The sequence below is a fragment of the Passer domesticus genome, chromosome 11 (assembly GCF_036417665.1).
Source record: "Passer domesticus isolate bPasDom1 chromosome 11, bPasDom1.hap1, whole genome shotgun sequence".
Classification (NCBI taxonomy): domain Eukaryota; kingdom Metazoa; phylum Chordata; class Aves; order Passeriformes; family Passeridae; genus Passer; species Passer domesticus.
Window position 1 is genome coordinate 20566414 of NC_087484.1, and position 67566 is coordinate 20633979.

The window sequence follows — 67566 nt, forward strand, 5'->3', positions numbered from 1 at the left end:
GTGTGGGGCGGTGGGTTCGGGACAGAGGGAGGGACTGGGGGTGATGGGGTAGGGCGGGTGCAGGGCACAGGGCCGGGGGTGATGGCAGGGAGCGGGGCTTTAGGGGCAATGGCGTTCAGTGCGTTCCGGGTCAGAGGGTCGGGGCGCGGTGGGTTCCCGTGCAGAGGGCGGGGGGCACAGGGGCGGCCCCCCAGCCCACCCCGTCCCCGCGGGGCTCCGGCGGCTCCACCTGCCCCCCCGCGGGGCGGCCCCGGGGCCGGGCCGGGCCGGGCTCCGCCCGCCGCTCTCGGAGGCTCCGCCGGGCCGGGGCCGGTGGCGCAGAGCGGGACCCTCCCGAGCCCGCGTCCGTCCCGCTCCCGGCAGGGGAGGAGCCGGGGGGGCTCCCGGGGAGGAGCCCGGGGGGCTCCCGATGAGGCGCCGGAGGATGAACCAGCTGTACATCGGCAACCTCAGCCCCGCCGCCACCGCCCAGGACCTCCGGCAGCTCTTCGGGGAGCGGCAGCTGCCCCTGCCCGGCCAGGTCCTCCTCAAGTCCGGCTACGCCTTCGTGGACTACCCGGACCAAAACTGGGCCATCCGGGCCATCGAGACCCTCTCGGGTGAGCGACCCCCCCCCGCGCCCCCCTCATCCCCCCCGCGACCCCCTCATCACCCCCCCCCCCCCGCCGCCCCCTCCCCGGGCATCTCCCGGTCCCCCCTTCCCTCCCTCCTTTCCCTCCTTCCCTCCCTCCTCCCGCCCCGGCTCTTCCCGACCTCGCCTCTATTTTTCGCTGATTTTTTTCTCCGATTTTATTGGGAGCCCCCGGGGCGCGGCGCCCCCCGCCCCGCCGCCCCGCCGCCCCCCGCGGCCCCCCGGGGACCCGATTACGAGGTGCCCAGCCCCAACTCCCCGGGGGCGCCGAGCGGGGAGCGCCGGGGGGCCGGGGGTCGCGGGGGGCTCGGGGACAGCCCGGGAGGGCCGGGGGGTTGGCATGCGGTGCGGTCCGATGGGGTGGGATGGGGCGGGACGGGATTTGTCGGGGGGGATGCCGCTGTGCCCCATCCCGGGGGGTGATGCTGAGCGCCCCGCTGTCTCCGCAGGGAAAGTGGAGCTGCACGGCAAAGTGATGGAAGTGGATTACTCCGTGCCCAAAAAGCTCAGGTAACCCCGCGCCGTCACCCCTGGAGTGGCCCCGCTGCCCGTGCCCATCCCGGCGGGGCGGGGGGCGCTCCGGGCGCTGGGATGCGGGCACGGGGGGGCGGCGGAGCCCCGTCGGTTTTACTTTCGCTCCGGAGCGCGGCGCGGCGCGGCGGGGGAAGGAGCTGCCGGCCCACGGCCGCGTTCCCACGGGTGGGCACCCCCGCCATGCCCCCTCACCCACCGCTCCCGGGGAAAACAGCCTCTTCTTTAGCAGGAAAACACCAGAAAACCCCTTTCCTCCCACTTTCGGGAGGTTTCCTCCCCACCACGGGAGGTTTTCCCGGCAGCGCAGCCACCCGCACCCTTAAGCTTATTCTTTTTAGTCGGTAATTAATCAATTTTGCCTCTCCAAACACCTCATCCCCCCCCTTTATCCAGCCCAAACCCCCAGACCCGAAGCGTTTTCTGTTTAATGCATCGCGGCGAGCGCGCCCTCTCATTTCCATCAGGTGCCCGAGGCCGGGCGGATGGGCGCCCGCGTTCCGCAGGGAAAACAAACCCCGGGACCGTGTGGCGTAGCCTCATCCCGAGCTTTATTCCCCCCCGTCATGTGTCGGGATAAAAGGGAACAAAACAAAAAAAGAAAAACCCCATCGGCTGCTCCGGGCGGGTAATTCGGCGCGGAGGCTCGGCCTGGGCTGGGAGGTGGGTGCGGATTTGGCCCGGGATTGCTGCTGGGGTATTAATTTGGAAATGACGGGGGGGTTGGAAATGCTGTTGTGTAATTGAGGCTTACGGGGGGGGAATGGCTCGTGCCCGGCATCACGTGTGCCGGAGTGGGATTTCGTCTTCGGCAGGGATCGCACGCTCCCTACCTTCCAAAAAGCCTCCAGACGAGCCCCCCAGAAACGCCCAGGTGTGGCAATTCTGAGCTGAAGCCCTGCAGCAGCCTCAGGTTGGGCTGGCGGTGACTTTGGAAGAGCGATGGAGCCAGAAATTGGGAGTTTGGGGCCGTAGTACGGAGCCAGGGCTCGACCTTTACCATGTAGCCGGGGATGTAAACAAGGAATTCATCTTTAAATTCTCCGTCGGGGCTGGGGTGAGTCTGCTTTTCCTCCCGAGTTTTAAAATTAGAAAAAAAAAAGCCATTTAACCGGCCCAGAAATAAATACTGATTTATTTTACATCGCTCTGTGTTCAGCTGGCTCCAAGTTTTCTATTCCCAAGTTTCTTCCGATTATTGAGATGTAATTTAAGCCGGTGTCTTTTTATGCCCGGCTCAAAAAAGTCTACCCTGCTAATTTATATTAATATCCCCAGTTTGGGGGGCTGTGCCTTGACTCGGTAGATTATAGATTTTATTTTTGTAATGTGACTTTTGGCAGGGGATGGAACCTCACGTGGTCGTGTTTATTCCCCCACTCCCTCTTTAAATTTGTAGAAAATCCAGTTTTTATGGTGGTGGTTGAGTCCCGGAGAGACGCTGGGATTTCAGGGAGTGAAATGGTAAAAATCCCCCCGTTGCTGAAATGAATTCGGGGTTTTTGGCTTGGAGAGCCCGAGCAGGGCTGGCTCTCATCCCTCGGCATTCCTGCGTCACGGGGACGTGAGGAGGTGCCGATGCTTCCCTCCGTGCCCGACTTCACCTGGAATGCTTAATTTATACATTAAAACCTAACACAGAGCTGTGCCATCAATAGATTTGTATACGTGTAAATACATTTGGATAAGGAAGTGGCTGGAAAACCCCTGGGACATCTGGCCCCGGGAAGCAGGGAAGGGAATTCCTCGAGGGGTGGTGCTGGCAGAGGGGTTGTTTCTGTTTCTCCGAAGGCAGGAATTAAATGTGGCAGTGGTGGGAAGGAGGCTGAGTCCTGCCCAGCCCATCGATTCACCTCCCACGGGTTTGGAATCAGCCCTTCTGCTGCCATCCCCATGGTCTGGGCTGTAGGAAGTGTCCAACAGCCTCACAATTTTTGTTTTCCCTCATATATGTTGGATTGTGCCTTGGGGAATTAAAGAAAAAGAAATCACTTTGTATTTTAATCAACACTTTCAATTTTTAAATTCTTAAAAAAATTTATTTCAAACTCAGCAGGAGTAGGGAATACTTTTTGTATTTGCTTGGAGCAATCCCACTCCAAGAGTGTTTTGCTTTTTGGAGCGTGGCTGTGGGGGAAGCAGCAGCATCTTCCTCCTTAAAGATTGGTTGTGTATTCCTAAAATCTTCAAAAATCATGTTAATAGAAAAGAAAGATAGAAAAGAAAGAACATACAAAGTTATGTAAAGAAAGAGCATTTTAGAAAAATAAAAATGTGAAAAATGGGAAGTAAAACTCAGCTAACCCATTGCAGACTTGTATACAAGAATTGTATTAATATGAGGAGTTTAAAAAGTAGCAGAGCTCCAGTTGTTGTCTCCAAACCAGTAAAATTTGGGGGGTTTTGGTTGTGAAGGTGCCTTTTAATTTCTGCTTGGTCTGTGATTGCCAGAAATGAGAAAGGAAAGCATGAGGGAGATGTGAGGAGCGGTGAGGGGAGCCTGGAAATCACTGTAATATTAAATGATTAAATACAAATACCTCATTATGTCTAAAACTCGGGTGGTTTTGTCCCAGATCAAGGTGGCTGCCCGAGTGGCTTTGCTGGGGGTGATTTTATGTCACTTTTTCCTCTTTCAAAAAGAATTACCCTTAAATAATTCTCTTTTGAGCATCAATTCAATTCTCCTTTCTGCGTGGTTTTACTTTATTGGTTTATTTACTTATTTCCCCGTGTTTTTCAACCCAGAAATTTTGGTGATGTTAAATCTTGGGATGAACATCCAGGCCCTTTGTTCTTCCTCTGGACACCCCATCTTTGATTCCCTTATCAATAATTGCTTGTCGTTAGTGAGCTGCTTAATTAGCAGAGAGGAATTCCCGGTGCTTTGGCAGGAAAAGCCCCGGGAGCCTCCCCACGTGTGTCTGGAAATGCTCACAGGGAGCAGAAAATTGAATTTGGGGTGCTAGGAGTGGGGCTGCTCTCAGACCTAGTCCTGTATCCTTACATAGATACATTTAAAAACTTTTAATATGTTACATATTGATACAAATTAATAATGTATGGTGGTGTGTTTAAAGTATTTGGTACCTTTTATGTAGATATAAATAAAAGATATTACATGCATAAAGACACTATATAAAAGGTACTTATATATATATTTTATAAGTATAAAATATACTTTTAATACATATTTTTCTCTGAGATATATGGACTAGATGAGCACTAAAGTTCAAACCCAAACTATTCTGTAATTCTATATTTATGTGTGTGTATATGAAACATTTATATAAAGATATTAAATCACATAAAATACACAAAATATTCCTATGTAGTATATAAAAAAAATTAAGACATATTTATGTACAAAAAGAGAATTTATATATATATATTTATATACAGACATACTTAGGAAGTTGCCAGGGCAATGTTGGTCACATCCAGGATGGGAAACCCCCCTCCTGCTGCCCACTGGATGTGTGCCCAGTTTCCCATAGGTCTGGGATGCTGTTCCCAATGGAGCTGGCCAGGAGAATCCCTTTGGAACTGATCCTTTCCCAGCCTCCAGTGCTGGCTCTGGACAGGGGTGACGCCAGTGCATTTATTTTATTTTATTTTATTTTATTTTATTTTATTTTATATTTTATTTTATTTTATTTTATTTTAATTGGCAGGTGTGGGTGAACTGAAAGTTGGTGGTGTTTGAGTTTTGGTTTTCTTTAGATTCTTTTCCTTGTGGGTCTTTGTTTCCATTAATATTTTATCCCTTCTTTCCCCTGCTTTTTCCTCCATTTCCTTTCCCTGGTTTCTTTTTTCCCCTTCTTTTTCCTCCCATTTTCCCCCATTTTTTTTCCACCTCTTTCTTTCCTCCTTCTTTCCCCCCATTATTTTCTTCCTGTTTCTTCCTCCCCTCTTCTTTTCCCTCCTTTTCTTTCTCCCCTTCTTTTTTCCTTCTTCTCTGCCTTTCTTTTTTCCCCTTCTTCTTTTCCACCTTCTTTTCCCCTTCATTCCCCCACCTTCTTTTCCCCTTTCTTTTTTCCTGTTTTTTCTTCCCCCCTTTACTTTTTCTCTCTTCTTTTCCCCTTTCCTTCTTCCCCCTCTTCTCCCCCTCTTCTTTCTCCTCTCTTCTTTTCCCCTTTAATTCCCCCTTTTTCCCCCCGTTCTTTTCCACTCTTCTTTTCCCCCTCTTTTTCCCTCCCTTCCCCCTTTTCCCCCACCTTCCTTCCCTCCTCCTTTTCCCCTTATCTTTTATCCCCTTTCCTTCTTTCCCCCCTCCTCTGTTCCCTCTTATTTTTTCCTTCATTCCCCCTTTTCCCCCACCTTATTTCCCCCTTTTTCTTTCTTTTTTCCCTTTTTTCTTCCCCCCCTTTCTTTCTCCCTCTTATTTTCCCCTTTATTTTCTCCCCTCTTCTTTCTCCCCTCATCTTTCCCCTTCTCCTTTCCCCCCTCTTCCTTTCCCCTTTCATTTCCCCCTTTTTTGCCCTCGCTCCCTTTCCCTTCTCTCTTTTTCCACTCTTTTCCCTCCTTCTTTTTCCCTCCCTCCCCCCTTTTCCCTCACCTTCCTTTCCTCCTTCTTTTCCCCTTATCTTTATCCCCTTTCCTTCTTTTCCTTCTTATTTTCCCCATCATTCCCTCTTTTCCCCCACCCCCCTTTCTTTCCCCCCTTTCTTTCTCCCTCTTATTTCCCCCTTTCCTTTCCCCCCTCATCTTTCCCCTTCTTCCCCTCTCTCCTTTTCCCCTCTTCTTTTCCCCCTCTTTTTCCCTCCCTTCCCCTTTTCCCCCCATCTTCCTTCCCTCCTTTTCCCCTTATCTTTTATCCCCTTCCCTTCTTTCCCCCCTCCTCTTTTCCCTTTTCTTTTTTCCTTCATTCCCCCTTCCCCCCACGTTCTCTTTCCCTTTTTCTTTCTTTTCCCCCCTTTTTTCTCCCCCCCTTTTTTCTCCCTCTTATTTCCCCCTTTCCTTTCCCCCCTTTTCTCCCCTCTTCTTCTTTCCCCTCTCTCCTTTTCCCCTCTTCTTTTCCCCCCTCTTTTTCCCTCCCTTCCCCCTTTTCCCCCACCTTCCTTTTCTCCTTCTTTCCCCCTTATCTTTTATCCTCTTTCTTTCCCCCTTCTTTCTCCCCCCACCCCTCCCATTTATCTATTTTCCCCTCATTTTTACCCCCTCTCCTTTTTTTCCCCTCCTTTTCATACCTTCTCCTTTCCCCCCTGCTCCTCCCCACCCTCTTTTGTTTTCCCCCTTAATCCTCGGGCTGACAGATGGGCTGTGCTTCCCTGCATCCCATCCCATTGTTGATCCATCCTGGGCCCGGCCCTTTTCCAGCCAGGCATTTTAATTCCTTAAGAGCAAAGCCCCCGGGCCGGGAGGGGAACTGGAGCAGCCACAGCCTCCTGGCAACTGGTGGAAACTGGGACAGCTCTCCAAATGCTCGGGGAGATGCTGCTCCGCAGGATCCGCTGCTGGGTGGGCTTGGGCGACAGCAAAACTCCTCCAGGAGAGCCCCAGTAAAGCCAGAAAATAGATGGAATAACGAGCAGTCACAGATCCAGCAGCCCCTTCCTTCCCTGCCCGCTCAGGGGGCTGTGGCTGGCTCAGGCTCCGAGCTGCTGGGGCTGGGAAATTCAGCTGGGACACAGTTTGGTCCCTGCCTGGTGATGGGAGTAATTTTTTTGGAGATGTTTTCTTGCCTGGGACAAACATCTCATAAAGCAGGCAGAGCCCCCACTGGGTTTTCAGCGTGTTTTCCCTTTGCTTTTTTTTCCCCCCAGTTCTCTTGAAAATTGATTTTTATGGAAAACAGGAGGTGGCAGAGCGTGTTTTCTCTGCCCTCAGCACTGATCCAAGGTGGAAGGTGATGAAATCCCTTTAAGCTTTATTATAGTAAGATATTACAGAGCATGAGTAGGAAAAAAATCTGTGTTTTTTATGGCAGAGAGTGCTGAAACCACCCCCCATATTCCACTGTATTAATTATATACCATTATATATTATTTTTCTATATTATTGTATGATATTACTATATAGCATTATATCACAGTATTATTTTATTATTGGATTGTTTTGTTGAGGTTTTATTATTATAGTATAGAGCTTATATTGAAGCCAGCTTGTTTCTAGTTCCCAAATTCTTGTGGGAGACAAAACCCCTCTGGAGCTTCACCTTGACTGAGGGGTGGCTGGGTGATCCATGAGGCCAAAAGGGAAAATCCAGGAAGGGCTCGTGGATGTTGGGCAGGGAGTTGGTGGCTCATCTCATTTCACAGCTTCCTGACATTTTTATGCTTGTCCTTCTGTGTCCCTGGATTTTGAGGGGGTTGTTACCCACTATTTCCCTGGAATCCATGCTGGAAAAGCAGGGGATTGTGCCAAAACCCCATGAATCCTCCTGATTTTGGGGAATAAACCCCCGGTTTTAAGGCTTTCCATTTTACTGGATGGTTTCAGCAAGTGCAGGTAGCAGGTGCCTGGCAGTGGTGATGCTGGCAGGGCGTGCATGGCTGGGGGTTTTCTATCCCCTTTCCCTGCAGGATAGTGTTGATTCCCCGTGATTGTGCTCTGATGGATGCATGACAGGACACACAGCTCCATCCTGGATTATTTTAGGAGCCCATTCTCCTCACTCACTGCTCGATCCTCCCTGTGCTGCCGGCAGCTCCCGGCACCCCAACCCTGCTCTGGGGTGGAGGAGCTGCTTCCTCCTCGAGCTGCTGGTGAGCAGGACTAGTTTGGGATCAGTTTGGGATCAGGAAAGAAGCAGGTGAGCCTGGTTTCTTCAGCCCTTGAAGCTGCAGAGGCAGCGAGGTGGGTGTGTGGAGGTGAAGAGCCAGAGGGATGCAGCTCTCCAGGTTATCTGAGGGCACTCGCCACAGCAGGGCCAGCTGCATCACACAGCTGAGTGTTTTTCCCCCATCTGGTTATTACGATTTATTTCATTCCTTAAATTCCCACCAGTCTGCTGCAAAACAGGGTGGGTGAAACGTGGCCCTGTGCATGCCCTGGAGTTGATCCCTGGGGTTTGGGAAAATGAAACTAAAATAAAAACAAAGATCAAAATAAAGGGGGTTTCTGCCACAAAGGTTTGCTGGGAGTGGTGTTGGGAATGGCTGAGTTATTCCCCAAGCCCCTGGGGATAACTCACCCACCTGTCATGGCTCCAGGTGTGCATCCCTGGCTCCATCACTGGTGGCTGGGTGTGGTCCAGCCCTGCTTCAGCCAGGTGTGGAGTTACAGGAGCCATGAGCACACCCAGCAGGAGCAATGGAGTATTTAAGATAAGTAACCTTATCTTAAATGCTGAGTGGTGATGCTGAGCTGCTGGGAATCCTGCCCGTGGGAGCTGAGTGCCCTTTGGGTGTCCTTAGATGCTGTGCACTGTTTTGGAGGGATGTTGGAAGTGGGAATATGCTGTTGTGTCCCGTTGGGAAGTGGGGTTATGTGGCACCTGCTGTGATCTTTCTGTTTGGGTGTTTTTGGTGTTTTGGGATCTTTCTGTTTGGGCCAGGAGGGTGAGGCAGCACCAGGGGAGACCAGGGCTGCTCTGCCATCTCCCCTGGCATCTCCCTTGGCAGAGGAGTAGGGAAATGATGGCTCTGGGACAATTCAGTTCAAGGCAGAGCTTTTCCAGGAGTGGCAAAGGAATTGTGTCCAGCTGCTGTGCTGGTTTCTCTTGGATGTGCCCCTTCCAAGTGCGCTGTGTCCCCTGGGCTCTGGTAACAGGTGGGCTGAGCCAAATAAACCCCAAATGGAGAGCAGCTCCTCTGTGGTCCAGCCTGGAGCATCCCAGGCATCCCACACTGGGAGAGGGGGGTGGCTGTGGTGATGCTTTGGCCTGGAGCTGAGCAGTGGCACCTTGGGATGAAGGTTTGGCTCTGGGAGGTGGTGGGGGTGCCTGGGCAGCGTGTCCAGCTCTCTCCCATGGTTTGGGGCTGGCTGGGATTTGTTAAGGCCCTCTGGCCTGGCAGTGTGGCACCCATCAGCTCAGGAGGGAGATGTGTCTCTTGGAGCAGGCAGGAGCAGTCTCCTGGGAGCTGAGTATCCAGGCAGGACCTGGGCTTCTTAAAATAGACCCTCTGGGAAATGCTGGTGGCTTTTAACAATGAAACATGTCCCATTTTCTGGAGTGGTCCCTGTGGGATGTTTATGCTGGGAACAGCGTCGGCCAACGGACGGGTGACAATGGCAGGAGAAGGGTTCAGGTCTGTTCAGGGGAACAGAGCAGGATCATCACTGCCAGGGCCTCCCTTGGGCCAGGTCCTCCTTCCTGCCTCCTTCCTGGCCTGGGTGGGCATGGCTGGGGGTGGGAAAGGACAAATCCTGCTCTTACCCTCACAGGGATTCTGGGGTTCCCAGCTGTGAAACCCCTGGTGGCACCTGGGGACAGGAGCCTTTTCCTGAGCACACCTGGTGCCAGCACAGGGTTTGTTGTCCCACTGACCCTGCCTGAGCAGCCCCAGGAGGTACCAGGCTCCCTGGTGGTTTCACCTGCTTGTCCCTGGTCCTTCTCACAGGGTGAGCTGTGGGGTTTGTCTTGCCCTGACAGCCCACATCTCAAAAAACATCCTTTTCCCTGCCTTTGCCTTGCTAGCCCTGGTGTCTGGCCCCAAACTACCCAGGGTACTCTATCTGCCAAAATTGTTGTCAGGGGCTCGGGGTTTGGCTGTGCAATGAGTTGTGAGAGCAGGGACCAGAGCTGGAAAGTCTTGTTTCGCAATGGCTGAAGGTTCTTTGTGGGATCAGGTTATTGGTGTCTTCTTCCACCTCCTCCTGCCTCCTTGTCCTGCAGGAATTGGCCCAAAGCCCCTGGGTTTTTGTGGCCATCAGCTGGGGCTGCCTCTGTATTTCCATGGAACTCTCAGACTGGTGGGCCCTGTCCTTCCAAGCAGCCTCTTTGAACTCATCCCAGGGAAAAGAAAACTTCACAAAAGCAGCCTGCAGCAGCTGCTCAGCTCCTGGATCCTGGCTGTGTGTGCAGGGGTGGCTTGGTCAGGAGGGCCATCCCTGGTGTTGGGAGGGGTGGTCCAGCTATGCTCTGCTCAGAGCCCCAGAGCTGGACCTGGTGAGAACATCAGGCAGTGCTGTGGTTGGAGCTGAGTGACTCTAGGCAGGATTGGGAATGCTGATCTGGCTGGTGTTGGAATAAATCACACAGGACTCCATTTTTTATTCACATAACTTGCTTTTATGCAGTTTTACAGACCTTGTGTGTGACTCCAATTGGTCAGCAGTTTTCTTGCCAGTTACTTTATTGGTTATTAACAAGTTGTTACCCTGTATTGATTGGTAGTTTTCATTTTTCTATCTAACAATATAAAAACAGTTTGTACAGGTGTTAGTTGTGTTTCACCTAGGAATAGATTGTTATGCTAATGAATTGTTCTCACCAGGACTGTTTCACATGGGAACTTGCAAAGGGCTGGCCTGGCAAGGAGAGCAGCTTGGTTTTCTGAAGCCTTTCTTTATGATTTTCCGACTTTCCAGCAGCAGGGTGGCTCGTGGCTCATGGCTTGGCTGGATCCTCCATGGATTGGGTTGTGTCACAACTTGTCACTGCCCAAGCACGTCTCACAGCCAGGCTGGGGAGATGTCTGGGGGCTTTCTGTGCACAGCCAGGTGGGGAATGAAGCCATGGCAGCTTGGGAATGCAGCCACAGTTTGGGAATGCAACCATAGCAAGGTTGGGAATGAAACCATGCCTGGTTGGGAATGGAGCAACAGCCAGGCTGGGAGTGAGCCATGTTGTCCTGTGAGTTTGGAAGTGCCACTGGACAAGGCTGGGTGTGTTGGCCATCTCCAAGCTCGGACTTACAAGGATATTTACTTGGGTTTCCCTAAGGAAAGCAGCCCCAGGTTGCTGGGAAGTGGTGAGCCTCATCTCCCACTTGGAGAGCTCTCCTCAAGGTGTATCAGGGCAGGCCCTGGCGGGCTGGGGTCCTGCTCCCAGCCCAGAGCAGCGTGGGCAGGGCTGTCTGTGCATCCCTGTGCGGTCATGACTCTGCAGAGGCTCCTTTCAGGAGGTTTCCTTGGAAACCTGACAGCCAGCATGAGGAGGGAGCATTCCAGAGAGAGCTTCACCCAGTGGTGACCAGGGCACAACCAGGAGTAAATGGCTTTCCCTGGGGATGAGCTGCCCTGCCTCGGTGTGGAGATGCTTTGGGAAGCTGTCAGCAGCTGCTGTCTGATTCCCAGAGAGGCTTTTCCCCCTGCTGTGAGTGCCTGCAGACCCTAACCAGGGCTTTGTCTTTGCAGGAGCAGGAAGATCCAGATCCGAAACATCCCTCCCCACCTACAGTGGGAGGTAAGAAGTGGCTGATCCCAAAAACTTCCCATTAATCTCCTTCCCCAGCAGCACGAGCACGTGGTCTGCACGTGGGCCACCCTTTAACTTCCCAATAATGCAGGGAGGGAGCCTGAGCTGGGCTCCAGCTCCTGCCTGCTTTTGGGAGCAGGGCTGTGGGCCAGCTTTGAGTGCTGGGTCGGCTTTGGGGTGATGGATGCAGGTGGGTGGTGCTGGGGGGTGTTTGTGGGTGGAGTGGGCTCCTGCCCTGCCTGCCTGGGGCCTCACCTGCCCGCTTTGCTGCTCTGTCCCCAGGTGCTGGATGGCCTCTTAGCTCAGTATGGCACAGTGGAGAATGTAGAGCAAGGTAAGATGGTCCAGCATGGTCCCCATCCCTGAAAAACTCCCTGTGCTGCTCCCCAGCTCCACCCAGGCTGCAGAAAGCCCACTGGGATGAAACCTAGTTGGATAACCAGACTGGCAACACTGGTCTGAAATGGGTTTTGGACAGAAATCCTGCTGGTGGAGGTGGGGCCACCTGTCCAGTGGTGGGATGATGTGAGCCATCCATCCACCATTCCTAGAAGTGCTCCTGGTCCCTGAAAAATTGAAAAACGTATTATCCCTGCAAGCAGAAATGAGCTGAGTGTAGCTTGGGACCCACTGGTGGGTCGGGGATGTCCAGCCTTGCATTCTGCTTGGATCCAGCCATGGATCCAACCCAGTCTTTGTGCTGGGGGAAAACACAGGGCAGGCATCTCCCTCCCCCATCCCAGCTGTATCCCCCTCTGGAGCATGCTGAGAGCAGCAGTGGCAGCTCTCCCATCCCTGCTCCAACTCTGCCTCTCTTGCTCCCACAGTGAACACAGACACAGAAACTGCCGTTGTCAACGTGACCTACGCCACGAAGGAGGAGGCAAAACTGTGAGTGGGCTTTGGTTTCGTTTGGTTTGCCCTTGGTTTCACACCACACCAGCTTTCCCAAGGGATCCCAGGTGTCTTCCAGGCTTCTCTGAGCTGTCCCACCACTGGGCTGTCCTCTGCTTTCTCCCCTGGCATGGGAGATGGGGTAGTACAGATTAGGGGTTATTTCAGAAGTGGAAGCATGGTTCCAAACAAAATGTTTTGTTCCAGTCTTGTGGAGACCTCAGCCCTGTGTTGGAGACTGGCCAATAAGTAGTGAGCTTATTATTATTAGTGGCCAGGGTGTTTTTTATATGGTCAAGAGCAGATCCCAGGTCCCAAAGGCTTTTGTGAGTCCATTTGTTGATGGATGTTCTACCAGTTTCCCACCTGAGTTAACCCATCATGGTGCTGGGTAAGTGAGGACAGAGATGGGGACAGTGATCTGCTGGTCCAGGAGGGCAGAGGAGAATCCTTCTGGTGCCTCCAGCCTCGGCTGGATGTGCTGTGGACCACAGATAAACATGACATGAGTGTCTTAGAATCATGGAGTCCCCTGAGCTGAAAAGGACCCCCAATGATCACTGAGTCCAAATCCTGGTCCTGCACAAGACAGCCCCAAAAATCCCACCATGGTCTTGGGAGGTGTGACAATAAAGACAAAGAGTTTCCCCCGCACAGCAGTGCTTGATGCTTTGGGATAAGAGGTTTTTTGGACTTAGGAAAAAGATGGTGAAGCTGCAGAAGTCCTCAGAGGATGTGGAATTCAGGCCTGGCAAGCTGAAGCCAAGCAGGGTCATGGCAGACACCAGCATGGCCAAACATCACAGCTGAGGAGGGGCTTGAGGGGTGAGGAGTCAGGGTGCTGCCTTCAGCCTCATCCAGCCAGAAGGGAGTCAGGATTCCCACCACGTGCTGCATCCTTCTCCCTGGTGGCTCGGAGCCGCTCTGTCACCTTTGCCATGTCCAAAGAGCCTGTGACACCATTCCCATGCTGCAAGGACTGCCCAGGTGAAGGGCAGGTCCCTGGGCTGCCATCCCTTCTCTGCTGGAGGGAAAAGTCATGTGCCAGCTTTGGCGTGGCCCACGTGGAAGGGAATGATGTCCCCACCAGGCTATGGGGCTTGCTCCTCGTGGGAAAAGTGTGGGGCTCTGGCTTCCCATGGCCACCTTCTCCAGCCTGGGGAGGGAGGAAGATGGAAGGTGGGAACCATGTTCTACGTGTGGTGGGGGTGCTGGAGGGGAACCCATCCTCGGGGAGCCCCTCACCACCCCCTGCATGTCCCCTGCCTTGCAGAGCAATAGAGAAGCTGAGCGACCACCAGTTTGAGAACTATTCCTTCAAGATTTCCTACATCCCGGATGAAGAGGTGAGCTCCCCTCCGCCCCCCCAGCGATCCCGCCGCGGGGGCCACTCTTCCAGGGAGCGGGGCTCCTCCCCGGGGGGCTCCTCGCAGCCCAAACAGCTCGATTTCCCACTGAGGATGCTGGTGCCCACGCAGTTTGTTGGTGCGATCATAGGAAAGGAGGGCTTGACCATAAAGAACCTTACTAAGCAAACCCAGTCCAAGTAAGTACTTCCGATGGTTTTGTTTCCTTCCCTAGGGTGCTGTAGGTCCCAGCTGGGGTTCTCCCTGTGCTGGGGGGGCTTTGGAGTGCCAGCCACTGCTGGTTTCTTGGGGTGCAGCCTTCAGGGGGTGGTGGCAGAGCTCAGGTGCTGAACCATTCCTGCTGGCCAGGGTGGTCTGGGTGCGGCAAGAGGGGGATGCGTGCTGGAAAAGGCCTGGAATGAGTTCCTAAAGCCTCATGAGAACAGCTGGGGATGAGGCTTTAGGGTGAAATGGCAAGTTTGGGGATAAAATCCTAAAGGTGAATCCTCAGTGCAGTGGTTTTTGTTCATGGGATTTGCCCATCCTGCAGCATCCCATATGGGCTAGAGCTGTTGAGGGGAAAGGGACGCTGTGGGAGCACTGCCACGAGAAGGATGGGCTTTTGTAACTGTTTGAAGCCCTTTTTAGCTATTAATGTGTTTATTTTTGAACTAAAAAAGGAAAAAACCCAAAAAGCGGGGTTGTCTTGCCAAAGTTTTCCATGTTTCTCTTGTTGCTGTTCTCCTGATCTCACCGCTCATTCTCTGCATGGTTTTCCTGCATGGTTTGTTCCTGCCCAGGTGTGTTTGTGTTTAACCCCAAGCTGTCTTCTCCTGTGCTCATCATCCTGAACCTGGTGATCCCATGGCACGTAGGACTCCTGTCCCAGAGCATCCTAGTTCTCAGAGGAGTTTTTAGAGGCAAATCTTTGGTAGTAGTGTGGCTGGAGGTAGAGAGACGAGCCAAGCCCTGGCGCTGGGTTGGCAGGAAGAGGTTTGTACAGAAAGGGGGCAGAGGAGTAGGGAGAGGAGCTCTTGGAGCCTGGCTTGCCCCAGGGCGTGGCCACCTGCTAGCTGAGAGCAGATCCTGGTTGGCTGCAAGCCCTTCTCCAGGTGAGTCCTGGTGAGATGAGCAGCAGGTGTAGCTGTGTCCTCACCACCCACAAATGGAATTTGCCCTTTCCAAGCCCTGAGCCTAGCAAGGAAGGTGGGAAGGTGCCAGTTTCTCCCGACCACAAAACCAAATGCTGTTGCTTGGAGCAGTTTGTGACAGTGAATTGTCCCTCCTTGTGGGGTGGCTCCGTGTGCCTGCCCCGAAGACCCGGTGCCGTGGAGGAAGGTCCTGCTCAGTGCTCTGCCCTCTCCTGCACTGCCTCTGCTCAGGCTTGGGTGAAGGGAACCCTCAGGAATCCATCCCAGGCAGTCACTGGAGCCGCTGTCCTTCACTCTGGGTGTCAGCCCACACTGTCCCTGCCCAGGCCACCCTCATCTGCTGGTGATGATCCGAGGGTGGAATCCTGTTGCCCGGCCCCTGCTCCTCCCCAGAGCGATGTTGGCTTCTGGATTCCTCTGGTCACGTTGGATTTCACCCCTGGTTCCACACATAGAGATCCCAAAGATGCTTCTGAGCCCCAGGAGGAAAAGCTGTCCCCAGGCTGAACCATCTTTTTCCATGAAGAAGCCCAGACCAAGAGCCCACCCCAGCAGGTGACCTTCCACAGCCCTTGGAACTCCATGAGGAGAGGATCATGGCTACCCAGCAGCCACGGGACCAGGATAACCCTACAGGCACACTCTGTTGTCCACCTGGAGAGGGCTGTCCCTCATGGCAGCCACTCCCTGAAGCATTCCCAGCCCGCCCTAAGGTCTCTTGGAGGCTTTTCCTGCTGCACCGTTGGCAAACCCTGTCCCCCAGCCCCGGTCATCCCTCCCTGCAGCACCTGGTGATGGGGTGAAGGTACTGAAAGTCCCCTTCTCCATCCTCCTGGTGGAATGGAGCAGTTCAGCAGTGGCACTGCGATGTGCTGGGAGCTCCAGAGCTCTCCCTTCTCCAACTCTCTGGGGCCTGAAAGCAGTGGCCTCTTCCTGGCATCCTTTCTTCTCTCTGGCAAGTGAGCCCACACATCCAGATGTGGGATGGGTTGGTCAGCCAGGAACCTGGCTTGTGCCCCTTTCCAAGGCTGTGCAAGGTCCTCATCACCTCGGTGCCTCCATTCAGCACTTCATGGCACCTGGTCCCTCTCTGGCACGAGGCTCAGCCGTGTTCTCCTCTCCACCAGCCCCAGCTGCTCGTGGGTCCAAGGAGCTGCGTGGCTCCCATCTGTGGGGTTTGTTGGGATTCCTCATCAATTCCCCCTCCTTGGGAGCATCAGCGTGGTCTGTCATAGCCTCATGTGGCCGTCATGACGTGTTCACCCTGTCCCCACTGAAAGGGTGGCAGCACGTGTCCTTGTGCCTGCTGGGAACAGATCCTCCAGGCCAGCCTGGGGGAGCTCCATGGCTGGGAGCACCAGCTGAAGCCACGGGAGATCTGGAGAGATGGAGCCTACGAAGGGAATCACGCTGTCTTCCCTCCCTGTTCAGTGCTTGGATGGAACCACTCTGGGGTCCCTCTGGAGCAGGGTTGGCCCTGCCCTTCTCTCAGGAGAGGCTCCCCTTCCACCATCCATGTTCCAACCTGCTGGCTCTTCAAGAGTTGACCTGTGCAAACTCACCTGGACCCCACAGAGTCCTGGCTGTGTGGTGACTGCCCCGCAGCCCTTGGCCTGGCACGTGCAGCAGCACCCTGGATGATCCCATTGGGACAGGACCTGGGAGACGTGGCCGTAGGGGACCCGCCGTGTCAGAGCTGAGCCCTGGCAGCATTCTGGAGTGGCTGAGCTGCCATGTCTGCACCTGCTCAGAAGATCTGGCCGTGGCTGCAGCAGTGACAGGGACACCAAGGTGGTGGCCGATGGCAGGATGGCCGCACGGCATCACCCTCCGGCGGGAAGAGCGCGTGGATCGCGCGGAGAAGACAGAAAGGCTCTTCCCCCTGTTGCCCAAGGCGCGTGGTTGAGGTGCGGGAGTCTCCTACCCTGCTTTCCTCTCTCCCTCTCTCTCAGGGCTTTGCCAGGTACGGTTGAGCGTGAGGAGCGAGCTGGAGGCCGTGCCTCCTCCCGCCATGAGCTGAGGGAGGACCGGAGGAGTAGAGCACGGTCCCTGCCGCTGCGCACGGGAGCCTTCTGGTCTCCCCTGGAAGGGCGTGAGTACCAGCGCTGTTGTTGCCGGGTGCCTCCGTGTCGTGACAGACGCTGCCCACGGGTAAGTGCCCTCTGTGAAGGACGTGGTCGCTGGACAGCCTCGGGTGTTGTGCGCAGAGAGGCGGAGGCCGGCAGGGCCTCCAACGCGGTCTCCTGCTCCAGGCGGGGCTGGCGTCAGAGAGGATAGAGCAGGTTGCTCAGGGCTTTGTCCAGTTGAGGATTTGTTCTGCCCCCTCTATGCACTGGTTGATGTTGTGACACCCCTCAGCTTCCAGGACCTCGGGTCCTACAGGCGAACGTGGGCCAAATCCGATCCAAACCGCCCGAAACCAAACGCTGCCTGGGCTGGCGTGAGCCGGGTGATGGTAGATGCAGCTGAGACCCAGGTTCACCCCAAAGCTTCAGCGAGTGTTGAAATGAGTTTTTCTCAGCTCCTGAGCTCTCAAAAGCCTCTGCGTGACCCCAGACCCATCTGAGGGGCTGCTCTCTGCTGGTTGTCTCGCCGCAGGGTTGACATCCATCGCAAGGAGAACGCCGGCGCTGCCGAGAAGCCCATCACCATCCACGCCACGCCGGAGGGCTGCTCGGAGGCGTGCCGCATGATCCTGGATATCATGCAGAAGGAGGCTGATGAAACAAAATCGTGAGTGCTCCTGCCTCAGCCAAAGCGTGGTGGGGCATGCTGGTGGTGGTCCTTCTCCTTCCCAACACGTCCTTACTACCTGTGGCTGGAAATTCCTGTGCTGCCTGGGTGGACCTTCAGATTTGATTTTTTTAAATCCATTTTAGAGCAGAAGAAATTCCCTTGAAAATCCTGGCACACAACAGCCTGGTGGGCAGGTTGATTGGCAAGGAGGGCCGCAACCTCAAGAAGATTGAGCAGGACACGGGCACAAAGATCACCATCTCCCCGTAAGTTCCTGTGTCAGACCGAGGGCATGGCTTCCCACGGTCAGGTGGCAGGGTTAGATGGGATATTGGGAAGGAATTGCTCCCTGGTAGATAGCCCAGAGAAGCTGTGGCTGCCCCATCCCTGGGAGTGTTGCAGGCCAAGTTGGACAGGGCTTGGAGCAGTCTGGGATAGTGGGAGCTGTCCCTGCCCATGGCAGGGATGGATGTGTTTTCACATCCCTTCCAACCCAAACCATTCCATGATTTAATGATTCAGTGAAGTCCTGGTGGATACCAGGCCCCCCCATTCTGTCCAACATGGTACAAGCAGTGCTGGGGTTAAAAAACAGAGCAGCTGTGTCCTCCCACGTGCATTCCCTGTCCCGGGTGGATGTTCCTCATCCCAGGTGTCGGGCAGGGCGAGGGCGCCTGGCTCTCAGGGAACCTTCAGTTGTGATTTGAGTTTTCCCGGGGTTTTCCCTGACTTGAAGAAGGAGTGTAACCGTGCCTCTGGATTTTCCCGGGGGGCAGTTTGCAGGATCTGACCATCTACAACCCCGAGCGCACCATCACGGTGAAGGGCAGCACGGAGGCCTGCTCCAAGGCCGAGGTGGAGATCATGAAGAAGCTGCGCGAGGCCTACGAGAGCGACGTGGTGGCCGTCAACGTAAGCTCAGCCCTGCCTGCTCCTCCTGCAGGCTGCTAGAGCTTCAGAGGGGAGGTTACAGCAAGGCTTGGGCCTCGCCCACCCCGGGCTGGGAAGCCCAGCACTCCTTTCACACCTGTATCCGTGTCTCTCCTTTCCCAGCAACAGGCCAACCTGATCCCAGGACTGAACCTCAGTGCTCTGGGCATCTTCTCCACAGGGCTGTCCATGCTGCCGTCCACCCCAGGGGCCCGAGGGGCTGCGGCTGCCACCCCCTACCACCCCTTTGCAGTGAGTGTGGGTGTTCTGGTCTCTGGAGCTGCTGGGTTTGGGTGGACACTGTAGCTGTGGGAGCCACCTCCTGGGCAGCTCTGACTCTGGGCCGTTTTGGGGGGATGCTGATCACAGCAGCAAAGTGGAGAGGGCAGGGAATGAAGGTGGCAAGCCCCTGGGAATATCAGCTGCATCCCTGGGCTGTGCTGCATCCCTGCATCCCTGTGTTGTTCTGAGCTGGGTTCCACCAATGTTTAAGGACTGTGTCCCAAGGGTGCTGCTCTCTGAAGAGAGCATGGAAAACCCATGTAGGTGGTCTTCAGTCCTGGCCCCAGTCCCACCACTGGACTGTGATGGTATGGACTGGGTTGTGCCCTGTGGGTTGAGTCTTGGTGGCCACCAGAGCCCCCGGGTGTGGCCACAGGGCTGGAGGGGACAAGCAGCCCACCCTGTGCGTCCACTGCCATCAGCCTGGACCCTGCCTGGCACCCCAGGGGCTGTGTTGTGGGGAGCCAGTCTCCACCCCAGCTCACAGGGGAGGGTTCTTCTTGTTCTTGGGGTGCTGGGACCTGGGCAAGGCTGTTCACAACCCCTGGGGTGACAGTGGCAGGGATGGTGCAGTGCCAGGAGAGCAAGATGGCCAAGGTGCTGGTGGAGAAGGTCCATCCCAGGTCACTCAGGTGCTGTGGGCTGCCTCTGTTAGTCCCTAAATAATTCGTTCTGAGCTGTGGGTTAATTTACCTGTGCTGTTTTCTTTCCCTGGGATGCCAGCAGCAGAGCGGGCGGAGGAGGACGGTGAGTGCCTGGCAGGATGTGGGGGGCTTGTGGTGGCTCTGGGGGGCTCCAGGAGGGGTGGCTGGTCACTCTCAGCCTGTGGAGGGAGGGTGCTGTGCCTGTATCCACAGCCTTTGGGAGATAGCTGTGGGAATTATTCAGGGGTGTGGTGGAGAGGAGTGGGACAGATCTCCTGAAGGGCAGTGTTTGGTGTGGGATCCTTCACCCCAAAGCTTTGTGTGGCCTTTTTCAAGCCCCCTGATGAGGCCAAATCTTTTTTTCTGATACAAACATCAGCAGGACAAAGCCAAAAAACCAGCAGTGGGGAGGGACTGGGGTTAACTGGGAGCTCCCATCCCCATTCCAGCCTCGTGCAGTGCCATAGGCACAGGATCCAGGCTGCAGCTCATCCTTGGATGTGCCTGCACTCTCCTGGTGGGGTTTCAGGGGATGAGGGATGCTCACTGTATCCCTGGTGTCACTCCTGGTGGTGACACACTCCCCATGTCGGGGTGCTGGGAAGGGACTGGCAGCTCAAGGACATCACTGATGGCACTGTCCCTCATTTTCTCTCCCACCACAGGGCTCCTCAGCCTATCTGTCGAGTCTGTATGGAGCCCCCCCAGCTGGCGCCTTCCCCCACCAGCACCCCGTAAGTTTCCCTTCCCCAAAAGTGCCCTGGCACCTCCTGCCATGAGCTCTTCCCTTGGGCACCTTGTGGGAGGGCAGGACCACAGCTCAACTCAACAGAACCCAACCCAACCCTGGCCAACCCATCCCACCACCTCCTCAAGCCTGGAATGCTGGCAGGGGGAGCAGCCCCCTGGTCCAGCTGTTCCCCTGACCCTGTGGCTGTTCCGTGCCCTTTGCAGCTGCCCGAGCAGGAGGTTGTGAACCTGTTCATCCCAACACAGGCAGTGGGGGCCATCATTGGGAAGAAGGGGCAGCACATCAAGCAGCTGGCACGGTTTGCTGGCGCCTCCATCAAGGTGAGCGGGAATGAGGGGCTGGGTCAGGGCTTTGTGCCTCAGTTTCCCCTTCCCACTGCTGAGGGTAGAGAAGGGAGCCCTTGGTGAATGGTTTTGCTCCCTAAATGAGTAGAAGCACAGTCCTGCAGCATCCTGATTGTCACCACGGCTCGGGTGGGGAGGTGGCTCTGCATGGGGGGGTCCCTGAGTGGGGGCACATCCCACAGAGGGGAGGTGTTGCCCAGGAGGGGTCACACTCATGCTCCTTCCCCGTCCTTCTGCAGATCGCCCCGGCAGAGGGCCCGGATGCCAGCGAGCGCATGGTGATCATCACGGGGCCACCTGAGGCTCAGTTCAAGGTGCGAGGGCCACAGGGTGGGGGCTGCCTTGGGGACGTGGGCAGGGGCAAGCTGAGAGCATCCCTTCGGTCCCCACCGTGCCAGGGGGGCTTCTCAGCTTGGGACCACGCTTTGGGACCACATCATTGCCTGTGGGAATGAAGGGCACAGCAGGCCACCTCCAGGATGCTGCCCACCACCTCTGTGTCCCTTTTGTGCCCTCTCCAGGCCCAGGGGCGAATATTTGGGAAGCTGAAAGAGGAGAACTTCTTTAACCCAAAAGAAGAAGTGAAGCTTGAAGCACACATCAAGGTGCCTTCCTTCGCCGCCGGCCGCGTCATCGGCAAAGGTGGCAAGACGGTAGGTGGGGCTGTGTGGGGTTCCACCTGCCTTGGGAATAGAGGGCTGGACATCCCCTATCCATCCCCTATCCATCCCCTGTCCGTCTCCTATCCATCCTCCATCCATCCCCTGTCCATCCCATCCCCTCTGGCCAGGTGCTCTGTGGTGTCAGTGATGTCTCAGTCCCAGCCCCGTGTCCTGGGGGTGGTTGTTGGATGGCAGCCATCCCAAGGGAACAGGGTGTAAGCCACAGCAGCCTGGTGCCATGGCTCAGAGCTGGGGTGGCACCAGCAGTGGAGGGTTTTGGCTGTTCCCCAGCAAAGCCTGGATCTCTGTGGTTTGCTCAGGTGAATGAACTGCAGAACTTAACGAGCGCAGAAGTCATCGTGCCGCGAGACCAAACCCCGGACGAGAACGAGGAGGTCATCGTCAAAATCATTGGGCATTTCTTTGCCAGTCAGGTAAGGTTTGGCCGTGGCTCTCCCAGCATTCCCAGTTTGAGGAAGGCCACCAAGCACAACATCCCCTGAGCTGCTCTGAGTGGCTTCTGTGCACCCAGGATGCACTGAAGGGGTTTTTGGCTGCATTAAAATCAAAGATCGGCTTGATTCAGCCAAAATTTGTGCCTTGGACACGGGGTGGCAATGGCTCCTGCATCCCACCTGGGTGCATCTAACCAGGCTGGGTTCATGACTGCGAGGATGTGGTGACACCCCAAAATCTTGAGTGATGGGAGAACAAGCCAAACCCTTGCTTTAGCACATCCTCACATATCACAGACTCACTCAGGTGCTTGGCCTGGTGTAAAAATCTGTAGGATTGTGGTGCTGTTGTGCTTGGTGGGGGCTCAACTCTGGTGAATTTTTTGCCCCCCCCCCCCAGACTGCCCAGCGCAAGATCAGGGAAATCGTGCAGCAGGTGAAGCAGCAGGAGCACAAACACGCTCAGGGAGCCGCGGCCTCGCAGCACAGCAAGTGAGGCTCCCGCCAGCACCACCCAAGAATGTAACCCAATGTAACCCCCGCCGCCAGCGCCGGAGCCCAGCAGGCCAGGGGACAAACCAAAGAGCCCCGAGCCCCCCGGCAGCGCAGGGCCGGCCACGGGGGGCTCTCTCCATCCCGCAGCTTCCGCCTTACTCCATCGCTCCCCCTCCGTGGAACCAACACAGGCAGAGAGAGGTGGTTTTTTGTTTGGAATTCTCCCCAAAGCTGCCCGTTCCACCCCGCAGGAGCCAGCCCAGCCGGGGGCCGCGGCGCTCGTTAATTTAGGATTAATGTATCAGTAACGAAACTAACGCCGATTTTTAAGTTTTGTTAGGTTTTATTTTTTAACTCACTTTTTAAAAATGTTCTGGGGGAGGGGGGGCTGTTTGGTTTTAGCAAAAGCAGGCTTTTCTAGAGGTTTAATGGCAGGAGCTGGTTCATTGGTTCTCTAATGCACCGTAGAGCAGAGCTGTAGGATTGCCAGCAGGGAAAAAAAAATACTAAATAAGTGTTAAAAAGCAGTTTCTGAAGGGCTTTGAGAAGAGCAGGGCCTGTAGGAGCCAAGAAGATTCCTCGTGTAGGAATTGTTCCTCTCCTTCACACACCTTTTCCTCTTTGCTTTGGACTCCAAAAGCGGGATTTGCATCCGTTCTGTCCCCCCATTCTGTCTGTCTGTCCTCTCTCCATCACTGCCCAGCACTGACATCCCTGGAAAATGATGGGCAGCACCAGCCCTGCCTGCTTTGGACTGGGATCTTTGGGGAAAAGATCCCTGTTGCAGGGAGAGGAGGGGGAAATGGGTGAAAAAAACAGATTTACAAGAGGTTGTCAGCCCAGGGCTGGAAAACCCCACCAGCAAAATTGGCTTCAAATGAAAAATAACCCAAATAACCCTCTCAAAACACACACACACACAGAAAAACTACCTCAGGTTTTCGTACCTCAGCACCTTGCGCTTGTGTTGCCCTTTTAGAGATTTTTGTATGCCTTGTAAAACTGATAGTTGGAGCATTTTTTTATTTTTGTAATAAAAAAAAACGAGTTGGAAAAATGATCTCGACCAAGTCAGCTGCGAGGTGGAAGAAGGAAACCATCCCCCGTGTCCCAGAGCTCTTCCGTAGTCTCCTGCAAGCCGAGAGCCAGTGGCTGTTCCTTCGGAGAAAGCTTGAGAAATGGTTAAAAAGAACAAAAAAAAAAGGGAAAAATAAAAAAAGCCAAACACAATAAAAAAAAAGGTTAAAGCAAATGCAAGTGATGGATGGGAGCGGTGAAAGCCGTCGGGCAGAGCAGGGATGGGAGCAGAGGTGCCGGTGCCAGCGCCGCTCCCGTGGGCTGCGAATCCGCAATTTCCTCTACTGCAAAGCGTTCTGTGAAAACCAACCCGAGACACCAACAAAACACAGAAATATATCCAGCTAACCAGAGCCTCAGCCTGCTCTCTTTTCTTTCTTTGGGGTCCCTGGTGGTGGTCATGGCTGGGAGCTCCTCCCTGGTGCCCAATTCCCTGCTGCCAGGGAGGGAAGGCTGGATGGGGGTTGTAGGCACTGCCAGGTGTAGTTTTACCCTGGCACCTGGGAAGTGTTGCCATCCCAAAGCCACCTCCCCCTCCCTGCACATCCCTGGAGGGAAAATCCAGTGGGGAAAGGCACCAAATGGGGCTGGGATGGCCTTTGGGGACAGGGTGGGCATGCCTGGGATGCTGACAGGTGCCACAATGAGGGAATGCTGCTCTGGTGGCACCTGGGACAGTCAAAACTGCAGCCCCAAACTGGAGGAACCAAAGGGAAGGGGGGAAGGACACCACAAACATTCCCAGCTGCTGCATCCTCATGCTCAGATCTGCATCCTCAGGGAAGATTAATTATCCCTGATTAATTATTTGCAAGGATAAAACACGAGTGTCTTTGGAATTGTTCATCCTTTGGAGAATCTGCTCTGAGGTTGTGGCAGATAGAACCAGTCAGGGAAAGCAAAGACAGACAAAGCCCCTCTGCAGGGATCTTGTGGGTCTTTGGGTCAGGGATGTCCCCAGAGCCACCAGGGGAGGAGACAGCCCCTGTTCTTCAGATGAGGAGCAAGTTAAAAACCACACAGAGACAGCAGATCAGTTTTCAATTAAAAAATAAATTACTCTATTAACAAGTAACCTTCCCATACAATAAGGCTCTTACATAAGTTAATATTTATCTTATCTCACCTAAACAATAAGAAATAAATACTACTCTTTTACAGAACAGTGTTTTTCTAACAGTGCATGTCACCCAGCAGCTGCTGATGGATTATTTCCCACACCATCTTCCTGCGGAAATAAGGCATGTGTTCCTGAAAAGAAACAGGAAAAATCCATCACTCAGGAAGCCAGGGGAGAAAGAGGCAGGAAATCTCCATTAACACCCAGGGAATTCTGGAGTGGGAAGCTGCTTTTGAGCACCTGCCATTTGGGTATGAGGAGGGTTTCACACCAGGGTGACACAACCACCCAACAAACACCCACATTTCTTTACAGGGACATTTATTAAAGACCACCAGGGGGAAATTTTCCAAGGGAGAAACTTATTTCACCAAGAGATACAAAGCCAGATATTCCAAACCACTGGCTGAAGCATCCTGGCATTGGAATGAGATGGTCTTTAAGGTCCACTCCAACCCAAACCACCCTGGGATTCCAAGAACCATGATCCTGCCCAAGAAGCAGACACCAGGAATGAGGAGCAAACCCCAGCTGCTGTGCAGCTTCCCTGGCTCCTGCGTGGGTGTGGGAAAGGCTGGAGCTGTTCACACTGCTCTCACCGGGGTGAAGATGATGGGTTTGTCTCTGGAGATGAAATCGCCAAATTTGCAAACAAAAACTCCACAGTCACTTCCATTATTTTGTTGAGGGATTTCCTGAGGAATACAAAAACATGGAGAATTTTTATCTGTCTTGAACGAGCAGCAATCTGGTCATAGCACACATTTTACCCACACCTACTCCTGAAAACCTGTTTCCATAATCCATTTACCACTCCCAAAGCCAAGGAACAGTCCCAGTTAACTGCACATCATCTGCCTCCTCTGCTTGCCTGGGAAGTGTTAAATCCTCTGACAAGGAGTTCTAGCTCCCATTCCAAATCCAGGCATTGCTGCCATACCTCTGTGCCCATGCTGCGAAGGGTCCACTCAGAAGCAGTCAATTCAATGTTTCTTTTTTCCCTGCTTTCCTCTTCTAGGTATTTTCTGTTGAAAACAACAAAAAAATCACTTTTTATCTCCCTGATTTAGGGCAACAACAAAAAAGCTGTTGAAAGGTGACAAGAAGATAAATCACAGTGAAATGCCAGGGGATCTTCACAGCAAAGGATTTAAGGAATGGGGAGGGAAAATTCCAATCTTAAGAGACACAGTGAGAGGCTGTGAGCAGGGCTCCCCAGGGCTCAGTGTGGGGACCAGCCTTGTATAATATCTTTATCCATGACCTGGACAAGGGGATTGGGCACCCCCAGTGCCTTTGTAGGTGACACCAAGCTGGGTGGGAGTGTGGAGGGCAGGAAGGCTCTGCACAGGGCTCTGGGCTGGTGACAAGGTGAGGATCAGTCATGGGATGGACTCAGTGATCCTGGAGGGCTTTTCCAGCCTCAGAGATTCTGGGGTTTGTCTCTGTGGGGCTCTCTCACCCTACAAAGCTGCTGGATGAAGGGTTTTTACTGACAAGGACATGCCAGGATGTGCAGCACGTGTGAAAACTTGCACCTCTGACACTCTGCAGGATTCAAAACACTGACCAGAACAAAAGAGGTAGAAAGTGAGGAGCACCATGGGACAGGGCAGAAACACTTCCTGTGGGGAGGGGAAAAGGCCTCAAAAACAACCAAAAGGGACAAAAAAGCAGCTACTCACAAGACAGTTCTACAAATGTGGTCTCCTTTCTGTCCCAAGGAGTCAAAGTATTTGATGGTTTTCTCTCGGAGGTCTATGACCTGGGGTTAAAAGGTGACTTAGACAAAGCACACCCCAAACACTAAAGGACTTTGCCCTCTAGTTCTGTCCTCCCCATACCCTAAATAAAAAGCCAGTTTGACTCACCAGCAGTGTCCAGTGAACTCTGAGGTGAACAGGCACCAAGATGACATCGTGCTCAAAGATATCCACACCTTTGGTCCATTTCTTTACTCCCTTGTGGCTTGTAGAGCTTAGCTTGGAATAAAAGAAGGTATTAAAAGCATAGACTGCTGGATATCCTTCCTTCTTGCTTCTTTCCACCAGAAGACTCATGTAGAAATTCATGATCTGGAACAGAGAGAGGCAAAGGGAGATGTGAAATAAGACACTCAATCAAAAAGACAGCAACATGTCTTTGCTGGCCACCCCTGAGCTGAGAAAACTCCAGCTTGGCAGCTTTTGCTCCCAGAATTTCACACTGGAGGACTTGTGCTGCTGGTTAAAGCCCCCACACCCACTCCAATAACCCAGACTGACTCCTGGGAGCTGCATCATCCAAGTGAGAGCTTCCAGAAACAGCAGCCCACACAGTACCCAAAATAAGGAGTGTACAGCTATTTCTGGGCTCTGCAGTGGAGCTCTTGGAAGACTCCTGTGCCCAGGGAGGGGGGATTTCCCAGGAAGTGCAGATGCCATACCCTGTCGTTGAGCCAGCCCAGGGGCTGCAGGGTGCAGATGTCCTCACGGGTGACAGTGAGCTTGAAGGCCCTGCTCAGGATGTCCTCAGGCTCACCAGTGTCAAAGGCAGCAGAGATCTCACTCTCCATGGCCTGGAACAAAGGATTCAGTGGGGAAGGGCTCGTGGAACAGCACATGGAGCACACCAGCTCCCCAGAAGGCCCCCAAGCACAGCTCCAGTGCCAGAGCAAGGAGCCTTGCAGGCTTTGCTGAACCAGCCACAGCACAGGTACCTCTGTCAGTGGAGCCAGATCATCTCCTGGCTTTTCTAGGCATGGCAGTGGCTCACTGTCCACAAAGAAGAGGTCCTTGGACAGGACAGGTGTCACGTGGAACTGGAATAACTTTCTCTGGGGGACTTCAGCTTCACGCTGGCCCTGCCAGGCACAAGGACAGAAATCAGAGAGAAGCACAAAGGGTTTGCTGGGGGACAGGGCACAGAATCCTGCAGGAAACTGCAAGGGGTTGTGTAAACACATCCCAGCAGCAATCCCCAAAGTCACATTTGATTGGTGATTGCATTCCAACTGTGCCCAGAGAGGCAGGGCTTTCCTTGGGCTTGGATCAACATCCCCAGCAAAGCCTCCGCATGCAGGTATCAAGCTGAGATCAAGGTAAGTATTTGTGATTTCCACACTTCAAATTTTATTTTGGCTCTCAATCCTGAGCAGAGGGGAGTTATATTTTCCAGAAAACAAAGTGAAGTGGTGACTAACTCAAGCTTACCACTGAAGCAGCTCGTTTCTCTCGTTTTCCCTGTCCACGAGAGTCTTCTGGTGGTGTGTAATAGCTGTCAGGAGAGAGAGAAGTGAGCTGGATAGCCACACTGCCCCATGAAATTCTCCAAAATTCACCTTCTGCATAAAAAATGCTTTTTCAAGGGTGATTCTGACACATAACAACATCTCAGTCTCCTTCCCCATTCCTTTTGTAGCAGCCAGACCAGGACAGATGAAGAGCTGGAAGCTTCACAAACTTTCTTCCACCATCAAGTGCCAAACTCCTTTTTTCCCCTCAGTTTTAATTTTTGGAAAACAGAGAAGCAACCAGCACTTCCTCTATCAAGTGCTTTGTGATCTCCTGGTGACAAATGCCACTCCACCAGTTGTTTTCTCTCTTCCCTTGAGCTTAGGGGACAGTGACAATTTAACTGGACAAATGCACACAGCTCAATACAGTGCTTGTGTCTAAGGGGGAAAGACAACAGGGACAAAATCACCCCAAACCACACCTGCCACAACCAAACCTCTCTCTGTCCCCATCTGCACTCAGAGGGGAGGAAGAGGAGGGCACCAAGCTGCCACACCAAAATCTGCAGCCAAAAGCTCCTTTCCCTTCACTCCTGCACTCCCATCCTGCCCCCATGGAGCCCACAGGTCCCTGATGAGGGACAGCAATGCTCCCTTTTTGGTCTATTCCAGCCCAAGGCATCCTGCAAGTCCCAAAAACTGCCTCAGCTCCCCAGGCTTTACAAGCTCCCTGCTCCTTTTGCTCAGGACCCACAAGAAATGCAAAGTCAGCTCATTAATTGTGGAGCAGAAAGACACTCAGGAGCAAAACCAGACTCTGCAAACCCAAGGACAACCTGGGCTGTCACCCCTACTTCCTTCTCCCAAAAAACACCCAGCACATCCCACAGCTGCCCAGCTGTGAGAGGGGAGCTGGGTTTGAGGGACAACTAACTGTGAGCAATTCCTCAAACCAGCTGCTGCTCTCCCCCAGCACTGCGACACAGAACAGGACTGGGGTTCTGGAGGCTGACAGAGGCAAAAGAAACAAGAGCCATGGTTAGAAGAGACCCTTACCTGATCATGACACCTCTCTGAGGCAGCTGGGGGCTGAAAACATCCCCATGTTTGACACCTGCAGGGAGAAGCAGCAATATGAGAACAGGGAGGTGATTTCCCATTGCAGCAGCTGCACAGAGCTCTCAGTTTCTGGGTGACATCACAGGCATTTCATCAGCATTTTCAACTTACAAGTTCAAACTCTGGCACCTGCTCAGAAATCATTTCAATCCCCGTATCATCATGTCACAAGGTCCAAGATATAAAAGAATCAGTGATGAAAAAGTGTTTAAGTAATGAACAGGGGGGAATAAACCCTGGGGCAATATTAAACATACAGGTAATTAGTTTACTTGTTTTGGAAGCTCTGCTTTTATAGAAATAGCCCTGTCTAGCATTAAAAAGTGATTGAAGTGCAGCTCTGAGGGTGCAAAGTCAAATATCCCCCTGCCCTGGTAAAAAAAAGCAGGTAAAACAGGTACTACAACCTTCTCCTGTGCAGTGGGGTCACATCCAGCCACAAACTGCACTGCCACAGTCCCAGCTCTCAAACACCATTTTAAACCAGTTCCTCCCCTTCAGTAAAACCCTCACAAATCCAGTTTAGCCAGTAATGAGGAGAATGCCTGTTTGGGCTGGACTTCTACCAAGGGAGTGGGGCAGCCCTGGGTCCTGGGGATACTCACTGGTCCTTGCTGGCACAGGTGGAGAGGCACCTCTGGGTTTTTGCTCTTTCAGGGGACTCCCAGTCATCCCTGGTTCCTTGGTTTGAACTCTTTGGTGTGGCAGAAGAAAAGGACAGAGTTTTTACAGGTGATTTGTTACCAGTGCACCTCAATTCACTGCAGAGGACACGGCTATTTGTACACAACCAGCTAAACGAAAGCAACAGAAATATATAAAGTAAAATCAGGCTGTTTAATCCTTAACAGAACCACGCTGTCACTGGTTCCATGGCAAGATGCAAAGGGCATTCTGAGGAGTTTACATCCAGAAGTCTGGCCACCTTCAGCGCAGGCATAGTGAGCATACAAGAGTCAAATTTTCTGTCTCCATTATTCCAAAAGAGACTAAACCATTACACTTGATTCTGTCCAGAACCCTGAGAGAGATCAATTCTCCTCCCCTTTCACATACAACAAACCACCAGAAAGTTAAAGGTTATTTTGCTCATAATTACTTGTTAAGTCTTGCTGGCCGTGGAGAAGTAAGTCTTCCAGAATAGTTTTTCTTGAACAGACTCAAGAGCTCTTTGTATTTCTTATTTTCTGCTTGCTGAACATCCTTGCAGAAGAGAAGGAAAAAAGAGACTTTAGCAAGCATTCCCAGCCCTTCCTTTTGTCTCAGCCTAACTGTACAGGAAATCCACAGCTGTTTCATCCCAAAACAATTCCCTTCTCCCAGCTTTACCTCTTCAGCAGCACACAAAGGCCTCCTGGTGCCACTGAGTCCTGCAGAGTTGGGACCTGGCTCCTTAATGGGGGGCCTGGGTGTGACAGGGCTCTCCGGAGCAGCTCGGATGTGATTGTTCCTGCTCAGGCTGAAAACGCCAAAGGCACAAGAAATGCTATTAAGAGACCATTCAAAGCTCCTGATTTATTAGTTAGGTTTTAATTAGCACCTCCTGATTCAAGGAGGCACTGCAGGCTGCCCAGGACCATGTTGGGGAGGGTTTTCCAACATCTCTCTAGGTCACCTGTACACCTCAGTAGCTGAACCCCTCAGAGCAAAACATAAAAGCGTTTCCCAATGGAATTCTCTGGGGAAGTGGAAATTCTCTGGGGTTTTGGGACTTTTTTTCTGTTTGCATTCCTGGTGTCAGCCTCTTCCCAAGTTCAACACTTCCTCCTACCACAGGAGGTGAGAGGGTTGAACTTGTTCATCTTTCTCTGATCTCCTGAGTCCATCGACTAACTGGATTTAAAGAGAAATTTTAAAACAGGTCAAAGGCAAGAACACAGCTGAAGACCTCCCTCAGTCGGAGCCAGGAGAAGCCCCAAAACACCCTGGAAAAATGTTGCTCTGAGGACACAAACACAAATGTTGGGCAACACAGGAAGTTCATGGATGAAAGTGAAAGGCAAGAAACCCTTCAAAGCAGAAGTGAAAAAACCAGAAGGATTTTTACCTCAGATATGGAACTCTCTTAAAAAGAGAGGATGGTGTTTCCTCAGTCAAGCACAGGTTGGTGTCACAAGGCATTTCGTCTGGGGGAGAAGAGCACAAGCCATCAGCAACTGGTCAGGAGAACAGGCGTTACATGAGTTTGAAGAGCTTCACCAGAGATAAATTACTCTCATTTCATCCCTCACGTTCTAATATTATTTGTGTTATGTTGCTTTAGGACATTTTCATATTGGCAACTACAGAATGTTGCCAGCCTACACCTAATACAAAAGGGTTCTGAGGCTCTACTACCTAAAATCAGCACTTGCAACAATTTCTTTCTGGCAAGCCAGCAGTGGGACACACTAGAACTGCACCCAAGGCACTTCATATCTGGGATCCACAGCCACACAAGCATCTTGGGATAAACCACTGAATATCCCACCTGGAAGGGACCCACAGAATCATCCAGTCCAACCCCTGGCCCTGCACAGACACCCCAACAATCCCACTCTGTGCATCCCTGAGAGCTTTGTGCAAAGGCTCCTGGAGCTCTGGCAGCCTTGGGGCTGTGCCCATTCCCTGGGGAGCCTGGGCACTGCCCTGGCTCCAATCCAGAAGCAATACCAGGATGCAGGGAACAAACAGAGCTCACCCTCCACTATTCCTAGGTGCTACCCAGATATTTTGCCTTCAGCAACCAGCTCCCCACCTAGGCAGAGCTGCCAGAGTCAGAGCAGCAGGAGAAAGGAACAGGTGAAGGACTTGCAGTCAGCCCTACCAGGTTCTGTTGTGTCCTCATCCTCTGCAGATGCTATAAATGAAGAGCCAGAAGAAATGTACACAACCTGAAACAAAAGCAGGCACCAGAGTGAGCAGAACCTGGATGTGAATCCAAGCAAGCACCTCCCCTTGCTGAAATTCAGTCAGCTGTGCTCTGACTCAGAGCCCAGGGCTTTGCCTGGCGTGCAGCAGAAGGCAGGGGCACTGAGGGCACCACTTTTGTCACAGAGGCTCTCACACTGCAGGGACTGTGGGAGCTGATCCCTGAGCTCCCACCAAAATCCTGCTCACCTCATCTTCAGACTCAGAGAAGAAGTCATCTCTCTCCTTAGTCTCCTGGCTTCTGCTTGTTGCCTTAGGTGACAACTTGGCAGCCACAGAAACCTCTTCAGGCTCCTTGCTAGCCCCAGAGACCCATTCTGGAAAAACCACACACCAGGCCATAAAGAACAGGACTGGGAATGGGGGCTGGGACTTGTGCTTACACCCAAGCCCTGCTCCTTGATCCCACGTGCAGCAGATAACTCATTCCAACAACACAGCAACAGCCCAGCAGCACCCCACCCCCTCACTGGGGATCTTGCTCCCAGGCAGGAATTAGGAAGCTCCACATCCCCCACAACAGCCTTGACTGAAAATGCTTTGTGCTGCCCTGCAGGGCTCAGTGCCAGGGACAGCTGGGATATGCCATGCCCTGCCCCAGACAGGATTTATCCTTGGTGCAAACACATGCTCCCCCTCCCAGGATGGAAAAAGCTGCTCCCTGCTTCTCCTCCTGCCTTCACCTGACCAGGATCTCCCACCCTCCACTTGGTTTGAAAAGCCCACAATCATCATAAATCCTATAAGGACACCAAGTCCAACTGTCCCCACAGCACTGCCAAGGCCACCTCTGCCCCACGTGCCACATCAGATGGGCCCAGGCCCCATGAGACCCCCTCCAGCCACAGGAGAGGCTCAAAAACCCTCAGCTTCAGCAGGAATGCTCTAGCACCAAATCCAGAGCTGGCCAAGGCACCCCAAAGCCAAGGAAAACCAGGCACACTAAGCCTCTCTGGGAGGGGCAATACCTGTTTTCAGTCTCTTTGCAGGGATCTCCTCAGGATCTTCCACAGGTGACAGAACACTGGGGGAAGAACAGACAGAACAACGTTTTGCAAGCCACAACTCAGCTCCCAGCAGGCCCAAACTTCCAAAGGGGCTTTCCTGTTTCCCCAGGATCATCTCCCAGAGAGCTGATCATCCCACTACAGCAGACCAAGCCTCTCTTTCTCCTTCTGTTAATGCCTCCTCGTGTTTCACGTTTGTTCCTATCACCAAAAAATGCCTTAGCATGTAATGCTTCCCTCTTTCCCCCGGGAAAGAAGCACTCCAGAGGTCACTAAGGCACCTAAGCTACGGGGAGCTGCAAAGGCGAGCTGAGGCAGAACAGGAAGGGCGAGGCGGGAATGCCAGCCCTGCTCGCATCCCTGCACTCCAGCAGCGTCCTGCTGACTCAGCTCGGGAGCGAGCCCCGAAACCATCATCCCCAGCCTCGCCCTCCCCCACGAGCCCGAACGCAGGGATTGTTACCGGGTGACACCATCCCACAGGCCTCCTTTGGGAACTGAGCACAAAGAACGATCCTATTTTTATTTTTCCCCCCCCAACAAGAGCTAGTTCCCTCTGGGCTGCTCCTACTGGCGCAACCCTTCCAGGGGCATTCCCCGCGCCTGCCACCGTGGGATGGGACACCGAGGGGGGCGGGCTGGCCTCCCAGAGCGCACACACGCGTACATCCCACGGAGCAGCAGGCACGGAGCCGCTTCGGCCATCCTGCCCGGCAGCCAAACGGTGAAGGCGGGGGCAGGCAGCCTCCTCTATCCGCCCCTCACACCCGGCGTGCCCCCGAGCAACATCCCCGGGGCTGTGGGGGTGTGCCCTGCTCCTGCAGGGCCCCAAACCCCACCCCGCTCCCCGCGCCCAGCTTCAGCGGCAACACCTGGGGCCCACAGCCGCCAGCACCGGGCATCCCCCAGCGGTCCGCGATCGGCAATCAGCCGCGGGCAGCCCGATGGGGAGCACCTGGCGCGGGTCAGGGCGCTCCCAGAGCCGGGCAGGGCTGACCTGGGGGCCGGTTTCTTCCGGGCCGGCGGCTGCGGGCTGCGGGCGAGCGCCGGGGCCGGGGCCGGGCGGGCGGCGGCGCGGAGGGCGCGGAGCAGCGCGAGCAGCCATTGGTACATGGACCGCGCGCACTTCCGGCGCCAGGCCCCGCCCACCGCCGCCAGCGGCGGGCACGCCCCGCCCCCACGGCCCCGCCCACGGCCCTGATGGACAGCCCACAGACACACGCGGCCCCGCCCACGGCCCTGATGGACAGCCCATGGCCCTGATGGACAGCCCACGGCCCTGATGGACAGCCCACAAACACGCACGGCCCCGCCCACGGCCCTGATGGACAGCCCACAGACACACGCGGCCCCGCCCACAGCCCTGATGGACAGCCCACAGTCCTGATGGACAGCCCATGGCCCTGATGGACAGCCCACGGCCCTGATGGACAGCCCACAAACACGCACGGCCCCGCCCACAGCCCTGATGGACAGCCCACAGTCCTGATGGACAGCCCACGGCCACGCACGGCCCCGCCCACAGACACACACGGTCCCGCCCACGGCCCTGATGGACAGCCCACAGACACGCACGGCCCCGCCCACAGCCCTGATGGACAGCCCACAGACACGCACGGCCCCGCCCACAGCCCTGATGGACAGCCCACAGACACACGCCCCGCCCACGGCCACACGGGCCCCGCCCACAGCAATGATTAACCGCCCACGGCCACACACTCCGCCCCCAGCCCTGATGGCCCCGCCCCCTAGCGGCCGGGCCCCGCCCCCTAGCGGCCGGGCCCCGCCCCTCCCGTTCCCTTTGCGCACGCGGCTGGAGCCATGCGCTCGTGCTCTGTGCAACACTCCCAGCACTAAATTTGAGCTATTTCTGCCCATTCCTCTCCTTCCCCGTCCCGTTTTGTGCCCCCCAGCGCTGCCACGGCTGCGTCGGGAGCTTTGCCCTCCCCTAGAGTCAGGAGGCTCGCAGGGTCAGGAGCTTTCCCTACTCCCAAGAGTCGGGAGCTTTGTCCCAATGGAGGGACAGGAGCTTTTGCGCTCGCAGACTCCGCTTTCCCTACCCCGGGACTCGGTCCTCGGGCTTTGGTGGGGACGCGGCGTGGGGAGCTCGCCGCGGCTCCCCGCGGGCGGTGCTGGCACTTCCCGGGGCTCCGGGGGGATAGCACCCCCGGCACCCCGGGACAAGCACCCCCGGCCCCCGTGTGTCTGCCCGCCCTCCCTCTCCGCGCCCCCGCTGCGCCATCCCCTTCCCCGGCGCTCACCGAGCCGCGCCGGGCTCACGGCGGAGCTTTGTGCTGCTCCGCATCGCTCTCGCCCGCTGCTGTCGCGACCGAACCGCGACCGAACCGCGACTGAACCGCGACCGAACCGCGACCGAACGCGGCCGCGGGGCTCGAGCCGCGGCTTCCAGCGCGCGGGGCTCGCTCCCGCAGCCCGGAACGGCCGTGCCGCACATGGCCCCGAAGGAGCCTTTTTTTGGGAGCCCAGCCCGGTTCGGGGCCGTGAAGTAGCGAATGGCCCGGGAATGTGTAACGCTTTCCTGATAATCGGCGGCTCCTGGTTGGTAAATGCGTGTAGCCGGCCGTGCAATAATGCCTGCTCCTGAATAGCGCGCTGGGGTTTAGTTTTGTTCCCGAATTTCGGTGGGAAAAGGGGTTTTTAGTGCTTTTCCTGTCACCTCCCAGCTGCTCGCTCCAGGCTGGCTCCAGCATTTTCCCCAGGAGCCAAAGGGATGTTTGAAGGAAAGCAGGAGGAAAACGGGCAGATTAAAGCGTTTGGGGCAGCTCTGCCCGCAGGAGGTCCCGCCGGGAATCCCGGGGGGTGGGATGTGCTTTAATTAAATCGACATTCCCGGCTGTTTTAGCAGTTTAATTGGCAGGATTCGGGCCCGAAGGAAGGAGGCTGAGCCCGGCTGCGGAGGCCAGCAGAGGGCACGGCAGGACCTGCCGATCCCTTCCTCATCCTCCCGGGACACCGCGAGGAGAAGGATTTTTGGGCTGCCCCACGGTTTTTAACGCCTGTGATTGATTGGATTTTCGTGATTGGATTTTCATGATTGGATTTTCGTCCGTGGGGTGGGAGTGACCCCTGCACATCCAGGTCCCTGTGACCTGTGCAGCTGGAAGAGTTTATCCCAAACACAGGATAACTAACGTGGAGTTACGTGAGCTGCTTCTCTCTTCCACAGTGTTGATATGCAGACTGTCACAATCTCTGAAACATCAATAACCAAATACATGAATAAATTAAACTTTAATTAAAGCAATGCCACCAGACTGAGCGAACTTCCTTCTTTTATTGCTTTCAGTGCAGCAAAAGCTCCCCCCCTTTTTTTTTTCCTCAGAAAACCACGAGTGTCTGTGTTGTAACTCCTGCCATGCCTTCCCAGAGCACTTTGACGTCGGCTGCCTTTCCCAATCCCTGTATTTTTGCAGCTGCTGGTTCCCTCCATGACTTCATCCTTATTCTGCCCCTGAGCATCTTGCTCAGAGCGCTGACGTGTTGTGACTCAAAGTGATGATATTTGATGCACGCAAACCAAAATCCAGTTCCTGGCTGAACAGACCTGGATCACATCTGTCCCATCTCCTACAACTGAGGGAGAGCAGAGAATTTCCATAAATAATTATTAATGAGTATTTATGCATCTCTACCTTCAGTGCAGCTTCCATGTGACAGCAGTGGGGTTCCAGAGCCTGGTGTTTGAAATTGTTGGGATAACAAAGTAATTCCACTGAGGAGTTAATCTGGGAAGTGATGGGTGATTTTAGTGACATAAAGACAAATAGGCTTAATCTGTCTTTTAAATCCCTTTATTTTACAAGAGTGCAGGTGGAACAGCTGTGCCTGCTGGGCAGGTGGGTAACGGGAAGGGAAGGGAAGGGAAGGGAAGGGAAGGGAAGGGAAGGGAAGGGAAGGGAAGGGAAGGGAAGGGAAGGGAAGGGAAGGGAAGGGAAGGGAAGGGAAGGGAAGGGAAGGGAAGGGAAAGAAGGAAAAGGGAAGAAAAGCAAAGGAAGGGATGGGAAGGTAAAAAAGAGGAGGAAAAGGAAGTGATGGGAAGGCAAAGCAAGGGATGGGAAGTGAAGGCATGGTGAGGGAAAACAAGGGAAAGGGGAAAGCTGGGATGGCATGGCAAGGTAAGAGAGTGGAAAACAAGGGAAAGAAAGGCAGGGGTGGGGAGGAGTGGGAAGGCAAAGTAAAAAAAGGCAAGGCAGGACAGAGGGCAGCTGAAGCAGCCTGGGAAGGTCTCCCAACCCCGTTCTGAGGACAGGATGGGAAGCTCCACCTGCCTTAGCATTTCCCCTCCTGCCACATCCCTCTCAGGCAGGAGGCAGAAGATGCCCAGGATGAGCAGCCTGGTGCAGGAGGTCTCCTGGAAGAGCCCAAAGGCATCTCCACGCTGAACTTGGGAGCCCTTGGGAATTCTCCTGGTGTGAAGAGAGTCCTGCAGCCTGCCCCGTGTGACAATGGCCCTGCTGACACCAGGTCTCCTGATCCCCACACTCCAGGGAGTTTATCCCTGGCTCTCTACAGTGCAAGCAGGGGACCCTGCAGACCCGCCACTGTTTATGCTGTTTCACCAGCAGCTGCTGGGTCCCTGGGTGGTGTGTGGTGCTCATCTCCCTCGGGATGGCCTCTGCAGTGACTGCAGATGGGAGTTGCCAAGCTGGAAGCCTCACAGCACTTGGAAAAGCCCTGGAAAGGGAAAGTGCTGGCTTTTGGGAAAGGGCTGCACACTCAAAACAGCCCTGGCAGTGTTCAGGGAATGCTGGAACCATCCACATAAAGGCCAGTGTTTACTGGGACAAAACCAGCTCCCGAAGGCTGCATCCATGTCCCAGCCAGGAGCTGGCTGTTGGAAGGTCCTGACTGCTGCTGGTGCTGAGCAGGGGAAAGGGAGGAGGAGCACAAGGAGCTGCTCACAGGAATGATATGATGTGCTGCCGTGCAAACCCTCCATCGTGCAAGCCATGATCCCACATCTGTATCCCACGGAGCATCCCCACAGCCACAGGGAATTTGGGAAAGTTTGGGCAGCAGGAGGGAGGCTGGGGTGAGATTTTGGGGCAGTCAGCTCCACTTATGCCCATGCATGGGCTGCAATTTGGGATAAGGAACAGGTTGCCTGGGGAACTTGTGGCTGCCTTATCCCTGGAAGTGCCCAAGGCCAGGTTGGATGGGGCTTGGAGCAACCTGGGACAGTGGAAAGTGTCCCTGCCCATGGCAGGGGGTGAAGCTGGATGGGCTTTAAGATCCCTTCTAACCCAAACCATTCCATGATTCTGTGATCTCAAGCACGGGCTTCCCTTTAACTCACGTTCACCAGGTGATTTATTTCCCTGCCAGTCCCTCTGCCCTTCCAGAAACCATCCATGAGTGCAAGCCAGAGCACCCTGCTGGGACATGCCACTGGCAGCTGGATTTGGAGCAGGAGGGGACAAGTAATCTGTAACAGGTGAGGTCCAGTTCCACTCTCTGTGGTGTGGTTTGCAGAAAGATGAGACAGGAGCCTTTATACCCTTTCAGAGGGAGGATATTTGGGAGCCCCCAACCCTTTCAGAGGGAGGATATTTGGGAGTCCCCAACCCCTTCAGAGGGAGGATATTTGGGAGCCCCCAGCCCCTTCAGAGGGAGGAGATTTGGGAGCCCCCAACCCTTTCAGAGGGAGGATATTTCCAGCTCACAACAATGTCTGAGCCCTCTTGTGTTCTCACCCTGCAGGGACAGGACACCATCCCCCAGGAGAGGCTGTCCACAGCCCCATCCAGCCTGGCCTTGGGCACTTCCAGGGACAGCAGTTCCCTCCTGCCTTTCTCATGGTCCTGTGAAATCTGCAAACCAGAATGTCACTGCACTCAACCAGACAGCAAAGCTGTGGCTTCTCCTGGCCTGGGACGTGGGACTGAAGGAGATGGGAGTGTTCCCACTGTCTCCAGAGCCTTCAGGGCAGGATGGGAGCTGACAGGTATGGACACAGCACGATGAGCAGCCCTCTGAGCCCAGGGGTTTTGGGGCTGGAGCTGGAGCAGAGGCTCCCTCTGCTCCCCCGGGCTGGGATTCAGCACTCTGTTGATTCAGAGCGACCCTGCCTGACTCACCCAGGAGCAGGGCTGAGCCTTTCCAAAGAAAAAACTCGCATTAAACTCCTCCACAAGGCTCTGGCGACCATATGGAGCTGGGAGAGGGGTGGGGGCCAGCGCTGACCTTTATTGTAGGGAGGGCAGAGCCACTGACCCCACTCCCTGCCCCCCGGGGTGGCTGTTCCCAGGCCACTCAGGTTGTTCCACAGGGCTCGCTGCTAAATAAGACAATTAAATCCTTGAGCCCAGGTTTTAGTGTTTCCATGTGCAGCCAAGTATCTTAATCTGGGCTGTTTGGGGAATTTTTATCCCGTGGATCCCTTGGTATGCCTGGAATGTTTGCTTTTCCTACTGTGTGCGTGTGTTTGAGGCACTCCTGTAAAAACAAGGGCTTCCTGCCTGCCTTGTAAATCTCTCCTTGATTGGCAGAGTGGCCTTTGGTGATTAATCAAGGGGCACGCCGAGCTGACGCCCTCCAGGAGCTCGCTCCTTGCAAATCCCCAATCCCCGGCGGTGGGAGACCTGGGAAGGGACCCCGGGAGCTGGCTGCTCTCCAGAGCCGTGTGGTGACATCGGTTTTCGGTAAGAGCCTGGGAGAGGAAGGACCAAACGGAAATTCCAGAGAGCTAAGGAAATGCTCCAGAGGGCCGGGACTTCAGAGGCATTTTCTATTGTATCATCGGGATAAAACACCGAGGCGCCGCTCGGAGGGATTCGCGCCGTGGACAACCAAGGCTTCCCACCTCGGCTGGGCTGGGAAGGGGACATTTATTCCAACCAAACCTTCCCACCTCGGCTGGGCTGGGAAGGGAGACGTTTATTCCAACCAAACCTTTCCATTTTGGCTGAGCTGGGAAGGGAGAGATTTATCCCAACCAAACCTTCCCACCTTGACTGGGCTGGGCTGGGAAGGAGATTTGTCCCAACCAAGCCTTCCCTGTCTTGGCTGGGCTGGGAAGGGAGAGATTTATTCCAACCAAACCTTCCCACCTTGGCTGGGCTGGGAAGGGGGATTTTGTTCCAACCAAGCCTTTCCACTTTGGCTATGCTGAGAAGGGAGAGATTTGTCCCAACCAAGCCTTCCCACCTTGGCTGGGCTGGGAAGGGAGAGATTTGTCCCAACCAAACCTTTCCACCTCGGCTGGGCTGGGAAGGGGGATTTTGTTCCAACCAAGCCTTTCCACCTTGGCTGTGCTGGAAAATAGGAGATTTGTCCCAACCAAATCTTCCCACCTTGACTGGGCTGGGAAGGGGGATGTTTATCCCAACCAAACCTTCCCACCTTGGCTGTGCTGGGAAGGGAGAGATTTGTCCCAACCAAACCTTCCCTGTCTTGGCTGGGCTGGGAAGGAGATTTGTCCCAACCAAGCCTTCCCACCTTGGTTGTGCTGAGAAGGAGGACATTTATTCCAACCACGTCTTCCAGTCTTGGCTGGGCTGGGAAAGGGAAGGTTCACCCCTGCCATGGATAGAGGTTTCTCCAGGAGATGGACCCTGCCAGATGAGGCTGCAGAGAAGAACCACCTTGTTGATGTTCCTGGGTTTGTCCAAGTTCCCGTTGGAGGCTTCCAGGTGTCACAGGCTCTGCCTGGATGTGGCACAGGGGTTCCAAGAACAGCAAAAACTGCTCCATTTTCTTGACCAAAGGGCTCTAATTTGTCCCAATTAGCTGCTGTTCCAACTCGGAGCTTGCCTGGAGCTGGCTGTGGGATCCTGAACTGGTGCTGTGTCGTGCAGGCCACACATGGGCCTGTCCCCATGTCCCCATGATCCCAGAAGGGTCTCAGCTTGGGAAAAAAGCTGGCAGAGCTGCCAGCCCTAGGGCCAGCCCCAAACTCGTTGCTGTAAGCAAGGAGCCCTTCAGAGCCTGGTGGAAACTTGCCATGGGAGAGGGCAGTACTTGGCATTTTAGAGCAAATGGTGAGATTTAGCAGGAAGATTTTTACAATGAGGGTGTTAAAACACTGGCATGGATTGTCCAGAGAAGTTGTGGCTGCCCCATCCCTGGAAGTGTTCCAGGCCAGGCTGGATGGGGCTTGGAGCAACCTGGAATAGTGGGAGCTGTCCCTGCCCATGGCAGAGAATTGGACTGGGTGACCCTTAGAGATCCCTTCCAACCCAAACCACTCTGTGTTTTTCAGGTTCTGATCTTCCCACTTTTCCCCTTGGCTTTTGCCCACTGCTAGAGGCAGGATCTGTGCCAGGACAGGGCCAGGGCCAGGGTGAGGAGCTCCAGGAACAGAGCACTGTGAGCAGGCAGCCAGGGAGGATCTGTGTCTGTCCCAGCTGAGCTGTGGGAGATGGGACGGGTGGGAAGGAGCACTCAGGACACATAGGAGGGCTCAGAACACACAGGAGGGCTCAGGACACACAGGAGAGCTCAGGACACACAGGAGGGCTCAGGACACACTGGCTGGCTGCTCCCTGGACCACAGGAAGATGATCTTTAAGGTCCCTTCCAGCCCAAGGCACCCTGTGATTCTGTGAAAGAGCATTTCAGCCAGGCACAGTGGTGCCAGTGTGGGCAGAGCCCTGCAGCCTCTCCCTGCTCCTGGGGCCCTGCCTGTTTGTCCTGCTGATATCAGAGGTGCTGCTGATGGGTCCCTCTGGAGCCTGTCTCTCCACATCTGCCAGTTCATCCCTGCTCCATCTTTCCCAGGCAGTGCTGGGTTTGGAGCTGCTGCTCCATCCCCTCCACTGCACCATCTGTGCTCCCTCCATGCAGGTGCTCTTTGCTGTCCCCTCTCCACACCTGTCCCGAGGCCACTCCAGCCTCTCTCCCAGCCATCATCAACAGCAGCCCAAAAACTCATGGCAAGAGGGTCAGGGGTGTTTCCCAGGCATTTTGTGTTCCCAGGCAATGACATAAATTGTGTCCTGTAGCCATCCAGCCCTGTTAGCTGTGACCACGCTGGTGACAGCCCCACTGCCGTGGTGCCAGGGGCTGTTCAGTGCCATCAAGGTCACCTCCACCTTGTTCCCTTGTGTTCTCACCACGACACGGCTGCCAGCATGGCTCTGGTGTTTGGATGCAGCTGGCAATGACCCCAGAGGTGACGCAGAGCTGCTCTGTCCCACTCTGTGTGGCCTCCAGGCCCCTCTGATTCATTACCAGAGTGCCTGGAAGGCCCCAGCACTGGTAGGAGCCCAAGAGAGCAAGCAGCAGGTGGGTGAAGCAGCAAGACAGTGACAATTCCTGCTGCCTTTGGGATCCTGGGATGAAGAACAACCCCTGCCCAATGCTGTCCTTCCCCTTTCTTGTCTCACCCAGCCCAACCTGCCTTTAAAGTGTCATCACTGGGCACTGCAGTGAGCAGCCCTTTTCTCTCTCCTCAGTCAGGGTTGCTCTTCCAGCATGGATATTTCTCACTTATTCTGTGTTTGGGAACACGAGGCTGAGCTGATTTTGCCCTGGCTGCATCCCTGTCAGGTTTTCCTCGCAGCCAGCAAGATGTGAAATTCCTCAGGGAGCCAGACTCATTTTCATCCCTGCAGAGCAACAGGGACCAGGGTGTCTGGCATTCATTCCCCTGCCCCTCGGGGTTCTGCCCCCTCCTTTTGCAAGGGGTGGCTCCAAATTGGGGTGCAGATCCCCACATGGCCCTGGGGAGGGGGCACAGAGCCACCCATCCAGCTGGATGTGCTCCAGGGTCAAATGTGGCCAGTGAGGAGGTGCTGCTGGTGGCCACCTGCCTGTGACACTTGCCTGGTGTCTCTGTGTCACCCCACATCCCCCCCGAGCTCCGGGGCAGGGGCTGGAGCCTCCCCAGGGGTTCCCTGCCAGGTGGGCAGGAAATCACACCCCGCACTTTGAATTTCTCAGGAAAAAGAGAAAATTCCTCAAAGGCGGCAAAACCACAGTGCGGGGCTTTGCTATGGAAATTAGGAGCTGTGTCCCCTGGGGCTGGTGGCTTCTGGGATCTGGGCTTCACCTTTGTCCCTGCTGGCATCTCCTCAGCATTCCCTGGACCGGGTCCCACTGGTGCTGGCAGGTCAGGAACAAACCCCTCGCAGGAAACAGGGAAATAAAGGAAAGCAGAAAAGAACAATTTAACATCCAGGAATGGAAATGACTCAGGGGCATTAAAATGCAGGGAAGATGAGAAAGAGGAGGGTCCTGGCCCTGTTTTCAGCCACATTTTTCCCCTCTCAAAATTCCTAAGGAGGAACTTTGTGAAGGTGCCTGTGGCATCACCTCCCTGAGTGTGTGATTGATGAAGAACTGTGACAGGAGGTCCTGGCAGTGGGTTTGTGCCCTGGGTTATCTCTATGGGATCTAAAGATCTATAAAAGAGGAGAGAACCCAGGAGAAAGTGGAGGGGGGGAGCAGGAGCAGTCCAACTTTCTGTGATCCTTACCTGGGGCAGGTCCAGCATCCCCCTGAAAAAAGGGGAGTCTCAGGGGTCTGACTCTGGGACAGACACTGAGGAGTGGAGGAGCTGGCTGTCCCCAGAGCGATGGGACAGTGCTGGATTCCTGTCTTGGGGATGGCTGCCTCTGTCAGATGGGATCAGTCCTGGTGCCCTCATTGCCCCAGCTCTGTCCTCACTGAGGCTACCAAGGTTCTCCCTGGGTGGAGAGGGATCTTTCCATTCCTTCCTCCACTGAGGAAGAGCCATATCAGCAACAGGAGTGAGGGAATTTGCACAACCAGGAGCATTCCAATCCCACCCGTGTCCTCCCCAGTCACACTGAGGTGTGTTCCCTGTTGGAGTTTTGGGAATGCAATTCACCCTGTTGCACAGCAGCACCCCAGGTCACACATTCCTGGGGGGGATCAGACCTGGGACACCCCAAAATGATGCAGATTTCAGAGAGAGGACAGGGAAGACGAGCTGGCCTCAGGCCTGGCAGCTTGTGGGGTATCTCCATGAGGACAGGATCCCTCTGGCTGGGATGGTGGGAGCAGGGGAAGGGCTGGGGTGCTGCCTTGGGGGGTGCAGTCCCCTTTGGGGGCAGCCTGGCTAATCCTGGCACTGGGAAACAGCACTTGTGCAGTTCTTGAACTCCAAATCCTGAACTCCAAATCCAGAGTTTGGGACAGAAGCAGGTTTTCCTCGCAGGAGGAAAGCTGGAGGAAGCTTTATCAGAAAAATTGCCATGGAGAGGTTTGAGGGGATCAGCATGGTCACGGCACGCTGTCACCGGGTCACGGGACGCTGCCACCACTGTCACCATCTCCCCAGGAGATGTGCTGAGGCTGCAAACCTCCTCTCCATCCCAGGCACCTTCCTCTGCCCACAATGCCCCAGTTTTCCAGGCTCAGCACGGCTGAGGGCTGAGGCATTTTGGGAGCCTGAAGACAGCCGAGGTGACCTCATCCCACGAGTATTTTCTTGGCTCCCTCTCCCCGCTCCAACGCCTCGGCGATAAGGCTGGGCTGAGGTCAGTGGGAGGGTCTGGCATTGCGGAGCCGTGTGTCACCCCGCGGAGCCTGGGACACGGCACCTGCGCTTGCCTGGCTCCAGCCACGTCCCGAGGCCCTGCCCCATCCCCCAGGATGCTCCACCTGGGAAGAGGGTCCCCGCAGGCAGCCAAAGGTGCCCCCACCACTGCCCCCAGGTCAGGCTGCTGTTTCACCTTCTCCTGGGGAAAACAAAAAGGCTGAGGATTTTCTTACCTCCAGTATTAGAAAGAAGGAGAGGAAACTCTTCAGATCACTTTCCAGAGGGGTGTTATCAGCTCAGGAGGGGTTTCCTGCTGCCAGAAATAGAGCATGTTAAGATAGGAAGGGAAGCAGGATGACACAGCCATAGATAAGGCCGGGGGGATGAGCCAGGAGAGGAACCCTGGGGGCTGGGGGAGCTGGGCTGCTCCCTTGGAGCTCAGGGGGAGCCCCATCCACCTGGGAAAGAGCAGGGCAGAGCCACAGCTGGCTCCTTGCAGAGGTGCTGCTGGGCTTGGTGTGTTGGAGTGGTGCAACAGCCATCCATCCATCCATCCATCCATCCATCCATCCATCCATCCATCCATCATCCATGCATCCATCATCCATGCATCCATCATCCATCCATCCATCCATCCATCCATCCATCCATCATCCATCCATCATCCATCCATCCATCCATCCATCCATCCATCATCCATCCATCCATCCATCCATGCATCCATCATCCATGCATCCATCATCCATGCATCCATCCATCCATCCATCCATCCATCCATCCATCATCCATCCATCCATTCATCCATCCATCATCCATCCATCCATCCATCCATCCATCCATCCATCCATCATCCATTCATCCATCCATCCATCATCCATCCATCCATCATCCATCCATCCATCCATCCATCCATCCATCCATCCATCATCCATCCATCCATCCATCCATCCATCCATCCATCCATCATCCATCCACCCATCCATCCATCATCCATCCATCCATCCATCATCCATCCATCCATCCATCCATCCATCCATCCATCATCCATCCATCCATCCATCCATCCATCCATCCATCCATCATCCATCATCCATCCACCCATCCATCCATCATCCATCATCCATCCATCCATCCATCCATCATCCATCCATCCATCCATCCATCCATCCATCCATCCATCATCCATCCATCCATCCATCCATCCATCCATCATCCATCATCCATCGATCCATCCATCCCCCATCCATCCATCCATCCATCCATCCATCCATCCATCCATCATCCATCATCCATCCATCCATCCATCCATCCATCCATCATCCATCCATCCATCCATCCATCCATCCATCCATCCATCATCCATCCACCCATCCATCCATCATCCATCCATCCATCCATCATCCATCCATCCATCCATCCATCCATCCATCCATCATCCATCATCCATCCATCCATCCATCCATCCATCCATCCATCCATCATCCATCCATCCATCCATCCATCCATCATCCATCCATCATCCATCCATCATCCATCCATCCATCCATCCATCCATCATCCATCCATCCATCCATCCATCCATCCATCCATCCATCCATCCATCATCCATCCATCCATCCATCATCCATCCATCCATCATCCATCCATCATCCATCCATCATCCATCCATCATCCATCCATCATCCATCCATCCATCTATCCATCATCCATCCATCATCCATCCATCCATCCATCCATCCATCCATCCATCCATCCATCATCCATCCATCCATCCATCCATCCATCCGTTCTTCCATCCATCCCTCCATCCATCCATCATCCATCCATCCATCCATCCATCCATCCATCCATCCATCCATCATCCATCCATCCCATGGTGCTGGGCCTGGCCCAGTGTTTCCAGACTCTGCACGTGCTTGGGGCAAGTGCTGTGCTCTCGTCTTCTCTCCAAACAAAACCAGACCCTCACTGGGGCTTCAGGGTGCCAATTCCCACAATTCAACCTTCATCCATGAGGATTTGTCTTGTCACTAGGAAAACCGGGCTGGAAAATCTGTTTATTGAGCTTCCAGGTGCTCCTCTTCCTCCAAGCACTGACTCCATCTCTCTGCATTTTCTTTCCATGCTCCCTTGCCTTTGAGTCTGGTACTTGCTACACTTTGGACATTTATTTTTTCCCCCATTTTTTGGGATATAACCCAGAGGTAGTGAGCTGTGCCTGCAGTCCTGCACCTGCTATTGCACCCTGGGTGCCTCGGGGGTGATACCAGCATGTGATGGAGCAGAAAAATGAGGAGATGAGGCTGGAGACCCCCATGCCCCCCTCCCCAGATCAGCCTCCCGGCTATGTGCCAGTCAGAAGTTCCCTCAAAAGAATGGGAGCTTAATGTCCCGGAGCTAATAAGCAATTTTCCCCTGCACCTGCCTCTCCCCGCCGCCTCCCCTCCGGCCATCTGCCGTCTCTGGACTCTGCACCGGCAGCCGGGGGCACCGGGGCTGAGACAGGGCTGGTGTTTCAGTGCTTTGGGGCCGGTGTTTCAGTGCTTTGGGGCTGGGGGTGCTGAGACAGGGCTGGTGTTTCAGTGCTTTGGGGCCGGTGTTTCAGTGCTTTGGGGCTGGGGGTGCTGAGACAGGGTTGGTGTTTCATTGATTTGGGGCTGGGGGTGCGCAGTGTCCCCCCAGAGAGGAGCCGGGGTGCTTTGAATGGGGAGCTCAGCCCCTGATTGTTTCCTGTGTCCCCCCAGGGAGGGGGGTGGCAGAGCCCAAAAGGGGAAACTGAGGCTGGGAGAGCAGCAGGGAACACTCAAAGGTGCCGAGGCAGACACGAGCTGGCAGGAATTGCTGCATCCACAGGGAGCTGGCATCCCCAGCCAGGGGGGTGTGAGGATGCGGGACAAAAGGAGGGAGGAATGCAAGGAGAGGGACGTGAGGAGGGGATGCAAGGAGGGGGGAAGGTGAGGAGGGGGGATGTGAGAGGGGGGAAGGTGAGGAGGGGGGATGTGAGATGGGGGATGCAAGAAGTGGGATGTGAAATACCAAGAGGGGGACATAAGGAGGGGGATGTGAGGAGGGGGATGTGAGGAGGGGGATGTGAGGAGGAAGACACGAGGAGGAATGTGAGGTGGGGAATGAGAGGACACGGGTGTGAGGGGGGGGATGTGAAGGGGGGATGTGAGAAGGATGTAAGGAGAGGGACACGAGGAGGGGGGATGCGAGGACGCAGAATGCGAGGCGGGGGGGATGCGAAGAGGGGGAATGTCAGGAGGGGGATGCGCGAAGGGGGGTCCGAGGGGGCAGAGCAGATGGGGCCGGCAGGCTCGGGGTTGCCCGGCCCCGCAGACAAAGGCTGGGGCAGATTTACGGCCCGGGCCAGCTGGCGGGCAGGGCCGCCCCCCCGGCCGCAGCTGCCGCTCCCGCTCCCGGCCGCGCTCCTGCGCCGGCGGCGGCCCCGGGGCGGAGCGGGGCGGGACCGGCCCCGCATTCCGGGCATAGCAAAGCCCGGCCCGGCCCCCGCGGCCCCGGGACGCTCAGAGCCGCCGCAGCACCGCTCCGCTCCGCCATGCCCCGGTGAGTTCCGTCGCTGGGACCCCCGACCGGCACCGGGGACCCCCCCGGTACCGGGAACTCCCCCGCACCGCGACCCCCCTGACCGGCACCGGGCTCCCCCCCGACCGGGATCGGGAATTCCCCGGTACTGGCACCCCCACCCCCCCGGCACAGGGAACCCCTTAGCACTGGGACGCCCCCGACAGGGATCGGGACCCCCGACGGCACTGGGACCCCCCCGGCACGGGGATGCCCCCTGGGGAAAGGACGCTCCCCCGGCGCCGGGAATCCCCCAGCTGGGATAGGGACCTCCCTCGGCACCGGGACCCACCCGGACCAGCAATCCCGGGACCGAGACCCCCTTGGACCGAGATCCTGCCGGCCGGGACTGGGACACTCCCCTGGGGCTGGGACTCTTCGACTGGGGTGGAACCCCCCTGGCCCAAGGAAGCCCCCAGCCGGGACTGGGATCCCTCCACGGGAAAAGGGCGCCCCCAGAACCGGGACCTTCTCTCTGGGACCGGGACGCCCCCCCACACCCCCCCGGCACCTGGACCCTCCAGGGGCAAAGACCCTCTCCCATGCCGGATCCACCTCCAGGGACTGGGAACCTTCCTGGAACCCTCCCAAACGGGACCGGAACATCCCCACGATAAAATCCCAGGACCCTCACCGGGACCGGGCCACCTCTGCAAGCCCAGGACCTCCGGGTCCGTGGATGGAGGGTCCTGTCCATCTCCCGGTGGCTCCGTGCCCGGTCCCGTGGGGCCGCTTTATCCCCCGCTCCGGGCCAGTGCCAGTCCCGGCTCCACGGGGCTCCAGCTCCGGAGCCAGCCCGGCCCCGGGCGCGCTGGGTGCCGGTGCTCGGCCACCCCGCTGCCGAGGCTGCTCCGCTCTCCCGCTGCCGCCACGGGCTCCCACCCCTCCGGCACGTCCGGGCCACATTCCTGGCCAACAATCCCGTGTCCATCAGGATCCGGAGCGTCCTGCCCCGACTGCCTCCCAACATTCCCGTCTGTCCCTCCCGCAGGTGTCTCGGCGTGCCCGGTCGCTGTTGAGGTCCCCCGGGACGCCCTTGTCGGGTGGAAACGTGGCTCTGCCGCCGGCACGGACGGACATGAGGACGGCGGAGGACTCGAACGGCACGGTGCTGCACCGCCTGATCCAGGAGCAGCTGCGCTATGGGAATCTCACGGAGAACCGCACTCTGCTGGCCATCCAGCAGCAGGCCCTGCGCGGCGGCGGCGGCGGCGCCGGGAGCCCCCGCTCCTCCCTGGAGAGCCTCAGCCCCGAGGAGAGCCAGATGGTGCAGCAATCCACGCGGCAGGAGCCGCAGGGCCAGGAGCATCACTCCGACCACGTCTACCTGGAGAACAGCGTCTACCGGCTGTGCCCGCCCAAGGGCGAGGAGCTGCCCACCTACGAGGAGGCCAAGGCGCACTCGCAGCTCCTGGCGTCGCAGCGGGGCGCGGCGGTGCGCGCCGAGAGCGGGGCCCGGCGGCCCGACGAGGGGCTGAAGGAGCTGAGGCACGGCCACGTGCGCTCGCTGAGCGAGCGGCTGATGCGGATGTCGCTGGAGAGGAACGGGGCCAAGGCGCAGAGCCCCATCAGCGCTTCCCACAGCTTCCCGCAGCTCTCCCGGCAGCAGCTCGCCCCCCTGCGCGGGCAGCAGCCCGAGGGCACGGAGCCGCGGGGACCGCCCCCGGAGTATCCCTACGTGATCCCTTCCCAGGACGCTTACCTGGCTGAAGCCCGACCCTGCTCCCGGGAAGGTGCTGGGTTTCAGCATCCTGAGATCAGGTAAAACTGTGGTTCCTGGGCTCTGCTTTTGGATGCTTCTCAGGAATGTCCAGGATGGATGATTGGAACGTGCAGGATGTGAAGGGCAGTGGGGGCCCAGAGCAGCTGCTTTTGTCCTCGCTGGCCCAGGCCGTGGGGTCTGCTGGGTGCCCCCCACTCTGCTCCTGTCCCCAGCTCCCCTAGCATGGCTGGGCTTTTCCAGCCAGTGAAGAAAATCCCACTCCCACAGCAGGCCCTGCCTCCTCCCCATGCACCAGCAGGGAGCTGGGGGTAACTTAGGGGATAATCTATGAGCTGGAAGCAGCCCAGGAAACAGCTAAATGTGGAATAGGTATGGGGCAGGGTGAAGACAAATATGCTCCCTGCTCCACAGAAACCCATGCCTGAGCTGGGAATGTCCATGTAACTTGGAGTTGCCGCTGAGCAGAGCCTGGGCTGGTGCCAGGTGGTCTGTGGTCCCTTTGGCAGCTCAGTGCCTCTGGCAAAGCCCCAGGGTGACTGTGAGATGGACATCGGGGGGTCCAGGCATTGCCTGGAATTTGAGGAGGACTGGAAACAACCTCTTCCAGCATGGAAAAGGATGAGAAGAAGGGAATTGTTGGCTCAGCGGGAGGACCCACTGCTCCCAGCCCTGCCGATCTATCCAGGCAGAGAGCGATAGCATCTCCAGCAGGAAAACCTTCTCCTTGCAGGGAACAAAGAGGGGAAGGGGAGCTGCGAGGAAGATGTATTTATTCTTCCTTGCTCCTATATCATCCCGCAGGAATGCAGGCCCTTGGCGGGCAGCCCGCGGGGGAGCGCAGCGGGGCCGGGCGTGCACAGCCACCCTGCTCAGGGTATTCCAGGAGGGATGGTGAGGTGGGATGCTGGAGCAGTGGCACAAGGGGCAGCCAGGCTGACCTGGCTCCTCCAAATATAAAAAGGACATACCCACAGTTTGGCAGTGAGGACCTGTGTCAGGAGTCTTTGCACAGAAAATAAGGAAAATGCCACCTTCCAAGGTGCATCCTATGGCAGGCTGCCTGCAGCATTCCCAGGAAGAGAGGGACCTGGGGGGTTGGGAGCCCATCCAGACCCACCGGCCAGGTCCTGGAGGGGTCAGCTCAAAGGCATCCCTGCAAGATGGGATTTGTGTTTAGACAGCGAGCGCTTCCCAGCTCTAAAAAGCAGGACAGGCACTTCCACCTCCTTTGCGGTGACTCGGAGGCACCAGCACATGCTTGAGTGATGCTGGAGCTGCAGCCAGCTCTCTCCCCGTGCCAAACCTTGACACCCCTCCTCGCTCTCCGCAGGGTGCTGCCCAGCTCGGTGCCAGCCGCGTTCCTGCCGCTGTGTCCGGGCGCGCTGGGGCCGGCCGGCGTGGAGGCGCTGGTCAGCGCCCAGGCGGTGTCGGCCGGCAGCCGCCTGGCCCGGGCAGACGCCGTGCTGCGGGAGAACGAGAGGCTCCAGCGGGAGAGCGAGAAGCTGCGGCGGGAGCTGGAGAGCTGTGCCGAGAAGGCGAGCCGCATCCAGAAGGTGAGGGAATGGTGGCAGCTTCCCGGGTCCCTCCTGCCCGGGGCGATGCTGGAGCAGCTGCTGTGAAAATTCACCCCCTTTAGTGATTTAATCCTTTCTCCTCCTCCCTCTGGCGGCTTGTTCCCCTCGGAGCAGCTGCGGCACGGCAGCCGGGTTGGGGAGAAGGAGCCCATTCTCCAGTGACCCTCTCCCTCTGCCTGTCCCCCATCCCAGCCTCCACAGAAAGCCTTTTGTGTGGCTGTCTACAAGGGGCGGCTGTTCCCCGTGCCTGGGCTATGGCAGAACCAAAATCTCTGGAGAAAATCTTCCATAAGAGAAAAGACCGAAAAAATCAGTGTTCCCCCACCCAGACATGTGCTGTTCCCCCTGACAGACATGTGCTGGGGGTCTGTCAGAGCCCAGGATGTCCCCCTGACAGTCCTGGATGATCCGAGCCCCAGCCAGGGGGCTTTGAAGCCCTGGCAGGGGGGTGGGAGACCCTGGCATGCAGCCAAAGACCCCTGTGGCTTTGAGTTCGACCCATGGAACAAATTGCCACCTTTGTATGAAGAATTAAAGGTCACAAAAGTTTAGATAACATAACAGTAGTTGTCACAGGGCAAAAGGCAAAATTTAAAAGAATTTTACTGTGTGGGTCCAGGGGGCAAAATGGGGGGATTTGGGCATTGTCCTGTTCTTCTCCCTTCTTCTTCCTAGCCTCCATCTTCCTGGTGATGGTGGCACTTTGGGATTGGTGTAGAGTAGAAAGTCACTGTCTAACATAGATGATAGGTATTGAGACTTTACTATAAATATCAAATGACTTAGCTTATAGTATAAAAGACAACACCAGCCCCGTGGGCAGGCAGTGTGCCTCAGACTGACCTGCAGGACAGACCTCAGCAGGCCAGACAGAAAATGTTTTAGATAAAAAATAATAAACAACCTTGAGAACGACAGCTGAAGTGTTCTGACTTCTTCTTTAGTTGGGTTGGGGAAAAGGGACATTTTAGCACATCTTGGGATCATGTCAAGCAAAAGAGATTCCCCAGAGGGGTCAGCTTGGGGTGCACTGAGCTCCTCAGGCAGCTCAGGTTGAGCTGAGCACCCCGGCTGGGCTTTGGCTGGCATCTCCCTTTCCTCATTCCATGAATGTCTAACCCTGGCTTGTCCCTTCCTCCACCCCAGCTGGAGAGCGAGATCCAGCGCATCTCGGAGGATTATGAAAACCTCGTCAAGGCGTCTTCCAAGCGGGAAGCCTTGGAGAAAGCCATGAGGAACAAGAGAGATTGTGAGATGCGACGGCTGCAGGATTTCAACCGAGACCTGAAAGGTGAGGGACCCCAGCTGTTTCCATGGGAAACCAGGCTTTCCCCCCTTCCTCCAGCCAAAATCTTGTATTTAAATCTTAATTGGGTTTGATTCTTTTTGGACCAGAGCGGTTGGAATCGGCGAACAAGCAGCTGGCCAGCAAGAACCAGGAAAACCAGGAGAGCAACCAGGGCAGCGTGGCCAAACTCCTGGCACAGAGTAAGTCCTGGGGGACACCCATCCTTGCCCGGCTCCCCTGGCATCTGCGAGCAGGGCTCGGCTGGAGGAGGAGGCGGGTGTCGGCGGCAGCTCTCGCCCTTCCCCGGGGAGGACGGAGCAGTTCTTGGCGCTGGACTCGAGCCATTAATCCCGGCGGCCGGCCGGCGGCGTGACCCGCATTCCCCACATTCCTGCCGCAGCTCCGGCTCTTCCAGCACCGAGCCCGCACTCCCGCCCCACGCCAGCCCGGCCGTTCTCTCCCTCCTCCCTCCTGCACTTCGCAGCCCTGCCAGCCTGGGCTTTTTTGGGAGAGAATGTACTTAAATTTTAGCGGAGAGACGTGATATTTGTGTTAGTAGGAAGGATTGTATCCCCTACCCTAAGGTGTCTGGATTCACGCCAGGCAGGTTTCACCCTTCCTAAGCTAAAATTTGGGTTGGAATTTGGCATGTGGAGGCTTTTGGCCATCTGCCCAAGCGGCTGGAATGCCCCTGACCCCCTGTTTGATAGAAGAACTGGAGGAAGGGCTGGCATGGCAAAGAATCCCCACTGTCCTTCACGGACCAGCCTTAGGGAAGCCGAATGTGTGAGATTTGTGGGGTTCCCTTGCAGGCTACGAGCACCAGCAGGAGAAGGAGAAGCTGGAGCGCGAGGTGTCCCTGCTGCGCAGCGCCAACGAGGACCAGCGGCGGCGGGCAGAGCTGCTGGAGCAGGCGCTGGGCAGCGCCCAGGCGCGGGCGGCCAAGGCAGAGGCCGAGCTCCGCAAGAAGCGAGCCTACGTGGAGAAGGTGGAGCGGCTGCAGGCAGCCCTGGGGCAGCTCCAGGCCGCCTGCGAGAAGCGGGAGCAGCTGGAGCTGCGGCTCCGCACCCGCCTGGAGCAGGAGCTGAAGATGCTGCGGGCTCAGCAGGTGGGTGCTGGCGCGGCACGGCGGCTCCAGCGAGGCGCACGGCGGGTGCTGTGTCCTCCCAGCACCTCCTCATCCTCACTGGGGCTTTGTTTTGGCTGCTGCAGAGGCAGGCGGGCACCGCGGGCGCGGGGACGCCGGAGCTGAGCGCCCACACGCTGTCGGAGCAGCTGAGGGAGAGGGAGGAGAAGATCCTGGCGCTGGAGGCCGACATGACCAAGTGGGAGCAGAAGTACCTGGAGGAGTGCACCATGCGCCAGTTTGCCATGGACGCCGCGGCCACGGCGGCCGCCCAGCGCGACACCACCCTCATCAGCCACTCCCCACGGCACTCCCCCAACAGCAGCTTCAACGAGGACCTTCTCCTGGCCAGCCACAAGCACCAGGAGATGGAGAACAGGTTGGTCCCACCTTGCCAGAGGCATTTGGCCCCCATCAAACTTTTTGGTTGGGCGGTGCCTGGATCCTCCTCTTCCCATCCAGCTCCTCTTGCAGCTTCTGCCTTTTTTCCTCTCCAGGTTAAAAGCCCTTCATGCCCAAATCCTGGAGAAGGACGCTGTCATCAAGGTCCTGCAGCAGCGCTCGCGGAGGGACCCCAGCAAAGCCCTTCAGGGCTCCCTGCGGCCGGCCAAATCCGTGCCCTCCATCTTCGCTGCCTCTGCTGCCCCAAGCTGGCCAGGGGCTGGCCAGAGTGAGCGGGCATCCGAGGGCAGCTCCCGTGGCAGCACAGGTAAATGGGGACACCCGCCCGCTCCCTACCTTCACTTGGTGGTGGGGACCTGCTTGCAATTTTCCCCTGTGGTTTTGGAGTTAGAGAGCTTAGGAGGGGTGATTCCTCCAGGGCCAGCCAGCAATCACAGAATCTCAGAATGGTTTGGGTTGGAAGGGACCTTTCAGCTCATCTTGTTCCACCCTCTCCTATGGGCGGGGACACCTTCCACTAGACCAGGTTGCTTCAAGCCCCGTCTAATCTGGCCTTAAAAACTTGAATGCTTTACCTTGAATCCCTAACAGAGTCTCCCCCAGCAGGCAAAGCCACCACTGAAGGGACAGCAGTGTCCAGTGCCCTTCCCTTGCCATCCCACTCAAAGCACGGCAGCAAGGACGGCAGCACGCAGACAGACGGAGCGGCCGGGAGCAGCGAGCAGGGCGAGGGCACCGCAGCTCTGGGTGAGTCCCCCCGGATGGCACGGGGCAGGGAGCTGGGATGGCCCAGCACGTGGGCTTAGCATCCCTGGGAAGGGATTTGCACAAGCATCAGCAATTTCTAAAGGCATTTTTGAGGCCCCAGTTGAGTTGGGTGGGTTTGAATCCCTGCGAATCCCTGTAAATCCTTTTTTTCTCTGCAGAGAGCTCGGCTGCTGCCAGAGCCCTGGACCTGTCAGACATGGTGGAGATCCTGATTTAAAGCCACCCGGGGCTGCCCAGTGGCTCCCACACCCCTCCTGCCAGCACGTCGGGATGGAGAAGCATCTGGGAAGGAGGGGCCGAGCCGGGAGCTCAGCGGTGTCCCCTCAGCTGTCTCGGCAGTGACTGTGGCAGGGTCACTGTCCCCCTCAGTGCCCACACGGGTCCCTGGCTGCGCAGGGCGCGCTGGAGCCCGGGGACCCCGCCGTGGCTCCATCCTGGCTCTGTCCCAACTTCATCCCCATCCCAGCTCCCACTTCTGGGTCTTGGCCATCTGCACCCACCCAGGTGCTTGGGTTCTGACTGCAAAATCCCTCTCTGATCACCCGAACTGTGCCCACAAGCTGGAGTCTCTGCACCAGGGCAGAGCTGGGAGGGCTCCTCTGTGGGTCCCCTCGACCACCCCCATCCACGTGGCCAAACCAAGCACTGGGAGCACCAAACTTCCATCACCCGCACCCTGCCTGTCACGGGTGGGTGAGAGCTTTGTGATGGGGTGACAGTGAAACAAAAATGACAATGGAGGGGATGAAGGGTGGAGGAAAAGCAGAGGTGAAAGGCTCCGAGGGTGCTGATGGAGGCAGGGGGATGTGCCACTCTTCTCCTGGCTGCATCCCCCGGCTACTGGCAGCTGGCTTCTGCCCGTAGCCAGCACCAACATCCTGCTCCTTGGAGCTTCCCATCCTCGCCCTTCGTGTAAATATATATATTTTTCTTTATTTCTTTCCCCTTTCAACATGTGCATTTGCTGGCCAACTGCATTTTTTATTTTTCTCTCCCCAGACATGTAAAAAATGCGTTCGGTTCTCGTGCATTGTTTACAAAATGGAAAAGAAACAAAAAATTATGAAAGAGGAAAAAAAAACCCCAACCCCCATGACTTAATATATTTTATATTAATATTGGTATTTCTTTTTAAGTATTTTTTTCGTGCTGTGAACTTTTTTTCCTGCCAAAGACGACAAGTTCTCGTTTGTGCGTTTTAAGTTATCTTTAAGTATTTAAACATAAACCTGGCTGTTTCGTTATGCCACCCTATACCGAGATTGCTGTAGCATTCCACTTGGTATAACAATATTTTAATAAAAAAACCCAAATATTGATCCATGGATTCTCTTTTTTTTTCCATGAAATGCAGAGAGGTGGAGGTGCCACCATAGGAAGGGGGTTTGGAAGGGCTGGTTCACATGTCCTTCCCAGCTCCTCAGGGCAGAGATTTAGGGTGCAGCTGCATGGGAGAGAGTAAAAATGCTAAAGAGCATTTCTGCATTCCCTGAAATCCCATTGGGATCCCATTCCCCTCACCTTTATGGGGGAAAAGGATGGAGTTGCCTAAAAGTGTTGGTGTGGTTTCCTTCCTGCTCTGGCATCCCTGCACCCCGTGTCCTTGGTTTCTGCATCCTCGTGACCCTGCATCCCTGTGTCCTCAGTCCTTGCACCCTGCTCTCCTTGATCTCTGCATCCCATAACTGCATCCTGATGGGATTCTCCTCCTCTTCCTCACAAAACCCTCCCTGCCCTCCTCAGCCCCTGCAGAGGGACTCCCTGATGTCTTCCAGCACGGATGGACCTGGTTCCCAAGCTCTCCTTGCCTTTGTCAGCCATCTCCAGGCCCTTCCCACTCTGCCTGGCTCCTTGATCTTCCAGAAGACCAGAAGTTTTCCAGGGATTGGACTTTTATTTTCTGATAACTGTGGCATTAATGCTTCCCAGGGAACATCCCTGGGGACTCTGCCATCTCCAGCCAGGCCAAGGCTTTCCCTTTGTGCCACCCCTTGGCATTAACTGGGAGCTCATCTTTGCTATCCTGCTGTCCCTGGGTACCAGGAGCTCTTGTGCAAAGGGTTTAGCTTGGATTATGTGGAACAACAGCATCAAAAATCAGTTTTGCTGCCAGCTCTTCCATGGAATCATGGAATTGTTTAGGTTGGAAAAGCACTTCAAGATCATGAAGTCTGACTTAACCCAGCACTGCCAAAGCCACCACTAAGCCATGTCCCCAAGTACCCCATCTACATGTTTTTCAGCTCTTGAAAGGATGGTGATTCCATCCCTGCCCTGGGCAGGATGCCTTAGGACTCCATTGTGGATCACTGGTCTTGGTGGGTCAGTGATGCTGAATCCCAGCTGAGCCCCAACCTTCCCACTCAGGAATCTGGAAGAAATATGGCTAAAAAATGAAAATTTGGGTCTTTCTATGGCTGTGGGAAAGGTGCCTATCCCTGAGGGGCAGGTTAGGGAGACTTGGAGCAATGTGAAGCTTGGAGCTGGGATCCTCCTATGCACCAATGGCTCCTCCTGGGTGTTGTGAGCAGGGAAATCAGCTCTGCCCATGCAGAAGGCTGAAAAGGACCTGAAACGGGGCCAGGGATGGGAAGAACAGGGTGGGAGGCTCACAGGGAACTGCTGAGGTCCGGAATATGTCTGGGGGATCCTGGTGCCTCCAGCCAGGGCTGTACCTGCCCTGCCTCCCCCAGCTCCTGCTCCAGAGCTCGGGAAGGCCGGCAGCATTCCTGGCATACCGCAGCTCTCACACCCCATGCTTTATTTACCCGAATCCGGATGTAGAATGGCCTGGCTGCAGGTCTGGCTCTTTGCAGGGAGATTTCTGGGAGCAGGGATTCAGGGAATGGGCTCCTGTTGAGAGCTTTACCCATTGATCCTCACCCACAGAGCTCTCAGTGTCTGGCAGTCAGAAAAAAGTACAAAGCCCACCTGTGGATACAGGAATTGGGCCGTAGGGAGAGGATTCCTAAATCCAGCATGTAGAGCAGGAGGTCCCAGCTCCTCCTGCCACACTTTTCAGGAGCTGTGTGCTTTGGTGGGGGTGCTGTTCAGCCAGGGCAACATCCCAAAGGAGCTGCACACCTTGGCCATGGAAGCTGCTGTGGGGGTGGGTTATCACCTGCTCTGTCCCCACAGGCATTTCCGTCTGCCCTTCCCACCCGTCTCCCTGGATTTCACCATCAGCATTGCCTGGCCCCACTGTCCTTTATCCCATGTCTGTCCTTTGTCCCATGTCCCTGTCACCATGGCACAGCTGAAATACCACATGGCAGCCAAACCTCCTGCTCCCATCCCTGTGATCTCTGTGTCTTGATCCTTGTATCCTCGTGTCCCTGCAGCCCTGTGTCCTTCTGTTTCTGTGTCCTTCATCTCTCCATACCTGTATCCCTGCATCCAAGGGCCAGCAGGCTCTGCTCCAAGTGCCACCAGTGTCACTTGGTGGCTTTGGGTGGGATGCCCTATCCTGGGGCAGCAGCTCTTGTGGGTGACAGGGAGATGGCTCTGCTGCTCCAGGGCTGTCTGGGGAGTTCTGGTCCCTCTGTGGTCACAGTGGGCTGGGACAAGGCCAAGGATTTCCTTGGGGCTGCCTGGCTGTCCACCAAGTCCCATTCCTTGGTGGAACACCTCATTCCCTTGGTGCCACACCACAGCAGCCTCTCTGCAGCTGTGGTTCCTGCTTTTCCTCATTTATCTTTGGAGAACACTGGAACTTGGTCCTTGGAGCTCTTTGAATATTGTCATGTCCTTTATGGGCCCTGGTTCCTCATCTCCTCGTGCATCCCCACTCCTTTTCCATTGCTGAATGCTAGAGCTGAATGGGGAAAGACAAGCTCATCACGCTCCGATGGAAAACTCTCATCGTATGGCAAACTGTTTAAAAACCAAAAAAATCCTCACTGGAATTTGGGAGAAAGGGAATTTCACCCCTCCTTCCAAACAATCCCGATCCTCGTGGGGGAAGTCTGCCAAGGCTGTGGGCCAGCCCTGCAGCCGCTTCCCAGCAAACCAGTCAGGCAAACCGGGCGCTTTCTCTCGCCTCAAGTCCCGGCTTGCTCGTCGGACCGGCAGGAATGAAGCTCTCCCCGCTGGTCCTGCTGAACCCTTCCCTTCCCCCTCCCTCCCTCTCTCATCCCACCCCTTTCCCGGAGGTCCCCCAAGCTTCCAGGCTCCTCTCTGTGTCCAGAGCTTGTTGGAGGGTGCCCCCCGGGCTTTCTTCTGCCAGGGGTTTCAACGCTCCCTTCCCGAATTCCTTTCATCGGGATTTGCATTCCATTGCAGAATGAGCCACCCTGAGGTGTCGCCTCCCTTCAGAACAGCAGCATGTCTCGATTTTGGCATTCCCCTGACCCTGCACCCCTCTGTATTCCATCTCTGTATCCCTGTGTCCTCAGTCCTTGCACTCCTGTCCCTCTGGCTTCCCATCACCCTGCGAGGGGGTGGCTGGAGATGCCTGGGTGGCAGGGATGGGATGGCAGGATGGGGGTCGTTATTTAGGGCTTGGCCATGCCACCCTCCGGGATGCTCCATCCACTCAGCCTCGGAGCCCATTCCAGCTTGGGATCTCCGTCCCCATCATCCCCAGCCCCAGGGCCGCCTGAGACCCTTCCTGCAGGACCCTTGGGAGGTGGGGGCTGTGCAGGTGTCACCGAGGGGCTGCCCAGCTCCTGCTGTCACAGCCAGGATCACCAGCGGGCTTTGCTGGGCTCAGCAGAAGCGGTCGGACCCGCGGCGCGAGCGCGGCGAATTCCTCATTCCTGTTCCCTGCGCTGTGCTGCCTGCCTGCCATCTTTGCATGCAAACAGTAAACAGGCTGTTATTATCCTGGATGCTTTGAATAACTGCGGCTATTTTTTCTCTTCCCAGTATTCTAAAAAGGCAAAAAATTCCCTGCGGTTTCTGAGTCAACTTTTTTTTTTTTTTCCTCGCACTCTGTTCTTTCCTTCCCACCACCTCTGTGACCTTGAAAACCCAGGCGGATGAGCTCCCCGGCTGCCTCTGCTCGCACCCTCTCCCCGGCCGTGCTCCGGCTGCCGCTCCCGCTGCTCCCCGTGGCCGGCAATCATGGAATTCGGGGCTGAGCCTGCTGGTGGCGCAGCGCTGGCCAGTGCTGGCCAGGATCCGGCCTGCCGGGCATCCTGCTCATCTCCTCCCCTGGATCGGGAGCTAGGGATGCTCAAGGAGGTGTTAGGGATGCCAGAGGAGATTGGGGATGCCAGAGGAGGATGGAGATGCTGGGATGTTAGAGGACCTGGGGATGCTGGAGACACTGGGGATGCCAGAGGAGGATAGGGATGCTGAAGGCACTGGGGATTCTGGAGATGCTGGGAATGCTGGAGGAGCTGGGAATGCTGAACGTTCTGGGGATTTTGGAGGTGCTGGGGATGCTGGAGGAGCTGGGGATGTTGGAAGTGCTGGGGATGCTGGAGGATCTGGGAATGCTGGAGGTGCTGGGAATGCTGGAGGTGCTGGGGATGCTGGAGGTGCTGGGAATGCTGGAGGTGCTGGGGATGCTGGAGGTGCTGGGGATGTTGGAAGTGCTGGGGATATTGAAGGTGCTGGGGATGCCAGAGGAGGATGGGAATGCTGGAGGCACTGGGGATTCTGGAGATGCTGGGAGTGCTGGAGGAGCTGGGAATGCTGAAGGTGCTGGGGATGCTGGAGGAGCTGGGGATGCTGAAGGTGCTGGGGATGTTGGAGATGCTGGGGATGCTGGAGGAGGTTTGGGATGCTCAAAGGTGCTGGGGATCCTTGTGCCTCTGAGGATCACTGAGGTGCTGGGGATGCTGCAGGTGGCCAGGGATGCTGAAGGCACTGGTTGGGGTGTGGGGCTCTGGTGGGTGCAGCTCACATGGACATCTGGGACATGGGATTCTGCCTCCTCACTGCATCCCCAGGAGCTGCAAGGTGTGTCCAGGGATGGTGTGGGCAGCTGGGAGCTGAGAGGGACAGGAGAACAGCCTGAGCACCCAGGCCTTGCAGGCAGCACGTGTTCCCTGGCTCCCTTCACAGGTTCCCTGACAGGTCTGAGACTCCTTCCTTCCCTTTCCTGCCTCCTCATCTTCCCTCAGAAAGCTTCCCTGGAGCAGGGCCTTGGGCAGAGGGTGGCAGGGGCCAGACAGAGCAGGGGAAAAAAAGGGGAAAGGGGAAAGGGGAAAGGGGAAAGGGGAAAGGGGAAAGGGGAAAGGGGAAAGGGGAAAGGGGAAAGGGGAAAGGGGAAAGGGGAAAGGGGAAAGGGGAAAGGGGAAAGGGGAAAGGGGAAAGGGGAAAGGGGAAAGGGGAAAGGGGAAAGGGGAAAGGGGAAAGGGGAAAGGGGAAAGGAAAGGAAAGGAAAGGAAAGGAAAGGAAAGGAAAGGAAAGGAAAGGAAAGGAAAGGAAAGGAAAGGAAAGGAAAGGAAAGGAAAGGAAAGGAAAGGAAAGGAAAGGAAAGGAAAGGAAAGGAAAGGAAAGGAAAGGAAAGGAAAGGAACATCCTGCTAGATCTAATGGGGGTTTTTTGTTATTGGTTTTTTGTTTTTATTTTTTTTTGGTTGCTTGCTGAGTTTGGTGGCAGCAGGAAAATTTGAGAGGTTTGTGGCAGGTCCTGGCACACAGGGCTGGATGCAGCATGGAGTGAAGGGCAAGTCCCTGGGGTGATGGGCCATGTCCCACCACAGGGTGCTGCAACATGCTCTGGAATAATATCTGGAGGGAACCAGGGATTAATTAACTGGATGGAGAAAAACTGTGGTCATTAGAAGCTCATTTGGAAACAAAGGGGCTTGGAAAGGGCACTTCCTCAGCTGGAGGGGAAACAACATCCAGCTGCAGGAGATGGAGATGGCTGGAGCCATCACTCCAGGCAGGGAAAGCCTTTAAAACTCACCCAGCTTCATTTCCCAGGCCTCTCTCTCCCAGTACAGAGTCATTGCACACTAATGCTGCTCAGGCCATTTCAAGTGAAACTTCAGTTTGAAGTGTTTTCTCATACAGAAGTGCCTTGTGGTATTTTAGTGATTTTTTTCTTTCTTTTTCTTTTTAATTAAAAAAACTTGTCTTCTTCCTTCCAGGAAAAATTGGATGTTTGGTTTCTCTGCCCACTGCAGGGGAAACATTTCATTGTGATTTTCCTTTCCTCTCCTCCCCACTTTGGAGCTGAAACTCATCTGAATAAACAAGCATTAAAGAATGTATGTTGGTTAACAAAAGAGAAGGGGCCCATATCCCATTTTCCTAGAAAATCACAGAAACACTGAATTTTCGGGAAAACATTTGGCTTCAGGCCCAAGGAAAGTTTTAACTCCTGACACTTGAAACTGTGTATGTACAAAGTTTCCTTGAAACACGGTGAGGGGAGAGAATAATTTTCCTTGAATCTCCTAATTTTTCATTTGAGAAAGCTGGAGAATAAAAAAAAAATAAAAATCCAAGTTTCAGGGAGAAAAACACAAACAGAGAAAGGCAGAATGTGAATTTTGGCCCTGATGGAAAATGACACAGGCTGGAAAATATTCCCACCCGCATTTTTACAGCCTTAAAGTACGATCCTGTTTTTTTTTTTTCCTTCTTGCACAGGGTCCAGCATGAAGTAACACTACCCAGCCTAGAGATCCCATGGCATGTCCCAGGAATTTGTAAGCAATGTTGTATTTGCGGAGTAAACAGGGGTCGGGACAGAGGGTAGGTCAGGGCCACGTGTGTCCAGAGCCACTGGAGAGCAGCTCCTGCCACTTTTGGGAAGGGAGGGCAAGCCCCCACCACCCTGACTGGCCATCCTGGAACTCCAGGCATGTCTTGGATCTACCAAAAGTTTAGGAGTGTGTTTCCAAGGCAACCAAAACATTATTTTTTCCAGCTGCCTCAAAAAAAAAAAAAAAAAAAGGTGGAATTAGAGAAAAAAAAAATAATGGAACCATCAGAGGAAATTCTAAGAAAATGAAATCAGATGGAAAACTGGCTGGCTGGTCCCTCTCCCTGTCCCTCCCTGAGGAATGCTGGATGCATACAAGCAAGGAAGATGCTGCTGGGGCTGCCCTGGCCAGCCGAGGCTATTCCTGAGCTGCTGCCCCATGCCCAGACCAGGAGCGGCTCCATCCCGGAATAGAGCCCCCTTGGAGACGTTACCCCATGGCAGCTATTTTGGGTTGTGTCCCTGCAGAGTTAAATGTGTCTCCAGCACCCGGGTGGCTCCGTCCCTGTGGCCCAAACACAGCTCACCCTGCACAAAACCCCCAATATTTTGGTTCTTGCTGCTTTCTCTTCCATTCCTTTTTCCTCCCCATCTCCCTCAGTTTTGTGTCTGTTAAACCAGCAGCCTTGCTTTTCTTCCCCGTGTTCAGCTGGCTCCAAGGCTGAGCAGTGCCTGGAGCCATCCTGGTTTGGGAATGCCATGGATCAGTGGGGAGGAATGCTCAGCATGGCCCAGCACCCAGCACAGGGCTCACCGGCAAATCAGGAAGACTGGATTGCAAATTCCAGGGGTTTTTTTGCACTCTGCTCTCTTGTTTACGGCTGCTTGCAGGGTGTAATCCGTGCTGTCCTCCTCTTCTATGCCAGGCATTTGCTGGCAGTGATTCCCTGCCCTGCCACACAGGAGAGTATGAGGGAAGCTGGGCAGACAATGCAGGAAAATCCACTCAGGATTTGCAAGGTCCAAAGCAGCTGTAAGGGAGGAGAAAACCCATGGAAAAGAGGGATGTGTGCCACGGCTGCAGCAGAGCTCAGGGAGCCAGCTCATGGCTTTGTGGTCAGGGGAACAGGAGTGAGTGGGAATGGACATCTCCCTCGAGACTGCTGCACCATGAGAGAGCTTGGAGAAAGTGTCATTCTGTGCTGAAGCAGGACAGTCATCTCATCACATCACCCCCCTCGGCCTCCAGCTGCGTCCAGGCAGAGGAACCAGTCCCAGCCCTTCCAAACCACATGCTCTTCATGCTCCACCAAACACCATCCCCACTCCCGTGGTCCAAAGACCATCTCCAGTCCATGGTCCATCTCCACTCCCAGTGCTCCCTGCCAGGTGGGAAAACACTGAAAACAACCCCAAAGCTGGAACATTTCCAGCTCCACAACCTCTCCTGGCTTCAGCACCAGGGATCCTTGGGGTGACCACGGCACAAACACTTAGGGATGGAATCCTGAGCAAACAGGCTCCTGTTGTGCTGTGGATCCTTCTGGCTGCCTACACACACACACACACACAGAGTCATGTGCTGCACAACTGTGGCCCCACACTGCCACATCTCACTCACAGGCCAGGGAACAAAATCCTGGGATGACAAAGCAGGAGAATTCCAGGGTGAGCTCTACCACCACAGAACAGAAGAAAGAGAGAGAGAAGAGAGAGCTTTGGGGTTACCCAACTGCAGCCTTCCAGTGTCTAAAGGGTTCTGAGACAGCTGAAAAGGGACTTTGAACAAGGGCATGGAGGTACAGGACAAGGAGGAATGCCTTCCTGCTGACAGAGGGCAGTGTGAGGCGGGATATTGGGAAGAAATTCCTCCCTGTGAGGGTGCTGAGGCCCTGGCACAGAGTGCCCAGAGAAGCTGTGGCTGCCACCTCCCTGGAAGTGTCCAAGGCCAGGTTGGATGGGGCTTGGAGCAATCTGGGACAATGGAAGGTGTCCCTGCCCGTGACAGGGGCTGGAAGGAGATGTGCTTTAAGATCCCTTCCAACCCAAAGCCCTCTGGGATTCAATGATTCCCTCCTGGAGGCTGAATCTGCCAGGTAACCCCGTGTGCTCCCCAAGCTTGACTTTCAGAGCATGACTAGAAAGTGCTGGCTGGCTCCAACGTGCCGAGGCAAGCGCTGCCTCTTCCTGCAGGTTCTGCAACAAACTGCTGCTGCTGCTGTGCTTTTGTGCAACACCTGGAGCTTTTCCAGAGGCTGGCAGGTAGGGAGGTACGGGAGCCTGTGCTGGGAATGCTGCCGGGTCAGCCTGCGGTCCCACACCGCGAGGTTCCTGGCACAGCGGGTTGGGAATGCTGCTGCATTCACTCACCCCCTCCCCAGGAGCAGGACCAAGGCAGATTTTGTAATACCTTCTTTTATTTTTTCCTGTTCTCGTACAGTTACCCGTGGGCTAGGGGAGACTCTCCTCTTGTATTCAGGTTTTGTGCAAAAATTCCACAAATTCTTTCAAAACTCCCCAACTTTCTCAGCCTCGCTGCAGTCTCGGGGCTTCACAGTCCTCCAAAATCTGTGGAATGAGCAGCATTTCCTGGTGTTGAAATGCTGATGTAACAGGGTGGTGAATCAGTGGGGATCTTTCAGCCTGAACCATGTTGTATCGCTGTTAGCGCTGAAGTTTTGCTATTTTAATCCACAAAGCCCCACACAATCCAGCCGGAGTAAATGGCGAGCAACCCCGCTGTATCCAGTGTCAAACCTAGGAACTGGTGGGAACTGTATTCATGCAAAACTATTCTGGTTCGTGGGACCCTGTTCCGAACAGACTGGATGCCATGCAGTAATCCAAGCGGTGTGTAACATTGCAAAGTGTATAAATAGCCCTGGCCGGGTGTGTCAGAGGGGCAGGGGGAATTACAGCAGCCGTGTTTGCCTTGGAAAGATGAGCTGAAAGCCAGCTATGGGCCTGGGGCTAGAATTCACACTCAGTTCTGGTTGCTGCCATGTTACAGACACTAAAACAAGCTGGCTTTGCTTAATACATTCAGCCTGCACTGCCTTTTCTGGGTCTTTAAGTAACACCCATCAAACTGGGGTGCTGGTCCCCAACTGCTGGTCTCCTTCCCTGCCAGCAGCTCACCGAGGATGGCTTTGGCTTCTCCAAAGTTAGAGCTGCCTGCTGCCTTGAACCCAGCTCCTCAGCCAGCAGCATCCTCATGTTCCCCCAGCTTTTCCAAGAAAAAGCTGACGCAGCTGCAGATTGAGGGGCAGAGGCCACAGAGCCACCAAAACAAGGACGAACGAGTCCCCAGATGCCACATGGCATGACGTGGGGAGATCCTTGGAAGTGACAGAGGAGACCATCACCCCCAGGTTATGGCAGCCTGGTCACCGAGGGCCGAGCCCTGCTCAGATTCCAGCGTCCCCCTCCTCCAGGGTGAATGAACTCCAGTGCTGGAGTTTGGAGCGGACACTATGTCCACATTCTTCAGCCCAGGGCCGGGAATGTCAGCTCCTGTCCGGACGCCAGGGGCTTGCATTCCTCCCCAGTGCTGCTCCCAAAGAATGCCAGCCCAGAGGGTGCTGGGGAGAGGGTGCCACTCGCTCCGGGGGGATGAGGGGAGGCATGCTCAGCCCGCAGAAAAGCCTTTGGCGAGCTGGCAGAGCCGGGCAGGGGTTAGCACCGTGTGTTAACACGGTTAGTGCTGCCATGTGTTTACTAAACACTGCTCCCGGCGAGAGGGAATGGCTGGAATTCACCCCTCGCTCCCCAGCAGACCCCAAGGACATGCAGGCGGACCAGGGGAATTCGCTCCTCCAGCCTGTTGCCATGGCTGCATATTTCAGAGACTCAAGCAGGGAAAAAAATAAAAGAAGAAAACCAAAACATTTCAATGGGAGGGAAGAAAAATAGGAGGGGGAAAAATGCAGAAGAGTAATGAGAAGGATGAGCGAGTCCAAGAAATGTATTAGATCATCCTTAGAAACTGGTGTCTGAGGAGTTCTCCGCAGCTCAGGCTGTTCCAATATTTACTGTGTGTTATTTAAACCATGACTCCTGGCACCAGCTGGGACTCTGCAGCACCACGCGCTGCTCAGGAACGTTGTTAAAAGCTGGTCCCGGGCTCCAGGAGAGGGGCTGGAAGCAAAAACATCCCTGCTGGCTGCTCCAGAAGAGCTGCTGGCAGCATGGCAGCAGGGCTGGATCCTGAGAGCAGGACCCAATGTGGAACTGCAAACAGCAGTGTGGGATATCAACTCCTAAGTTATGGGATCAGAGCCTTGGAGAGGCTGAGCAAGGACAGGCAAGGGCAGGCTGCAGTGTGAGAATGGAGCTGAGCTGAGCAGCAAGCTGAGCTGAGTGAGGGTGAGATGCACACCTGCAGGCAGTGAGGTGTCCTGGCTCCTCTCATCCTGGAGGGACTTGCTGCTATCGTTGCACTGGGTATTTAAAGTCACTCTGTAGGCAGCTTTTTATGAGCAGGGTTTGGCACATGGATTGCTCCCTGTGCTTCGTGTCCGTGGCACTCTGGAAAAGCATCCCTTTATTGTGCAGAGGCAGGGAACAGCATTGGGAGCCTGGAGTTCCCACTCTGGCCTGGGTGATGCAAGTCTGGCTCATGCACCCCTGTGGTATCAGTTGGAGTTCACAGGGGAGCCACAGGCATGCCAGAATCCAGCTGGATTTAAAACCCTGCAATGATCAGGCACCTTTGGCTCCCATATCTCCTGGAGGAATCTGGATCTGCAGCAATGTTTATTCTCTCGTGGGATTCCCACTGTTAATTACACGATATGGAATGATGGTGCCATGGTCTCTGCTCCATGCCAGGAGTGCCAGCGCTGTCTGACCACATGCAGGAGCTGGACTGGAGCTGGATGTGAACAGGAACAGTTTCCCAAGGGATGAAATCAGAGAATCAGGTTTGGGTGGCAAGAGACCTTAAAGATCACCTATCTGCACCCCCTGAGACAGGCAGGGACACCTTTCACTATCCCAGGTTGCTCCAAGCCCTGTCCAACCTGGCCTGGAACACTTCCAAGGATGGAACAACCACAGATTCTCTGGGCAACCTGAGCCATGGGCTCTCTTCCCTCACAGGGAAGAATTTCTTTCCAATGTCCCATCTAACACTACCATCTGGCAATGGGAAACCATTCCTTCTTGCCTTGCCTCTCCAGGCACTTGTCCTGTGTCCCTCCACAGCTCTGCCAGATCCTTTTTAGCTCTGGAAGGTGCAATGAGGTGACTTCCCTTCCCTTCCCTTCCCTTCCCTTCCCTTCCCTTCCCTTCCCTTCCCTTCCCTTCCCTTCCCTTCCCTTCCCTTCCCTTCCCTTCCCTTCCCTTCCCTTCCCTTCCCTTCCCTTCCCTTCCCTTCCCTTCCCTTCCCTTCCCTTCCCTTCCCTTCCCTTCCCTTCCCTTCC

At 55.3% G+C, this 67566-nt stretch overlaps 3 protein-coding genes across 11 annotated transcripts; 2 read left to right on the forward strand and 1 right to left on the reverse strand.

The window, feature by feature from the left end:
* The first annotated feature begins 273 nt into the window (after positions 1–273).
* On the forward strand, positions 274–23585 carry IGF2BP2 (insulin like growth factor 2 mRNA binding protein 2). Of its 3 annotated transcripts, none has more exons than XM_064435643.1 (17): positions 274–599; positions 1081–1141; positions 11405–11453; positions 11748–11799; positions 12293–12356; positions 13633–13905; positions 17455–17589; positions 17736–17858; positions 18369–18504; positions 18646–18774; positions 19528–19551; positions 20114–20182; positions 20403–20519; positions 20783–20857; positions 21065–21196; positions 21526–21639; positions 22061–23585. In XM_064435643.1, exons 1-17 carry the CDS (start codon positions 410–412, stop codon positions 22154–22156), a joined length of 1839 nt encoding a protein of 612 aa, XP_064291713.1. In that variant the 5' UTR covers positions 274–409; the 3' UTR covers positions 22157–23585. The 3 variants fall into 3 exon arrangements, with proteins under 3 accessions (XP_064291713.1, XP_064291714.1, XP_064291715.1); XM_064435644.1 differs by having other exon boundaries at positions 19531–19551; XM_064435645.1 differs by lacking the exons at positions 274–599; positions 1081–1141 and adding an exon at positions 8433–8518 and having other exon boundaries at positions 11403–11453.
* A 680-nt stretch (positions 23586–24265) lies between these two features.
* On the reverse strand, positions 24266–34934 carry SENP2 (SUMO specific peptidase 2). Of its 4 annotated transcripts, none has more exons than XM_064435649.1 (17): positions 34864–34934; positions 32564–32619; positions 31785–31912; positions 31492–31558; positions 30733–30811; positions 30015–30144; positions 29785–29888; positions 29291–29379; positions 28623–28680; positions 27544–27607; positions 27051–27194; positions 26778–26909; positions 26224–26427; positions 26038–26117; positions 25293–25377; positions 24952–25047; positions 24266–24483 (listed from the first exon to the last, which is right to left on the reverse strand). In XM_064435649.1, the coding sequence occupies exons 1-17, from the start codon at positions 34905–34907 to the stop codon at positions 24406–24408; spliced, it is 1638 nt and encodes a 545-aa protein (XP_064291719.1). In that variant the 5' UTR covers positions 34908–34934; the 3' UTR covers positions 24266–24405. The 4 variants fall into 4 exon arrangements, with proteins under 4 accessions (XP_064291719.1, XP_064291718.1, XP_064291717.1 ...); XM_064435648.1 differs by lacking the exon at positions 34864–34934 and adding an exon at positions 33600–33751; XM_064435647.1 differs by lacking the exon at positions 34864–34934 and adding an exon at positions 33558–33730.
* Positions 34935–38957: 4023 nt separating this feature from the next.
* On the forward strand, positions 38958–55854 carry AMOTL2 (angiomotin like 2). Of its 4 annotated transcripts, none has more exons than XM_064435652.1 (10): positions 38958–39264; positions 48646–49415; positions 50708–50930; positions 52098–52242; positions 52347–52439; positions 53052–53347; positions 53452–53744; positions 53863–54074; positions 54359–54514; positions 54694–55854. In XM_064435652.1, exons 2-10 carry the CDS (start codon positions 48733–48735, stop codon positions 54750–54752), a joined length of 2160 nt encoding a protein of 719 aa, XP_064291722.1. In that variant the 5' UTR covers positions 38958–39264; positions 48646–48732; the 3' UTR covers positions 54753–55854. The 4 variants fall into 4 exon arrangements, with proteins under 4 accessions (XP_064291722.1, XP_064291721.1, XP_064291723.1 ...); XM_064435651.1 differs by lacking the exon at positions 38958–39264 and adding an exon at positions 47532–47636; XM_064435653.1 differs by lacking the exon at positions 38958–39264 and adding an exon at positions 47532–47636 and having other exon boundaries at positions 54371–54514.
* Positions 55855–67566: the final 11712 nt, after the last annotated feature.

Coding starts and splice junctions, on each gene's coding strand:
- AMOTL2 (XM_064435652.1), top strand. CDS start 48,733: ATGAGGACGGCGGAGGACTCGAACGGCACGGTGCTGCACCGCCTGATC. Junction 53,348..53,451: donor AGATGCTGCGGGCTCAGCAG/GTGGGTGCTGGC, acceptor TGGCTGCTGCAG/AGGCAGGCGGGCACCGCGGG. Junction 54,075..54,358: donor CAGCTCCCGTGGCAGCACAG/GTAAATGGGGAC, acceptor AATCCCTAACAG/AGTCTCCCCCAGCAGGCAAA.
- IGF2BP2 (XM_064435643.1), top strand. CDS start 410: ATGAGGCGCCGGAGGATGAACCAGCTGTACATCGGCAACCTCAGCCCC. Junction 11,454..11,747: donor CTCCCCACCTACAGTGGGAG/GTAAGAAGTGGC, acceptor CTCTGTCCCCAG/GTGCTGGATGGCCTCTTAGC. Junction 20,858..21,064: donor CACCTGAGGCTCAGTTCAAG/GTGCGAGGGCCA, acceptor TGCCCTCTCCAG/GCCCAGGGGCGAATATTTGG.
- SENP2 (XM_064435647.1), bottom strand. CDS start 33,715: ATGTACCAATGGCTGCTCGCGCTGCTCCGCGCCCTCCGCGCCGCCGCC. Junction 30,812..31,491: donor TGAGGACACAACAGAACCTG/GTAGGGCTGACT, acceptor CTTCTCCCCCAG/ACGAAATGCCTTGTGACACC. Junction 25,378..26,037: donor CACATTTGTAGAACTGTCTT/GTGAGTAGCTGC, acceptor TGTTTTCAACAG/AAAATACCTAGAAGAGGAAA.